The 72,089-nt window shown below is 40.1% G+C and overlaps 1 long non-coding RNA gene across 2 annotated transcripts; it reads right to left on the bottom strand.

The window, feature by feature from the left end:
• Positions 1–21,896: 21,896 nt before the first annotated feature.
• On the bottom strand, positions 21,897–62,964 carry LOC106496325 (uncharacterized). Of its 2 annotated transcripts, XR_010883565.1 has the most exons (5): positions 62,811–62,964; positions 62,315–62,438; positions 32,306–32,449; positions 28,292–28,386; positions 21,897–23,147 (listed from the first exon to the last, which is right to left on the bottom strand). It is a non-coding gene; the product is annotated as an uncharacterized lncRNA (long non-coding RNA). The 2 variants fall into 2 exon arrangements; XR_010883566.1 differs by lacking the exon at positions 32,306–32,449.
• Between the last annotated feature and the right edge of the window lie 9,125 nt (positions 62,965–72,089).

Below are 72,089 nucleotides of genomic sequence, written 5' to 3'. Positions count from 1 at the left end.
CACACCTCACGTCCCAGTTAACACACTGGCACTTTCCCCAATCTATTCCTTTCTTGCCTGCTCCATAGCCAACTTAAAATGACAGTGTCAGACCATAAGTGGGATCTGCTTTCCTTGAAGGAAAAAAAGAAGAGGACTATTGCAGGCATCTCTGAAGCATAGGCAAGCAAGGCATTGGTTGGCGTGGCTAGCTGCAATGCTTGAACCTACTATCACTGTATGTATCAGTCAGCCCAGAAGCTACCTCCCTAGGGAGCCCTTGGTCTAGAGTCCATTAATCTCCTTAGGTTTTCTGTTCCTTCTTTTTGTAATGGTGAATTTACCCCTTTATCTTGCCTTAATCTATCGTGGTCATGGAGTTACACTGGTTTCTATCCAGCAGAGGTATTGTTAGAATGAAGCATGATAGGTAATGCCTGGTGCAATTTACAAATCAATTATTAAACTAGAAAACAACTAGCTCAATCCGGAGAAATAGGTCAGATTCATATCTGAATCCTGCCATTGCAGGTGAATAAGATCTGGGATCTTGTTTTCTGGAATTGGGACAATTAAAAGAAAAAGCAGTGTCTTGCTTTTAGCTGACCAGTGTCTCATCTTTAAAAGAATTCTAAAGCTCCTTTGCACTGTGTACAAGGACTTCACTTTCTTGTTCCCCTGCATTTGGTGTGGACTTAAGAGAGGATTTTTTTCCCCATCCATTCAGTTTTTCTGTATCTGTTTTATACATAACAGTGTTTTGACCTGAGAAAACAAAGGTTTGAGAAGAGACGTGAGGAGAACATGAAAATGTGACTATAATTTTTTTAATGCTAGGAGGTGGTTTCTCGTTCTCAAGGTCTTCAAAAGAAACAAAAAGTCAGTCCGTTTGTTGAATGAGAAAGGACACACAATAAAATCCAGATCTCCCACTTCCCATATAAATGATTCTATTTCCTACAGGGGAATAATTACCCTGATCTTAATAGGGGGAAAAAAAGACCCCTACTGCATGTTTCTCTTTTTCAGTTCAGACTCTCTAGCAGACAAAGATGCTCAAAGTCTGAGCTGATGAGGTTTTTTGGCAGTGATTATCCCACAACAGCATTTCATTAAGTGGTGTGGGGGATTTCCTCCTTACTTCCGCTCCAGGCTTACTCACAGATCCCACAGATGCAGATCTCTCAAATGACAGCCTTTTTTTTTTTCTCCTAACCCCCCAAGAATTTAAAGATTCCTTTTAGAAAAAAAAAAATCCCTTTTATTGTGACTCAGACTTATTCAGCCCAATCCAGCCTATGCAAACACACATGCAGCTTTAAATTAGCATTTGTGAACAAGCTGGGTTTCTTTGGCCATTTGCTGAGACTTGGCAGTTCAGTTCCTTGAGGAAAAAAAAAAGAAAAAGAGATTCACTTCTATTTATGGCTCGATTTTCAGACATGCTGAGTACCTCCTGTGGACTTTGAGAGTTGTTCCTCTGAAAATCAGGTCACTGTTGTGATGCTGGAAGGGGAAAGAACAAGGAAAAGAAAAGGTTCAGATTTTCAAACACAAGTGTTTACATGATTTTGGAAAGAAAATCAAATGAGTAGAGAAACTAGTTCTCAAAAAGGCCTTGTTTAGAGCTAGGACTGAACTCTATTTCAGCCTGAATCCACAACTGAGAAATGTCTGTGTGCCAGAAAGCACTGGCAGTAGCCTGTTTTTTTAGCCTAGGCAGAATATGCCTTGCCTCTGCCACCAGTAAACTACTGAGGGGTTTATCCATGGGTACATGTTCGGTGCTGGCTGGAGAGGTTGCTCTCCTCCACTCGGCCCCAGCTGCTCCCCACCGTCTCCAGCCAGAAGTTACTGCCCTCTCCGGGTTACTGAGCAGCTGCTCAGTGGGAGCAGTCCCTGAGTTGTTCAAGTTAAAGTCGCCCAGTTCATGCAATCCGAAAAGTAGGTCTTAGACTAACATACAGTAGGCAGTGCGCGTGTGACCTGTTCAGCTGTGGGATGTGAGCAGGGTGGTGCTCTTTACCAGAGGTAATATTTTGCCTTACTTAGTTTTGAAAGCCTGTTTTTTGACCCAGAATTTCTCTCTCTGTGGCACCCGACATAAAACACAGTGGCACAGAGAGTAGTTCTTACAAATCCAAACTACTAGAGCCTTAAAAAAAAAAGGAAGTCCTTTAAAGTGTGGATTTTTTTTCCAAAGTTTACAGTAGTTGGTCCCTAAGTCAGGCCTCAAATTTAGGCCTCATCCAAACTGAATACAATCACATTACAGCTATGCACTTGTTCATTTCTTTTCAAGCATTAGATGAAATTGCATGTATATGGTAGACCTTTATTCCCTCACTACCTTCTAAGGAAGGGCTAAACGTGAGGTTTCCAAAGATATTAGACTCACAGAGTGAGAATTTTTTGACTCTCAAGGATGTAATCCTTTTTAATCAGTTGTTTTGTATAACAGATTTCCATTTAAAAATCTTCAGGTTTTGGGGTCTATACAGCTTTTTGTAGGTTTTTGACAACTGAAAAGTGTCAGTAAAAGTATTATATTTTTCTAAATTTCCAATGCAACTTAAAATATACATAAATTACAAAAAAAAAAAAAAAAAAAGGCTCAGAGATTTCTGTTCTTCACTCCCAGATGCTCAGCTACTCTTCAGTGTCAATGGGAATCAAATATTCAGACCCCTCCAGTAACTCTAAATTCCACAGTAAATATTTAAACTCTGAGACAAATTTTGTAGGTCAAATTCCCTTAAATGGAACTGGAGCAATTGCTATCAAGGACAAAAGTAAAAAAAAAAAGAAAAAAAGTACAGTATATTTGATAGTGTGAGTCTCCCCACTTGCAAGTGGAATAATATATCTGGTGATCTGTTATTTATTGAGACAAAAACCTCAGCCTTTTGGCCAGAATAAGAATGAAGGTAATTAAATTTTTTTTCTTCACCAACAGTAAAATAAAAAGAATTGTGTGTGTTAAGTGTCCCTTCTATCTATATGTTTTATACTACTTGCCAGTTTCCTGCAAATACTCAAGCTTTGGGGTTTGGCATAAAAGCTCACGTGGGTAAAACTTTCTGATTCTCTGGCTTGCACACTAGTCCTGGCAAGTGGGTTTGAAACAAATTCCATGAAATAAGGGTTGGGTGGAACAGTAACCCTTATATTTGTGTCATCTACCATACAGCATCTTCCACAGCCTTTTTAATCCAGGATGTTCAGAAACAATATAAAGGAGAGCTCTGGTGAAAGTTGCTTGCAAAGCTATTTAAACAACATTATCAGAACAAGAAAACCTGTGTATGACATGACAAGAGTGAGATAACTTAAGACAAACATTTTGACACTGAAAGGCAATTGAGACTAGAAGATGAAACTATCTGTCTGCCTGAAATTTTCAAAAGCATCAAATTTTAAAGGCAGAAATTCCAGCAATTTCAGTCTGAGCTGGATGAATAGTCTCTTTAGACGGCTTTAAAAAATACAGCCTATATGGATACAGAAATCCATTTAAAGATTCTTGCTCAAGCCTACTATATTTATTTCTTGCAAAAGCATCCACAGTATGTCAGACTGGTTCCTTCCCAAAGAACTCTCTAGCTACAGACAGACAGCTGTAGAGATCAGAGAAGGGCAACAGTAAAAGAATTTTCTAGACATGATACCTTACAGATGTAGCAGCCTAAATAAGAGGCCAAATAAAAGTAATTGGGGAAAACTGACTAGCGTTTTTGCCTAGAAAGACAACAATATCTTGATCCTTAAGCAGTGAATCAGATCTTTACCTACTTATACATTTTACGCCAAAAGTTTATATCTGTTTATCGGCTTTTTTTTTTTTTTTTTTTTTAAGACAGTCTCTGCATTTCTTCTGACTTTGGTCATTGTTTTGTTCTGAGAAGACATTTGGCTGCCTGGCTGACCAACTGATCAGTAAGAATGAAAGCACAATGCTTGACATGACAGATAAATTTCATTCAGTAAGCCCCAAATGATTAGTAGGGCTGGGTTCTCTTCTTGGTTTTACTCTAAAAGGCTATGAGATTATGGGCAACTCAATGTAGCTTCCAGTCCTTTGTTTCCCTTGAAGATGAAATTCCAGACGTTATTCTTGAAATATTTCCAGACACACAACACCTGGCAATACTGGACTTCTTAGCAGAGCACACTTCATTATCCACGTTTGTACAAACCTCCAGACAAAACCAAACTCAGCTCTCGAACCAGTCTGCCCCCTAAAACTAGAAAGAACTTTGATTGCACTTTATTCTTTAATGCAAAGTAAGCAGTCATGCTTAGAAATCTGTCATCCTCATATTGCATTTAAAAATATGGTCAAATAACGAACCTAAATCAGAAATAGTGACGGATGTTCTGACAATGTTTGAATCTAACACTTGATCTAAATGTTGAAAAGTCTCTGCCCAGGCATAAAATATGGCTGCTAAAATTATTGTCTTATTCCGAAAGTTCTATCACCTTGTCACATTTTTTGGAATCCCTTCCTGATCTTTAAAACATTTTTTGTTGGTGTTATTTTGCATTATTTTGTGTTGAAAGGCCTAATCTCAGCTGCAGGAGGCTGGTTATAAACATACAGAAAGGAAAAGTTTTCTGTTTATAGCATACAATTTCAATTTCTTCACACCTCCCAGGTTCTGCTTATGACATGTTTGGATCTTGTCTCTTCTTCTGTCAGCAGAGATGGTGTCCTCAGGACTACCCAGTACAACTATGTTAATACCCTGTTCATCCGTGTGACTGTCTTGTAATCATCTGTGCTGCCAAACATGGTCTGCACTGTTACTGGTAACAGTTAAGGATCTGACTTTTATACATCTGCTCTTAAAATTCAGGTCTTCCAAAATGTCTATCAGAAATGAGTCAATCGTAACATAGCATTGTACTTGCTTTCCTCAGCTGGGTCCAAAATGTGTGCTGTTTATTTCTCTTGTTTCAAACAGAAGCTAACTGCAATGGAGATCAGATACCTGAGCTTTTTTATGGCCAATGGAGAGTTAGAACCGGACAAAAGGTGTATGTGTTATTCTTCTAGGCATAATACCTGTGGTTTGCAGGTAAATCTCCAGCAAGTCATCCTGAGCAAGTGAAACGGGGTGGCATGCACCACAGTTTGGGCTGATGTTCAATGTATAATGAGATAGTCCCTTCTGGATGCCTCCAAGGTGGTCCTCCCACATCAGTCGGGGAGATCGCTGGGCCTGGTTTCACTGGAACAGCCTTAGATGCCCAACCAAGCTGTTTCTTTCTCAGCAGAGCACAGTTACCAGTCACAGCACATGGTGCTGATCATCATAAATGTCTGTACATTTTCTTTGTGCCCTCTGGTCATGATTGAAATAGTTAACTGCATTGTTATTTGCGCTAAGACTTCACTGTTAACACCCACTGAAAAATATGGGGATGGTTCCCATTTGTGTTATATCATTCTCTGCATACTTAGGCAAACATTAATGTGCCAGTTATAACCTATTCAGATATAGATTTCCTTCCAAGGACCCTGAAAAACCACAGTGCTGCTGTACCAGCAAATCAAACTAATTAGAGCAGATCTAGACACAGGCAAGAAAGTTATGATTTTTTTTTCTTTCTTGCCAAAAAGTTTTTAATGTGTCAAAAAATTAAAATAGGACTGAGGAATGGAATGGAATGGAATGGAATGGAATGGAATGGAAAGGAATGGAAAGGAAAGGAAAGGAAAGGAAAGGAAAGGAAAGGAAAGGAAAGGAAAGGAAAGGAAATCTATGAATCCTTCTATGAATCTATGAATCTAAAATTAGAGCAGGAAGTTTTGAGGTTGTTCTTGCCCTTTTTATTTTAATTATAGAATCAAAATATGTGGTTTGAGTCACTTTTCCACTAGAAGGTAGCAAACAGAACAACTTACACACTTATTTTGGTTGTTTTCTTCTTGTTTCTTATTTTCTCAAGGCAAATAAGTTCCTTCCCCTGAGTGGCTCCCACAGTTTGAACTACTTATCTACAGGTGTTAAAATAAATATCTGATGCTTTAAGATACAGCAGTGTTGCCCACTCACTCCACCCACATGCTTATAGGTTCTGAAAACCAGTCAGGCAACAAAACAGGTTTGTTTGTATGTCTTCAGCCTCCTCACCCCCACAGCTGTCTACTAAAAAAGGGTGAACTGTCCTTCTTTAAGTGAGCAGTGATGTAATGGTGCTTGTTAACAAAGTCTCTGTGGTATCGTGATTGCAGGACTTTCCATTAGAGTGCCTTTACTGGGACTTCTCCAAGAAACAAATTCAAATGTAATCACCTCATGTGTTGCAATGGAAACAGCCCCAGAGTACTGCTCCAGTGTTTCAAATCAGAAAATAAGGAAAATAATTATGTATCTTTTAATAGTAATTTCTTGCAGTCCTTTTCCATATCTTTCACTGTCTTGCAAGAGCTCTTCATATTTTGAAGAAAGTACAGAGTTGTTGGAGAGGACAAGGAAAAAATCCACCTGGAATTTTGCAAAATTAAAGGAGAAAAAAGCTAGGAATAACTGGTTTTATGAGGTTCTGCAGCACTGTTCCAGTTTCCTGTTACTGCAGGCAACAAGAACTCATATAATCCCCTTCATAAACTGAACAAACTCCATCCTGAATCTGCTTAGATTTTTTGTGCCTATTTTGGAAAGCTGTTCAAGAACCTGACTACTCTGAATAGTGGACACCTTCTTATTGTTACTAACATGCAACTCTTCAAGGCCAGAATAATTTTAACTCTGTCATTTCCAACTCATTTTCCACACTGTACTAAGAAATCCCACCATGTTCCTTGACCCTCCCCCCCTTTTTGTTTTCCTTCCACCTCTGCAATGTTCCAATTCTCCTCTGTGTTGATGATGTTTCCCGACTTCATGTCATCAGTGAATTTTATTACTCTCTTATTATAATATTTTGGTTGTGGTTACTAATAAATATATTGAGTAAGATGCATTTTCAGACTATTTCTAGAGGAACTCCCTTTCCTTTTAGCACAATCCATGGGTTTTATCCGCTTTAAGCAAGAAGCTCTTTACCCAGTTTATGATTCATATATTAATTCACATCTTTTCCATTTTAATCAAAAGATTCTCATGTGACAATGTACAATGTTGAAAGCCAAATAGATTTGATCTATGGCAGTCTCTTTGTCTAAAATTCATTTCTCATAGAAAGATATGGAGCATTCTGACACAATCTTTGGCAAGTTCATGTTACATCTCTTGAATGTCTTTAAACATTGTTTCTAAAGCACTGCACATAGTTAAGTTTGGACTAACTTTAAAATTATTCTCTTACACAGATGACTTTTTTTTTCATAAAATTACTCTCAGGATTTTTAAAGGAGGAAAGTAGAGTTTGACAGTGATGTCCACAGCTGATTGTAGAAAGGAAAGATGGCTTCATCCACACTATGGAGAAGTCAGCTAGAGTCTTTCCTCTGACTTCAATGGTCTCTGGATCAGTCTTAGAGTAGTCTAGAAAATCACTGCTTTTTGTCTTAACATCCACTATTGATATTATTTGTCCCAGCTACTGACACAAAAAAGGAGTAAATATGGCATTATAACACAGAACAGATTATATTTCTCTCCGTTTCACTGGCTAATTAGTAACTAATTTACCCATCATTGGTTCTTGCTGAAATTTTCAATATTAATAAAGAATGTACTGCAGTGACATGCTAGTGAACTATCTAATCTGATAAACTTTCCAGCTATAACTTTTGGACAGTGTGACATCAGAAAGTATTGCTTCTGGACCTCATATGTAGCTTAAGATTGAAATAGATACCATTCAAATATGATCATGTCATTATAACATAGTCATAGTGATAGCAACACCTTTTAAAAAAGATATTTATATCTAATTATAAAATATACAGTAGCTAATGCATATCCAAAATTTATCTGCGCTCAGAAATTAAGTGACCTATGGCCTTGATTCATAGCAACAACGCGCTCATATGTAGGGTTTTTAGTGGGTGCATGTTTAGAACAGGCATGTTTCCTCAAAGCTTAAAGTTGATTTTTTTTGTACTGTCCTGCTATGGAGTTAACCCATAACATTAAAATAATACATAGTCAGGAGCACCTTGAATCCTCAGGACTACTGAATGAGTGTACCTTTGAAATCATACCAAGTTCACCACATCATTCCAGTTATAGAGTCAACCTATAACATAAAGCTTAATCTTCTGTGCTGAAAGGAGAAGAATCCATGTCCCATGGAAATCAGGCTCCAGTTCCTCCGAGAAAACACAAGCTCTGACCTCATGGTGTGTTCATTACCACTGATGGGCATTTCTGTGTCTTGTAAAACTAGAGACAAAAGTAAATTCAATGTTACAAGAGATGGTATTGTCATGATTAAGCCAGGAGTACTCTGTTTTGGAGTGAACAAAATTCCTTAGAAAAAGTAGATTTTTCTGTTGGGCTCTTAACACCCTCAAAAATCCATTTTCTACACAACTCTCTGTTCCCAGATCTACACATAAGTGCAGTTTTTCTAAAACAGGGTGAATGTTCCTCTGGGGCGGGGGGAGTAGGCAGAGGAGTGATGCAGGAAGAGAAGGGAAAGGAGAGTTTTTGCTTTTGTGTTTCAGGATGAAGAAAGTACTGCTCTGAACTGCACAGCTGGTTACAACTGTACAGTTGGTTACAGAAATATAACTCTCAGAGAAGTAAAAAATGGTATGGATTCAGGAAGAAGGTTAAGAAAAATTTAAGAGATAAACTTCATGTCTGCGATCACCTTTTACATTCCTTTGCAACAGACAAAACATCATGAATGTTTGTTTCTTCCTGTTCAATCTCTGCATTAGCTCTTCCTTTTTTTTTTTTTTTTTTTTTTGCTAAAGTGATATATCTTGCAAACTGATAGATAAAATGGTGGAAATCATGCAGTTCTCTGTTTTTCATAATTTCTGGTTAAAAAAGGTAAATGAGAAAGTGAACTGGTATTGTACTGTCAGATCCCTCATGCAAATCAGTCAAACTACTACAAACTGACCACTTGAGCTTAAAGAAGCTCAAGTCTGCTGCTGCTTTGAGTTTACATATCTCAATGAGTGTCTGACTTTACAGGCCTGAAAAGTTGTATTGAAGGGTTGTTGTGATTCTGAAAAAGAGAAAAAAAGAATTCCCCTGTGGTACTGGCTGAAACCCTTGAAGCTCTTTCTAAACTGAAGGGTATGATACTGCTTCTTCACGGTCTGGGTGTGAGCCCCAGCACACCCAAACCCCTGCTTACCTTTTAGAATATGTGGTGTCAGGACCTTGTTCACATTGATCTGGCTGTCACAGACATCCTTAGGCATGCATTCCTATTCCTAAATAGATCAAACTCCACTGTGAATACAATTATTCTTTTTTCAGCCCCACTACTCCTGTTCAGAGGTTGTCCCAGGAAAGTTTCTCCTCTGACAATTAGAAACTTGCAGCTTATTTCCAGCCTGAGTCACGCATAGTCAGTTTTCACTCACTCAGCCTTGTGCTAACATGTTTCTATAGCTTTTAATAGTCAATTCTCTCCATGGAATACACCCTGATGCATTAAGAGGCAGCAGTGGTATCCCTGCTCAGCATTCATTTGGGTAGCGTAAGAAAGCAGAGTTTTTCAGGCTCTTCTTACAAGTGAAACTCTCTCTTCCCCTCTTTATTGGTTTCCATGAACATGTCCCTTCTTTCAGTAAGAAATCTGTGGATTTATACATCTGTCCAGGATTTCTGTCTCATTGAAACGCTCTTTGTATTCAAACTCTAGTCAAGCTGGGTATAAAAATCCTTGGTTTTTCTGTAGAACATGCTGAGCTCAGTAGTATTAGGAATATCTACTTGGTCCAACACTTCCCAGAAACATAACCCCTGGACATTGCACCCTGAAGGTGTCAGACCTACTGTTTAGCTACTAAACAAGTGCTGTGCATCAGCGCAGTAAGTCTGAAGAGCTGCAAAACATTAAATTCAGCGCATACATATAATTTTACCACATGTAGGTCTCTCTGGGAAGATATGGGGAGGAATAGGGCAGCTCTCCTTGTCTCAGTAGCATCCTTTACCCCTTTCCAACTTGAACGAACAGGGATGATTGCAAATGAACTCATTAGCAGTTCAGTGTACTTGGAGTATCTTACCTGATACAATTTTGAATTACCTTTGCCTTTTCCTTGGCCAAATCCCAGTGTTGCCTCAGAGTTTTCTGCAACTGACTGATGTGTTTAGGTCTCTTCTTCTGTATCATATTCAGCTGAAGAGCACACACTTCATAGTAAAAGTTCTTGTTATTAATATCTACTGCCCAAATTAACTTCTGATATTATCACCTTCCACTACATGACTGATGCAATTCCAGATTTGTGCCACCAGCAAATTTCATTAGTACAGTCCAAATTTTTGCAACAAGGTCACTAACTGAATGTATTAAATAAGCTATCAGTTCCCTTTTCCGTAGCTAGACCCTTCCCTACAGTTTTCCAGCTTAACAGATAATTCCAGTCACATACCTCTGTTTCATTTTAATTGCAAAATAAATTCTAAAACAATGAGTTTGATATTTCTGAGTATCTGGTATCATTTAGTCTTGTCAACACTGATAAATATGTTACCTGAACTGCTTTTCAACTTATTTTTTGAACTGACACTTTGTTCCAGGGAGACACGATTCTCAAATGGTGAAAATTTGAGGTAATACCATGGCACATTAATAAAGAATCTGACCTGTATTTTTAATGCTATGGATGGGGATGAAGTAAGTGACAACTTTTTTTTCTAAATTTTGTTCATAACATCCCTACAGTTTTTAATTGGATGCTTTTACAGAAGTGAACTTTTCCAGATCAAATAGATAGAGAGATTTCCTTTTTTTTTTCTTTCTTTTTTCCCCTTCAGACACAGTGACTAGTTTGATTTTTAGAAGCACTCTGCATGGATTAGCTCATCTTCCACTGGAAATGGAAATATTACAGGCAAATTAGACTGAGATAAACCACTTTTGAAATGTTGAACTTTAGATTCAATACATGAGAAAATATGGTGGAGAGGGGGTCACACAGGATAAGAGTCACACCCAAAAGCATTTTGCTTAAATGTGTGTACATTTTGGTGAGTCACTTACAGAAGTTTCGGGTTTTAGGGTTACTGCTAGTAAGATTTACTGTGAAAGAGCATTAGTTGCAGCAGACGGAGAGCACCACTTTAGTGATGTCTCACCCCATCCAGCTACACTGTGCTTAAATCATTGTAGCCTTAAGCACTCTTGAACCAGTTCAGTAAACATGGATTCAATACATGTGAGGATTAGACCACAGCAAATCAGTGCCAGAGCTTGGAAAATAACCCAGGACTACTGGCCCCCAAGTCTATGCTCTAATTAATGCAAACGTTTCCTTTCTCATCTAGCAAGTTAGGACTGCAAGGGATATGAAATGAAATCTGAGGGTTTGTATGTGTTGTTTGACTAACCTGCATCTTGTAAACATTAGTTATGATTAGGCTTTTAGTATAAATTCCAGATTGCAGAGATCACTGTTCTCGGTCAGATATGTTTCTGATTCATTGATGTGATTTTGTTTTTCCTGGCTTTGTATTAAGGGACTTATGTCTCACTGTGTTGTGTAACAAGGATTGGTAGCTGCTCTTTGGCTACAGCAGTGCTCACGCAAAGATATTCAGCCCCAGTAAAGCTGCTTTAAATCCACCAACCAGCCAACAGCACTTTTCTTCCGCTTTTTTTCCTTTTGCTGTGAATGGTCATTTGTTGGCTCCAGTTCAGTCCTCCTGACAGGAAGGGTTTTCTTGAGGATAACAGAATATAGCTGGGATGTCTGAGCCTCTATTAGACTTTTTCATAACATTCTAAATTAGTGCTTTTCAAACTGTTTTCACCTTGTAGCCCCCTCAACATTTTCAATGGGAGAAGCAAGCCCTCTCTGTAACAAATTTAAGGCTAATGAGAGGATGCCCACTGTGATATAGTCCACAAACTCCTCAGAAGACTTCCTGGGTCACAAGCTGAGAAAGGTTGGCCAGAGCCAAAGTCTTATATGTGAACTCACTCCAATCTAGGGAGTTTTCAATTCAGATCCAAAGTTTGTGATCAGAGAAATATTTCCAGTGATAACTTTGTATCGTCGCTTCTGTTTAAAAGCCTGTATCCATTACTGTTGTTCTCTCTACATCAGATATTTCGCTTTGCCAGATTATTTACTATCACAGTGGTGGGTACATAAATTTCTGACTGAATCAAGCCTTTCATTTCTAAATACACCTGTCACGTTCTGAGTTTTTGAGTTTGACGGAGGAAAGGTAGACAGAATGGGGTACAGACGATGGAGGTGGAAGAGCTTTTCCTTTCTTAAATGATGCAGAGCAAGCAGCACATCACAGAATACGCTTGTAAATTCACACTGGGTGAGAAAAATAATGGGAATTTTCCTTTGCTCTGGGTATGAACAGCTGTCACACAAATAAGTGTTTAGTAGGCAGCCTGCAGCATCAGTTACTCACCGCAAACAAATCTTCTGTTTCCGTACTCAGGTAGAAGTGTGTGATGGTATTTCACTGCACATACACACTCTGCGTTGCCTTTTTGTGGGTGAGTCAATAGCCCTGCGTGTTTTTCTAACCTTTTCTCTCATCCAAAGAGCAAATGAGTAACTTCTCCGTTCTGTCATGGGGCAATAAGGTGGTGAGGAGAGGGCTGTCTCTCAGGCAAGATGCAGGCTGGGAAAGGGGAGGACTTTGTAGCCAGAAGTAGGAAGAGAAGGGTTGTTTCCTTTTTAGGCTGAAGATTTCCTGGGATCTCAATCAGATGTTCTAAAGTGCTAGGATAACTTACCAAAGTCTAGATATTCCTGAAGAACAAAGCTGAATCTTACAAAATAGGGATCTAAAAGTGGACTTCTGTACAGACTAAGTTATGTTCAGAAGATCACCAATCCTTTCCATTTTCACGTATATGGATTTAGAAACCTAATTTAAGTCATTGGTTTTTGAACATGGTAACCTGGAAAACTAACAACTGCCCTTATGAAAAGTAACTGTCAGTCACATTCCCTTGTAAGAATACTGGTATAAGGTGAACTATGTTTTCTGGAGCTAAGTCAAATTTCTAGCAATTGATATTGTTTTTCCTTTCTTTTCTCATGAAGTCAGAGGTTTGGTTTCCTTTCTGCAGCAAGTGACCTGAAAAGAAGAGGAAACTTGTTTTCTGCTTTAGACACATAACTTTGCAAAGAAAGGAATCCATCCACACAGCATCAAATATACACAATATGGGCAGAGCTTATTCTGAAATGTAGGGGCTGTATAGTTCTGAAATCAGTCATTAGCTAATTAGAAATATCAAAATGGTCAATACTCCAAACACAAGACAACTGCCAAAACTCTCAGATGGTCACCAAAGACCTGCCAGGATTATTGTTCAAGTTTTCACAAGGTTTCACTGACTCCATGAGGTTTGTAAGCTCTAATAGCTTTGCAAGATATCTGACTGTTATATGGATGGTGGAAGTTCCTGAGTGTGTCAGGATGAGATTTATGTGGTTCTGGACCTACTAGAGCAAAGGTCTCCTTTGTCTTTGGTGCACACATAATCCTATACTGACCTCTGGCCAGCTTTCATCCATGCTGTCATCCAAACCTCACAAGACATACATGGATTTTAGGGACCTACAAATCATTTTTGTTACTGGAACAACAGCTTCCCCCTGCCCCCTCCCCCCCCCCCCCGCCCCATATATTACACACAACTCATCTGTGCCAGGATCAGCAAACACAGATCCTATGATGCCACATTTGTAATGCTACTAAACTTCCACACCACGTGCATTGAGGAAGTAACATACTTAGCCATGAACTCTAGAAGATCACATTAGAACTAGGGTAAATGACCTATAAAAATACTTGAGGCTCCACCTCTGTAGGGAAATCCTAAAGAAAGCAGGTATTACTTGAAAAAGAAACATCCTATTTGACTTATGATGATTTGAATGGGTACGATATAAAAGCCTGAAGAGGAAATATCTCCACATGTGTTTACTGTATATGCACCAAGTGAAAGCATCTTCCTTCTAGTCCTGTGCACATATATGCTTTTACATAGCTTCAACATCATTTACCTGATCAATTTGACTGACCAAGGAGTGAAATTATTGCCATGTTATGAAAATACACTGTGCTGATTCTATCCTCAGTTGTGCATTTGTACCACAGCAAAAAGTCCAAGGAATGGTGCAAAAAACAAAGTTGTAGGAATCAACCATATCTTGCTTTGTCATTTACCCTCTGCAGGTCAACACAATACACAAGAAATTGGTGGGAGCTGAGGGCAGAAACAGATCATGTCAGGGTACCTTTATGTTGCACACTCATATTTTTCTGGCTGGATACTGTGTATGCGGCAATCAAAACCTTTGGGGACTTGTATCCAGTGAGACAAGGAATGCTGACTACAAAAGTTATTAGTGATAGCTCCTTCTTGTGTGGAAGGAGACATAGAAGGAGTGGGGAATGTTGTGACTGTCAGCAGAGAAAGCAAAGTACTGGGGTGGCGCTCTCAGAGTGAATGTAAGTCTCCAAACTGGGATGAGGAGTGCTGGGAGCGAGGGAGGAGGAAGAAAAGGTAACGAACGAGGCCACAGCCAGAATGGGCATCGTCTCTGAAACCAAGCCTGAAAAGCCTGGTAACCAAAGAGTAGAATCTCCTTGTTTGGTCTGTTCAGTACCTCTGTGAGCATCCTGCAAGCCAGGGAAATTGGGGGTGGCAGGAGGACAAGGGGAGGGAATTATATTTAGTCTTTTGTTACTTTCAAAAGAAGCATGATGTTTTGTTTATCCAAATGCTGCTCATCATAGAGGGAAGCTAAAGCATGAGAAGATCTTAATCTCAGAAGATGAACAATTACCTATCGCAACACCGTTGCTTCTTATATTTTACTTGACTCTAGTTTTTACTTGTTTTCATGTACAGGGATTACTGGCTAACCTAGTCTCATGGAAGGTTTATTTTCCATCTCCTAGAGTTAAAATAAGCAAAGATCTCACCCTAGTAGAATGGCAGGTCTGTGCTTCTTGTCCCCAGAAGACCGTTTTGCTTTAAGGAGTGGACATGTTCTTTGCTAATGACTGTAGAATGAAAGTGAAGTATAAATATTGTAAATGACCTGAGCTGATGAAGTATTAGAATTACTCACTCAGCCAACCAAACCTGCATTTCTCCTCCACTCTCAAGTCCAAATAAGGATTCCAGTTTAAAAGCATTTTGTCTTATTATCAATAATTCAGTATCTAACACAAATAGACTAAGATCTGGTCCTTGCTGGGTCCTCCCAGTCCCCCAACAAACTGATGTCAGTGACTGCGGTAAAAGGTGTTCTTCCAGATCATGTAGATTGTTACTGTAAATAAAACCAGCTTCTTGTAAGCTTCTCTTAGCCTCGACTTATTTATAACCTCACAAAAACAGCCTCTCCTCACTACATGCTGTGCAGTAATATATTTAGTTATGCTTTGGTGAGTTACGTACTGAAGTAGAACAATATTATGCTATTTCATGATGGTAAAATTTAGAGCGTAGTTTCCTGTTGAAGACTTATAGGAAATTATCAGAATTTTTGGAGCTTCCATTTCTCTCCTCTCTCTCTTTTCCAAATGCTGTTTTTTTCCTTAAAAAACACTGGTTTCCCACAGCAGGTCCTAGAAGCTTCTTCCTTCATCATCCAAACAACTGTTTCTCACAAAAGACATCATAGCTTCATTCTAAAATTAGCCAAGTAGAGAGAGGCTGATGAGGGGGAGGGATGGAATTTTTATTTGTAAGAAATAGTTTGTTTGGGTTTTCTTCTATGAATGATAATGAAGTGTTGAGGTTTGGGGGAGGAACTGAGGAGACATTTCTTCCTAGCACCAATTCCATTGTCAGCATCACCTAGCACTGAAGCTGACTACAGAAGAGAATGGAATTTCTGAGAAATTTTCAGCCTACTTCACTCAGCAAAATTTCAGCCAATTCCTCCCCACTAACTTTCCAGCCACCTACAATAGCCTCCAGCAGGGGTATTTTGTTTTGATTTTCACTGAACTGTGTTATGTCATGGAGTCTAAATACATAGATGAACTAGGGAATCCTACCATATGGTCTGATCTAGTTAGTTATTCTTTACACCGCACTATGAGATTATCTTTGTCTCAGTCCTTGTACTGCAGCTAGCAAAAAAATGTTAAGTGTTGATAAGTGTTAAATTGCTTTTTATGTTAATCATCTAAATGTTTTTTTCAACTTTTCTGCTTCTGTAGGTCTGTATTTTAACCATACTGAGTGGAGGAAGCAGCTAAACCCTGAGTGTGTTGCGTTTTCCTGTTCTAAGCAGGTCTGTAACCAATTAGTTTGTAAAGCAATGAAACCACAATAGTAAAAGCCAGAAACATGTTCAATTGGAGAATAAACACAGTGTCTGACAGATAGATTCCAAGAATGTTTTCACATTGTGCTACCTGACTGTTGTTCAACATCAGGTCAGTTATACTCAGGTTTCCTGAGGACAAGAGTTTTCCACTTTCATCTGTAACTGCTATTAAACTTCAGAATAAAAATATAAATAGTAGTTTCAAAATGAAACAAGGCATCAAATAATAGTTAAGCCCATTACCTATTGATAAAATGTAGCAGCTATCAGAAGATTTTTGTTCAGTGTTATCTATTCTTATTATTCTGCTTAGCTTAAATTATGTTTGTAAAAATTTCCATTTTTAAGCAACTTCTATAAATGGTCCCTTTCTTGAACAATGATTTTTAAAATGACTCTGAAGCCCAGAGCCATGCAAAATGTTGATACTGGAGGTGAAAAACAGGAAATTCTCATCTGATTTCTGTATTATGACCTGCATATTTGATTCAGAGCAAAACTGATTAATGATTTGTCGCTATAACAAATTTTAATGAAATTTTCAGTGTTCCATTATATTTCAAAGGACTCATGTTCAGATCTGAAATCCAATAAAATGTTATTGTAAACAGTTACTCCTCAAAAAATTCTTCTGATTTTTATGTGCCATCAGCAGCAGTTTTACCCACTCCAATTCTGATATGCAGCTGATATGCATTGAGACCCAAATACAGACAGAGCTATAGAGATTTTGAACAATCCCCTTCAGTGATGTCCACCACTGAAAGTAGGAGGGATTAATTTTTTTTGTACATAATATTTAACATTAATATTAATTTCCAGGAAATGGAGACATGTTGCCTTATAATGAATATGATAGGCTTTTTGAATTTCTGCTAACTAAAATGCAGGCTTATCTGCTTTCAGTTTTGCACTTATAAAAAGTGTTGTATGGACCAGAGATATCAGACTCATTTAACACGACTTTGGTTTGTGTGAATAAAATATATGCAGTGATTCAGGCATTGAGGGCTAAGAGGTTTGAAAGTTTTCAGTAAAAGACTGAAAGGAAAAGTGAAGACACTGAGATAAGATCTACATGCAAGATGCAATTGTTGCTAACGTTAACACTCCCCTTCCTGCAAATATCACACTCGCAGACAGAGGGAAGTGCTAATGCTTCTAAATATATGATTTTAATTGACTGCTCACAAACACTGCACAGGCCTCTGACAGGCTTCTCATGTCTTCAGTGCCTACATTACCTCCCCAGCAACAGTGTTTCTATCTGGGGGCCAAAATCAGTGAGGGTAGGTTATACGTGCCTTGTAGCCCTTGTAAGCCCATGATGCTTTCCACACACGGATGTGTTGGTGGGAAGGGGAGCCTTTGTCGGCAGCTACACGTAGGAAGGGGCAAGGTATTGGTGAAGCCTTGCATCTGGTTTCTGAGCGTTGTGTGGCCTGGCACACTGATGCAAAAGCTGACCAACTGCAGAAAAAATTTTCTATCTTAGGGCACCCAGACAATAGACTGAGATAGTGAAAGCCCTATTCTGCTTCTGGGTCATTTTTTGCTGCTCAGGAGCCCATAGCCCTTAAGAATCCACATCTAGTGTATGACCTGGTCCTGTGTTACCACAGCACCAACAGAGCAGAAAATAACCTCGTCATTTCTTCCTCACCCATGCCAGCAATGACACACAGGCCATGAGTTATCTCAACATGACATGGCACATTGACTTCTGTGTGTTCTGTAGCTCTGTGGTAAATGATTTTTTTCTTTTTTCCTCTAGCACAAGAACACTGGCTCTTACAGCTACTCATGACCTGAGATAGGATAACTGTTCTTGACAGGGCAGCCTCATCTATCCTAAGTTTTGTTGTCAAGATACGTCTTGACTGTTCCCCATTCTGTGATTTTCACGTGTGCTTTGTATTCTCTAAAGCTTATTTTACCAAAGAGAAGAAATCAGGACTTAGTCATGGTGTATAAGTACCTGCACTAGGAGAAGATTGTTATTCTAATGTCACAAGGTTAATGGAATCTTTCTGAGCTCTCATATTTTTATTATTGCAGCATAAAACTAGGAGAAAAAAAAGTTTGGCTCACACACAAAGCTAGTCAAAACCATTCACATTTCTGAGTCTTATAGTAACATGCCAAAAATTAGCAAGGCACAATAAGCTCTAGTACTTTCTAGTTATTGGCAGCAGGCTCTTGGCAGTTCCCAAAGCCAGTAAGCACAGGCACAATCTCAAAAGTGGCTATGCATCATGTTCATTAGCTACCCTACAAAACATAAGGTAGCAGGTATAATATCCTTCATATCAAAAACACATTTTGCATGAGACAGAAGAAAGTAAATGTAATGGTAGGACATGAAAATTAAACTCAGCCACTAAAGGACAACACAAATGGCTCTTTATTGCCTGTACCACAGCTTTTACCTTTACACTGCCCTTCTTTGTAACTCATCTAATAATGATATGTTTTGGAAGAAAAATGGGGAATTTAAATTGTCCATTGAAAGAGTATCCAAAATTGAATCACCATTCTGCACTGTAGCACAGTTGTTCTTCTATTTACTACAAAGGTCACTAAGAACATTTTCTTTAAGTGTAAATCTAGTTTAAGTGGGCTTTGCCCCTCTCTCCTACTTGCTTCTGACTCTCTTCTCCTTCCTGATGTAGTTCACCATCCATTTGTTTGTGCTGATGCAATGCCTTATGGCACCATACCATAAACCTCTTCTGAGGTTTTCATTAACCCAAACTGTTTCACAGAACATTTTTGCAGCACAGTCCTACAGAGCAGTGCATGGACTTAACAGAGGGGACAATTACTGCAACGTGAGAAGTCCAGGAGCAGAGAGTGCAGGGATGAACCAGCTTCAGTGTGCAGGAAACACAGACTCCAGGCACATCATAATCTGATTTCAGATTACTATGCCAAACCTCCCAAGATTTTCCCTCTCAAAGGGTGGTTTGTCATATATACGGCCATATAGTTAAAAGCGGTAGGTTACAGAATGAGTGTGAGAACAAGACACATCCAGACATGATTCTGGTCTGCCATAGGCTATGACTTTTTGAAAATAGGGTACCATTATATGACACACTTCCCAACTTCAGTTCAGACCTATAACTCCTTTCTTTCCCTGTTGTACTACTAACTGCCTAACTAGATAACAAACACGAGAGAGAGAGAGAGAGAGAGAGAGAGAGAAAGAGAGAGAGGTTGTGGTACTGCAGTGCAAATGCATGAATTACAGAGTTACTTCTGGTGGGAATGGGAGGTAGAAGTCATCTCAGTCTACACCTGTGAGCCTTGACAACTGCTTTAGACAGCCTGGGGTGTGAAAGGACAAAGGCAGTAACTTGGCAGGAGAAATGAACTGATCAAAAGAAGCACTGATTTTCCTCTGCTGCTTGTACACAGTTAATGTTTCAGACTGTACGAAAGCTCCCACAGCAGCCAGAGCATCTCTCTCTCTCTCTCTCTCTCTCTCTCTCTATATATATATATATATATCTATATATATATGCATGTATGTGTGGGTGTGGATGTGTATAGGAAACAGTCTGCCCAAGACACCCTTTTTGTCTGTGAAAGGAAGTGTTTGAATTAGAAGGAGATTCTTCCAAGGACAAAGCATCAGGGACAAATTTATACACAGCAGTAGAAACTGCTCTCTGAACCTCATATAGGAAGGAGTCTGAGATGCAGATTTTATAAACAGACCCCTTTGGATCTCTGGAGAGAGGATTTGAAAAGTCAAACACATCCAGGCCATGCCTATAAAAGTAAAAATTACACTGCGCAGAGCCTTTTAAGCAATAGACTTATTTCAAACAACAGAATACTATGGCTGTTACTCTTTTTCCTCTCTGTCTCCATATAGACACACATCTGCAAAACTAACTCTAACTAAAGATGCTGTTAGTTTAGAGATTTTATCCATTATGGCTGTAAGCCTATGGCTGAAGCCTTCAATGAGAGGGTTGTTCATTGATAACTGCTTGTGAGCAGGAAGACAGGCAAGTCTGATCTCCAGAGACAAAAGCCTGTTTCCTCCTCTCAGCAAAAGGGATGAGCTAGGTGGACCAGGCTTCATTTGCAGATCATTCAAATAACTGTTCAGGTGAGTTTTGGTCCATTGCTGGCAAGTTTGAAAATGAACAGAGAAGAGAATTATGCCTGGGATGTCTGAGGTGGTGATTTATTGCAACCTCCACTGGATAGAGGCTGTAGGCAGTAAAAGACAAAGGATACTGTAGGGGAATGTCCAAGAGCAGAGTCCTTCTCTGATGAGAGCGTGGGATCCTGTATGCCACTGACTGCTTCTGATAGGACTGGGATGCTGCAGGACCTGCTGGGTTGAGTGACAGCAAGATGAAACAGGGTGACAAGCAACACTAGTGATGCCTGCAGTAGATAGCAGAGTGACAACATAGCAACCATAAACAGCCAAAGCCAGGAGAACCATCATGGTAACTATTTTCATGGTCAGCATTGAAGTTAGGAGATTTGGTATTATCTTTGCTATCTAGCCTGAGCTGTGAGTTTCACCTGGAATACAAAACAGAGTTTGATTTAACCCTTTTGAGCTCAGTTTGAAAATGTTCATGTATGAACGCCCTGAGAGAGTTATGGATTTCTGGGTTTGTAGCTGGACTCCCAAGCAGTTGTGTTTTAAGTGTCCTAAGAAATAGACCATGACTACATGAATATTTTTGTGCTTTGACTTCAAACCACTTAAAACCAGGCAAACATTTGACTGTGCAAGTATGCAATTAGAAGTTTAAATTAAAAGATGATACTTATACAAACAGAACTCTTGGTAGGACTGACAGGGAGTGTAAGGCAAGCTCCTGGGAGCAGCAAAGATTTGGGTCTTAATTCTTTGCTCCTATTATCACATATTTGGAATTAATATCTGCACTCCTGGCCATGGCAAAACTAGTGAGGGCACTGCTACCATACAGACTTGTCTCTGGTGCTGTCTGTGACTCTGCAGTGTACACCAGAAAGAGGTAGCTTGCAAAGAGTAAGAGCTGCTGCAAATGGCCTTTTCCCTGATAACTTGCTCCCTTTTGTTGCCAGGTGATCGGTTTGGGCAGTGTGAGTGGGATACATAAAGACAAGGGGTATGAATTTAAAACTGGTTGAGAAAGATGTTACTGAGGTCTGTGGGGTCAGTGAGAGGTATTGACCATGCCTAGAATTTATGGCTTTCCTTATCCAAAGTCCTGGCCATGTCACAAAACGTGAGATGAAGGTATGAAATGCAACCTCTGATGAAATCCCAGGACCTAGGAGCTGTTCTCAATTGCTTTCAGAGAGGCTTACTTTCACAGTGCCACCATCCCAAATTGTTCTGCTTTTCCTAGCCCAGCAGGAACCATAGATGTTTATGGGTAAAAATAGCCACAATCGGAGATGTTTTCCAGCAAAATCAAATTCCTTTAACATATCACTAATCACTCTTGAAGCTTCTAGTGCACATCACCTTTTTATTCTGTGAGTCACCTGGAGAGCATATACATAACTCGGCTGCTGCTGTGTCCCAGCAGAACTATTCACAGAAGGAGTCATTAGCCAACCAAACAAAGGTTCACAAGCCTTCAGGGGGAACACAACCACTTTCATCCAGCCTTTTATTTTTATTTTTATTTTTAATTAGAGGAACTTAAAGAAAAGGAAATTTAAAAAATGTTCCAACAGCCTCACTAACTGCTGTCTCTCCTCCGGCAGACAGCAAGGATTAAGAACGCATGGCCCTGACCACTTGTCAGATTTGGCATGCTACAGCCAACAGCTGGTGGAGGCAGTTAATTAGTCCTGCACCCTGTTCAAAGTTCAGCCTTTATTGGCAGGGAAAAGCAGGCTGCACCAGCCCGCGTCCCTCTTTCAATTAACAAAGGCCTGTGCCATCAGATTACCTTGGCAACATGCCAGGCATCCGTGTCATTTGCCTGCCTGAGCTTTGCCATGGCAACAGGAAAGCTAACCTTGCCAAAGCAGCATCTGGTCTATGGGTGGCAGATTACCTGCCAAACAGATTTACTAGCTGCAAAGTGCTGCCGACTGCCCTGAGAAAAGAGAAGAAGGGGGAGAATCTTGTGACAAAAAGATGGTTATCCATTTTAATTTTTCTTTCTAAGCAAAGGTTTCCAGATGTCCAGCTGCTGATGTGTGGATAGAGCATGTCTTTATGCTTTCTGGGCATGAAAGCCATTAAACAAATTAGGCCTTATCTTAGACTCTAGGTCCTCTGGGCATTACAGATGCAAAAGTCTTTGTTGAGGACTCATTTCTATTATGCAGTAACCAGGTTGGTCTTGACAGAGCACTGCTGGTTTTTCATTTCATTCTGTCACATCCATTTTGTTGTGTTGACACCAGAGATATGTGTGGTCCAAAAATCATGGATCCAAGTACTCATAAACTGAAGGGAAAATCAAATCTGAATGTCAACATCATGTCTAGTTCCAAAAGCCTGTAAAACTCAAGAACAGACAGTAGCAGGTTCATGAGACTTTTCCAGCATGTTGTCTGTGCTCAGTAGAGACTGAAGTTTCTGGATGCCAAGGGACAGAGAAATCGGTTGGAGGCAATGCAAGGCTGTCTTCATCTCTACCAAACGATCCTTGAAAGCAAGCCACGTTGCAGAAGAAGGCCATAAAAGAACACCCAGTGGTTTCTTTTTCTCTACTCTGGGAGACAATTCCTTTCTGACTCCAGCACTGTCAGTCCTTTAACCCTGTGGTAGCATGACAAAAGACATACTAATCAGACTCTCAGGAAGTATTTCAGTGCAAATGGAAGATGATTATCACCATGCATCATGGGATGATGGGGGTGGGGAAAGGTTCCTTTCCAGGCACTGTGGGATGATTAGCACATACCTGAAATGAGATTTCTCTGAAGCAACAAATGTGATCAACAAATAATGATTAAGTAACATTTTACCCCCCCGACAAACCAAAACATCTTCTCATAAAGTTTAACTTCAGATGCCAGGTCTGCCCCTGCCCCAGTTCCTGGCTCTGTGACCTTTCCAGACTGAAGAAGGTAGTGCAGCGAGTGGTAGCAGCTACAGACGGAGCAAGTGGAGAGTGAAGCCACCACAGGAACGGGGCAGCTGGTGCAGGCTGGAAGGCTGGGCTGGTCTCCATCCCCTGGCACTTCACAGCCCCAGCTAGGGGTGCCACAGGGTTCTTCAGGAAGGCAATGGCCTAGATGTTTGTCTTCCACTAGATTTAGGTTTCTTAAGAACAAAACATATTTGGAAGAGTGTGCATTTAAGTGTCTCTAAGGGTCAGGCAGAGCTGCACTGTGTTGAGGGAATGAAATCAATAGCTAAATCCAAACAAAACAAATGAGGTAAGTAGAAAATACCTGAAAGACTGCTGGCAGGAGTATGGTCACATAAGTCAGAATATAAATAATGGCAGTAAATGCTGGGGTAAACGCTGTAGCTCCTGGTGTGACTGCAGCGGGTTCCTTCCAGAAGAAACTTGGCCTGGAGGCATGGAAGCTTCCAGAAGAAACTCAATCTAGTAGCCCAGAAGCTTCCAGAAGGAACCCTGGCCTGGCAGCATGGAAGCTTCCAGAAGGAACCCTGGCCTGGCAGCCCAGAAGCTTCCAGAAGGAACCCTGACCTGGCGGCATGGAAGCTTCCAGAAGGAACCCCGGCCTGGTGGAATGGAAACTTCCAGAAGGAACCTGGCCTGGCAGCACAGAAGCTTCCAGAAGGATCACAGCCTGGTGGCCCAGAAGCTTCCAGAAGAAATCTGGCTTGGCAGCTCAGAAGCTTCCAGAAGGAACCCAGCCTGGTGTCCCAGAAGCTTCCAGAAGGAACCCTGACCTGTCGGCATGGAAGCTTCCAGAAGGGACCCAGTCAGGCATCCCGGAAGCTGTAAAGGGCCCGAGGGCCGGAGCGCCGTGGGGTCTGTCTCACCGCACGCACCGAGGGGAAGCCGTGGGACGCGGCCTGCCTCAAGGACCCCGACGCTCCCCAGACCCCAAGGCACAGCCCGCTGTGCTCCCAGCGTGGGTGTCTGAGCGTGTCTCTGAGCAAGTGTTTTCCCCAAAATCCTGCACGTTTCTGCTCTCTAATTTGATCAGCTACTCTCGACAAAAACTATACTGAATGTGGCTTGTAAGTGACTAGTCACTCCTTTGGGTAACAGGCTTGACAGAGGTTTAGCCCTACATCCACCACGGCATTCACCACACAGACGTATTCCTTGACCAGACGTCGTGCAATTTTCTTGCCCTCCCCAGGACAGGGAAAGAAAAGAGTCCTTCCAAAGCAAATAGTCCTGTCATTTTATATCATTTGTGGTCAAAAGTCAAGGATCAGTCACAGTGGTGAAAAACTGCCTGACTTCAGCCTCTGGTATGTTCACCATGCCTTTCCAGGTCCCAGACTTTTATAAAAAGTCAGGATTTTTGTATATGAAAGGGATTTGGGGCTGGAGGAATATTTCTGGGTTTTCCCCATTTTTAGTACAAGTCAAAAGAGAAATTCAGTAAAATCAAAAGGTCACAGCAGTCTCCCATCTTTTAGCTAATGAGTGTTACATTGCAAGTTGATGGTTAGAAAGTTACCCAAACACCTTAACGACACTAGACTGGGCCCACCTAGTCCTCCAACCGTTGTCTGAAGAGAGGTTGGTCCTAGGAGCTGTGAATGCCTCTTGCAAAGTATGAAACCTGGGAGGCATGCTGGGAAGTGACAGCACTCAAACACAACTTGCTGGCTTTTTGAGGGGGAAGAAGGCGTTAAGGTTAGTACCTAAAGCAGAATGAAGTTCTTCCTGTATAGCTCTGCTTTAGGGTCTAGTCCGAAACCTATTGTACTCAACAAAAAGAGATTCCTGTTGATTTCTGTAGCCCTTGGCTTTTGCCCTAGTAGTCAGTCTCCCTCTCATACGCATGGGTTCTGCAAAATACTAGCTAGTAGGGTGCCATTTGAACTGTTTTAGTTCAATGTCAGACTGTAAAAATAGCAGATCAGCTTGCGTTTTCCAGGTTTTTCCTGTGTGACTGACATCTTTTCAATTGAGTCCTAATATGATAGCTCTACCAGAATGGAGTAAAAGAATTAGCAAACTAGAATCTGCGTGACTACGTTTTGTTTGTTGGTCAAAGGAAGCTATGACCTCCACGTACTTATAGCAACTTTGTGGCAAAATGAGAAGGAAGCATGCAGACCTCTAGCTTAGTCACCTGTGAGCAGAAGCATGTGTGTTGCACGCGCTTCAGAGAAGCAGAATTGATCTGAAACTCTGTCACCTCAAATATACTGCTGGGCAGCCTAGGAAATCCTAATAAATCCTTCTGGCTTAATTGCTAAGCTCTCCAGGGCATGGAGACATGGAAACATGGACAAAAGCAGAATGCTAAATGGCTTTCAGGATGTCAGGAAGTTTAAGAAGCTGAAACTAAGTACTCATTATCACTAAAGCTTTTTTTGTTAGAGGCTTGCCTGTGTTATATATTTTATAAAAAAGGTTTTATTGGAACACAACAATTTTCTCATTACTTACATGGCTGGAGTGTCACCACACCAGAGCCAGTATGAAGTTGCAAGGAAAAATATCCAGCAATCTGGGGATTATTTTTATATGTAGGACTGTATCTTTTATATGGTCTGACAACACTATTTTTCTTTGAATGGTAATATTACCTCTTATGTGGTGCTCAGTTTGAGGTGATTTTGATGATCTTGTTTTTTTCCATAATGCTGAGAACTGACCATGACAACCCAATGAGTTGTCTGATGCTAGGATCTCAAATTAACAGTCCTCCTTTAAAATGCAAGCTACTGTTTCCTGCCAAGAGTATGTCCTGGACACCATCCCACACTGCTGTCAAAGTTTTAATCCAGAAGTAGGTCAAATCCAGATGGTGCGTCATTAAACATTAACGTGTTTTAATTATCAGGCTATTTTTAGAAGGTTCAGCATTTTATGGTGCCAGGAAAGGAAGCGGAGCAGAAAACAAAATCTGAGTGAGACCGTTCACTCTTCTTAAGAAACAGAGGTGGGTTATGCATCATTAATGCTATTAATGAAAAACAAGTCATATTGGTTTTAGGTTTAAAAACAGAGTCAACATAGAGAATCCACCTCAGCAATCAGCACTTCTTGTTTGTTTGCCTATGTCATGTTTCCTGAATCCAAACATCAGTGTCAAGAGATGTTTCCAGTTAGTCCTTTGGTGCTATTGGTTTTATGCCCTCCTTCCTTGCATTAGTAGAGAATGAAAATATTGGTTATTTCGATCTTCAGGCAGCTCTGAGGAATGTTTTCTTTGGGGCTGAGTTTGCATGAATAGAAAGACCTGAATTTTCCAGGGCTTTTATTCATTACTTATAATAGATGAAGTGATTTAAACAAGCCTAGGCTTCATCAACCTCTATCTGAGACTACTGTTGAGTATTGCAAGGTCTAAAAAGGATCATCTGGAGGCTTGGAATCTATAAGGCTGCAGTTACCTTTGAGGTTGGTGTTGAGATATTCAGTACAACAAAACATAGATGTTTTTGATTGTCTGGAGCTATTGATCTAAATATACTGGTTATCAAGGGCTACTTTTCATGGTTTATTTTTATATAAAGTATGTGAGTCCAGTTCTAGGTTCTGCTGCATATTTCTTGTGTGTGACCTTAAGCAAATCATCTGCTTTCTCTATTCACCATGTGTAGCATAAGGAAAGTAATACCTTATTTCTCTTTTATTGTTCTTTATATGAAGGGTCTGGCCATAGAATTTTATTCCTACTTGACACCACTCAGTGCAACTATCAAAAAATAAGGGCGCTTCACTTCTCTTCTGCAAAGGAAAAAAGAACAGGATCACTTGTGACGTCCGTCTGCTCAGCTTGCTACCTATGAATCCAAGAAAGGCATGCCCATTGCTGGTTTTTTTCAATATAAATGGCAACCTCCATTCAAATGATTTCTTTAAGCAATTAGCAAATAAGAGGTGCAAAGGGGGCCAATATACCAAAATACAAGGCAAAAAAGAAAACAGACTGTAATGAATAATCCAGTCATCCCAGGTATTCTGTCCTCTCCCTCTTCCCCATCCCTGGGTTAATTGCAGACTTTTGCTTAAGCTGGAAAATGCTCTTCTTTCAGTTGCAAGCACATCATCTTGGATTTCAGTTTTATTTTTAGTCAAGTGGATTTGCTGTCTCTTGTCAGCTTATTGTGTTGTGTTAACAGGGATATTTGAACAGAACAGTTTTGTTGGAGCTCCAGTGGGCTCTTGCATATAAAAATCAAAGTTCCCTCGCTTACTTCATGTACTCATTCATTCATCCAGTGTCTCAGAGCCTGCCAGCTCAATGGGCGTGCAGCCAGTTTTGCATTTACTACTGGGTTTTGTGCTGGCTGCCAGTCACAAAGGATGGTGATAAATGGATTCAGCCGCACCTATTAAGATTAACTGAAGGCTTAAATTCATTCTGAACCCTCTTACTGACAAAATTAATTATGCTAAAATTAATTATACTATGTTATCCACTGAAGAACAGGCTAAGGTGAGGAGAATACCCACCTTCATGTTTACTGCAGCCTGGAGCTGAAATGACTAGCAGGGTCTGTAGAACACAAAACCCATCATGCCTACTAGAGTCATGAACATGAATGCAAGCTGTTTGCACTACTTGTTTTAAGCTGTGTTTAGATTTTGGTTTCAGAGACCTTTTCTTACATGCTGGCCTCAATGATTCAGATCAGTCAGGACAGCACCGGTACAGACATCTGCCAAGCAACTTACAGAGTAGGACAATCCTCATATTTCTCCAAAAATATAGGCTCAGTTTGAATCCCACATATTGCATTTCATGTTATGGCATTTGGGAAAATATATCAAAGGAAAGTTCAATGACCTGATGACTTGATTGCTGTGCAAACCAAAGCAGTCCTGTTCAGCTGACCTATTGATTGCAGTAATTCAGTTCAACACTGTGTTGAAGGACAGCTCCTGAAAAACAATGTAGTACTGTATGGAAGCCCTGAAAAGCTTTACTATCAAAATAGCAGAATGTCAAATATATGACCCAATAGAACCCACCATGGTGGCACAGAGCCAATTAATACCCTCTGTCAAGGTCTGCTAAGTCATGTAGAGTCATGAGCAACACTATTGCATTAGAGGTCCATTTCAAAATATGAGTAACACTGGCAGAGTCAGGTCTAGGCCAGACTACAAGTTGTAGATTTAACCCTGATGCAATGATGGCAAAGCTGTGAGAGCCACAGTGTTCTAGTGAATGATGTGACTATCTCCTTTTGTGCTCTCTTCCATATTCTGACAGGGTGCAAGGCGCATTTGCAACATACAGGTAATCAAATTGCCTTGTTCGGAAAACTTACAGGTGACGAGAAGAGCATTGTTTAAAAGGTGGAGGAAAGAGAGGAATAAAAGTAGAATGAAAGCAGGTTTTTATAGGTATTACTTAAAAATGAATGATACATCGTTCTCCCCTGCTGTTCCTCAATCTAGTCCAGGCAAGCAGATGAAGTCTTCTGATTATTTTGGGGAAGGACCTGAGCCATTTTTCCTTTCCAAAGGCTCCTCTATAGTGCATATCATATAGTGCAATCAAAAATCAGCCCTTAAGACTCCACTGTAAAACTCAGAAGTTTGAGTTTCTGGGCTGTCTCTCTTTCTCACATACATTTGGGGTGAAAAACTACTCTCTTTGTTCTTTTTCAGGTTTTGTAAAATCCTTTTGTGTTTTCCTGATGGTGTCTACTTCTTCTTACCTGGCAGAGGAAATTCTTGCTTGCCTCTCCTGCAAAAAAGTGATGGTCCATAGACAATAAAACTTATTCTCCATTTAAAAATTAAATAATACTGTTTTGCTTTGGCTACTAGTTGTGCCTTGCTTGGAAAGTTGCCACAGGGCATGCCTGGGCTGAGAAATTAAATTATTGCTAGTCTTTCTGTGGTGAAGGTAACTTTTGAATTACCTGTAAAATTGAAACTAGGAGGTGTTTTCTTCTTTCTTCTTCTTCTTCTTCTTCTTCTTCTTCTTCTTCTTCTTCTTCTTCTTCTTCTTCTTCATTTTCTTCTTCTTTCTTCTTTTCTTCTTACTTCTTTCTTCTTTCTTCTTTCCTCTTCCTCTTCTTCCTCTTCTTCCTCTTCTTTTCCAAGCATTACATGTTTTACTATCAGACAAAATATTCCAGCTAAGACTCTAAAATGCAAATGTCTTGGAACCCAAATTCAGGTTGGCTAATTGAAACATGTACCACAAATGTTTAAATTTGAACTATATTCTCCTTAGATTCCCTCTATATTTATAGTCCAGTTCTGGGCTCCCCAGTACAAGAGAGACGTGGCACTACTGGAGCAAGTCCAGCGAAGGGCTACAAAGGTGATTAGGGGACTGGAGCATCTCTCCTATGAGGAAAGACTGAGAGAGCTGGGCCTGTTTAGCCTGGAGAAGAGAAGGCTGAGAGGAGATCTTGTCAATGTATACAAATATCTGAAGGGAGGGTGTCAAGAGGATGGAGCCAGACTCTTTTCAGTGGTGCCCAGCGACAGGACGCGAGGCAACGGGCACAAACTGAAACACAGGCAGTTCCATCTGAATATGAGGAAATACTTTTTCACTGTGAGGGTGACAGAGCAGTGGAACAGGTTGCCCAGAGAGGTTGTGGAGTCTCCTTCTCTGGAGATATTCAAAACCTGCCTGGACGCGATCCTGTGCAATGTGCTCTAGGTGACTCTGCTTGAGCAGGGGTGTTGGACCAGATGATCTCCAGAGGTCCCTTCCAACCTCAACCATTCTGTAATTCTGTGATAGGATGACATATATACCTTCAGAGCCATTCATGCCACTTACAAATTGAATCTATACATGGAGTACAGGATGGACTAAGTTCTCAACTTAAGATATCTGAGTTAGGATGCTAAAGTTAAACAGAGTGAAACCAAGCCAGGAAGCCAAGACAGAATGGAGCCCATTATCCAGTGCAAGGCCATAGTATGGCCCATCTCCTGCTTTTTTGACTGACCGTTCTACGGCGTAGCTCAGCTAAGCTCTCATTTTCCCAGCTTAGCTTAATATATCTAAGTTCAATTTTTTGCCTTCCTCTTGGCCGTCCTTTGTGACTACACAGGACATCATCTGGTAGCTGCTTCATGGAGTTTGCATCACAATGCAGTTTATTGACTTCACTTTGTGTTTGGCCCTATCTGCAGAGTACCAGGATTGCAAGTCCTTTCTTGCTTCTTTTGTATCCTGCTAGTTTCATTTTCTGCTTTCACATTTTTGTTCATATTCTTTTTTCTTTTTTTTCTGGAGAGCAACATATTTAAGATTCCGTTGGCAATATCCATATTGCAAAACACAGCTCTCAGGTCTGGAACAACCCCTTGCTTAATGGTAGCTCCATTTTAGGACAAGATTCTATTGCAAGTCATAATCCCTCTTCTCCTCTCCTCCCCATCCCAGCTGTGATTTCTCTGCAAAGAAAACCTGTGCTAGTGGAGCACAAGGAAACTGTAGCACTCTCCATGACTTGTTCCTTTCTGGGCTGTTGGAGTCCTGTGACATATATGGCTACATATTGACTTCTACTGGATCTTCACCAGAATGGCTGTAAATTAGTCCAGGAAAAGGAATCTCTTTTGCAAAACAAAGGGGAATAGGATCTTCCTGTCCTTTCCAGGCTCAGATCTATAAAGGATTTTTCCTGTGTGGCATCCATAGTTTCCTTTGACATCTTCCTAAAAGTTCTATATTTTCTATAACATAAATAAAACTGATAGTTTCAGCCTCTATAATGTTCACATTGTTCAAAGGATTTTCCGCACTGCACCTCCCATTATTAGCTGGCCATTTCTTTCAGTTATTATACATGACTTGCATGTAGCACATTGGAGTTTAATTCTTAGAATCTCATAGTCTTGAATAAGCCCACCAGAATGTGCTGGCGTGTCTTCTTTTGAGTCAAACCTTTCTGAAAACAGTGACAAAAAGAGACTAAAAATGCTGGTGTTCCTTACTTTGGAAAGACAAAAGCTGGGGGGAATGAAATTGAAGTTTATGAAATCCTGAAGGTGGTGGATAAGAAGAATGTAGAATTGTTCACTAAATCTAGAATTTGGGGGCTTTCACTGATAGTAATTCAAGATTGCTTAAAATAGATAAAGTACTTATTTACAGAGTGGGCAGCAAACATGTGGAATTTACTGCCACAGAGGGTTTGGAGACAGACAGTATCAGCACATTCTAAAAGGGAGTTCACAAATTTATGAACAAGTGATCCAAAACAGGTACTAAAAGCAATAGGCAGGGATGTACCCTCTAAAATCCTTAATCCTTAATGACTGCAGATGCTGGAGTGCGGAATAGATAGTGGCCAGATTCACGTACACTCTCAAAATGACATCTTTACTGCCACTGTTAATTTCTCACTGTGGTTTTATAGGAAGCTTCACTTAAAGCTGGTATATTTAGTAACTGTCTTTGTGCCCTCAGACACCATGTGCTTTGCTAGTTGTCCAGATAACAGCAGATGAACAATGGTCAGGTTAACCTGGGAGCTGATAGCCAAGCATTGGTTGTTCTGGGCCAAGTGCAGCACCTTAGTGCTGAGATCCTCTGTGGATTCAGCCATGAATGAGTTCATAATGCTCGTAGCCTTGGAAGAAATGCTTATATTCAGGTGGACCTACATAAGCATCCTGTAGACATGAATAGCATAGGACTCCTGTTCTTTGGCTTCTTCTCACCCTTTTTCATGATACTAGCAACCAGCTTCTTCCACCCTTTTTGCAAGTGTGCGCTGCCATCTGTATTTGTGCAGCACTTGGAAATAGAATACTATTCTAGATGGACCATTGGTCTGACCCATTAGCACATTTTTTATATTCTTGTAACACTCACAAGCTTCCGTTCACCTGCAACTTGTCTGAGGTTCACTCACAATTTCTGTTAGAGAATGAATGTATTTTGACAAGGTGGGTTAGACATGAAATTGTGCAAAAATTGGATGGCTTGATCCCAAATCAGAAGGTCAAGATGAAGCTCCTGAAAAAGAAAGAGGGAATAGGACACATTATATCTCAAAAAAAATCTGGAAAAGATGGCTGTGCAAACACTGCCAAGCATAGGGGGTTGGATTGGACTATATGGCCCACAAGAAGATGCTAAAGGTCACTAGGAGAGAAGATTCTGGGGGCTAATTTTGTGACAAGATGTGCAGTTCCCAGGCATCTTATTTCTGCAAAACTCCAACATTTAAATAAGGCAGCAGGGGTCAACTGATAAAATTCCCTGCAAGCTGACACAGTTCAAAGCAAAGAACGACTCTACAATGCTCAGCAGAGTATAATGGAACCTTTTGGCTGAAAGCAAAGCAATTAACAATGTAACAACTAATTAAGCCTGATGTTCAGTTAACAACAAAATAAACATGATAAAATATGACCACAACATTTTGAGTCAAAACCTCATAGAGATCTACCATTTGCTCTTTCATCTTCCTCTATGCAAATAGTGCATCATTAGCGAAGTATTATCCATGTGTTTTCCACTACTGTTTAATTGCATGGGAGGCAGTTAAGCAGATCAAAGAGCTCTATTAACAACAGATAACCACAGAGCAAATATGATTAAAAGTAATTACAGTAAGGAAGTAATCTGCTAATTCTTAATGGTTCTGAGGACTCAGAGAGGAGTTCTCAAAGTGATTCTCATCACTGGAAATCAGGGTGTTAGCGTAAATTGCTGATATGGTATTTTGTGTTTCAAACTGTGAGCTTTACAGGCTATGAGTTACTTTTACTGCGAAATGGCAGGACAAGTTTTATTTCATTCAGCATTTCTCTGAGAAGAGTTTGTCTTCCTTCTTTAAAAAAAAAAAAAAAAAGAAGATTTGGAACCATCAGTAGCTATCAAATTGTGTAAAAGCTAGTCAGTAAATAAGTTTCGGTATTTTTCTACCCATGTTTTTTCTTATGCCTTCTTCCAAACTTTATATTGACTTGTGACATGATTCAGAAGTGGGATATTCCTTATTGTAGCATTTGCCAAACTTATTTTCTGTCCTTTGGCATCTGGCCAGAAATGAAAGAAGTCTGGGAAATTTGGCTCTGAACAGGACCTTCTACCATTCTTTCTCCCACCTTCCCCTCTCCACACATCCTTTATTTCTTTTCTTTCAATTAGATGTGGGCATGATCTTCCCCTCCTTCCACTCTTCCCCTTCTCATTCCACCCTGGCACCTCCTCCACTTCTTGCCTCATCTCTTCACTTGGTCCCAGACACCCTTCCCATACTGCCCCCAAAACCTCCCACATTTCTATTCTTATTCCCCACCCAGCCTCCAGCCCCAGGCACCTTCCTTCTCATCCCATTCAGCTGTGGAGATCTCTGGACAATTGAACATCTGATTCAGAATTAATAGGAGATGGATATATGTTTATCTATAATGTGAGAGGGCTTGTTAACCTTCCTCAGAAAGGATCCTTCTCAATGTGCATCCAAGCCTAGTCATCTTATCTGTCCCCTTCCACAGACCTTGTTGCTCTTTTTCTGCTCCCTGTCTTCACTGACATTAAAATGCACATGCCCCCAGTGTCTTCAAAAACTTAAACACAACTGCTTTTACAAACTGTTGCTTGACGTTTCTAAGGGCAGAGCTTCCAAAAGTGGCCAAAGCTTCACTAAAGGGAAGGAAGGTGACAGAACAACTAATGTTGGATACTATTTTCAGGCAAGTGAAGGACAGGAAGGTTATTGATAGTAGTCAGCATGGATTTACAGAAGGGAAATCATGCTTAACCAACCTGATAGACTTCTGTGATGAGATGACTGGCTTGGTGGATGAGGGGAGAGCAGTGGGTATTTTTTATCTTCACTTTAATAAGACTTTTGACACCATCTCCCATAGTACCCTCACAGACAAGCTGATAAAGTACGGGCTAGATAAGTGGTCAGTAAGGTGGATTGAAAACTGCCTGAACTGCTGGGCTCAGAGGTTTGTCATCATCAGCAAAGTCCAGCTGGAGGCCAGTCATTAGTGCTGTCCCCCTGGGGAGAATACTGGGTCTTATGCTGTTTAACATCCTTATGCCGTTTGACATGCAGATTGTACAAACCTGGGAGGAGTGGCTGATACACCATATGGTTACACTGATATTCAGAGGGACCTCGATAGGCTGGAGAGAAAGGCAAACAGGAAACCTATGAAGCTCAGCAAAGGGAAGCACAAAGTCCTGCATCTGGGGAGGAATAACCCCATGCACCAGTACAGGCTGAGGGCCAACCAGCTGGAGAGCAGCTTTGCAGAGAAGGCCTTGGAGGTCTTGGCAGAAAACAAGTTGAACATGGGCCAGCAAAGTGCCCTCTTGGCAAAGAAGGCCAATGGGTATCCTGGGCTGCATTAGGCAGAACGTTGCCAGCAGGTGCCGGGTGATCCTTCCCCCCTGCTCAGCCCTGGTAAGGCCACATCTGGAGTGCTGCGTCTAGTGCTGGGCTCACCAGTACAAGAAAGAAATGAATTTACTGGAGTAAGTCCAGTGAAGGGCCACAAAGATGATTAAGGGTCTGGAGCATCTGTCCTATGAGCAGAGGCTGAGAGAGCTAAGACTTTTTAGCCTGGAGGAGAGAAGGTTCAGGGAAGATCTTATCAAAATTCATAAATACCTGAAGAGAGGATGTAAAAAAGCTAGGATCAGACTTTTCTCAGTGGTGCCCAGTGACAGGCAATGGGCACAAACTGAAACACAGGAAATCCTGTCTGAACACAAGAAAACACTTCTTCACTGTGAGAGTGTCAAACACTGGAGCAGGTTGCCCAGAGACATTGTGGAGCCTGCATCCTTGGAGATATTCAAAATCCAATTGGACATATTGCTGGGCAACTTGCTCTACCTAATCCTGCTTGAGCAGGGGGCTTGGACCAGATGATCCTCAGAGGTGCCTTCCATCCCCAACTATTCTGTGATTCTGTAATGGCAGAGCATTAGTGGCCAAAGCTTCACTGCACCACATTGCTGCTGACACAACGGATCACAAATTAAACCAATGGAAAGGCTTGCCTAACCCCCTGTGGTCTGCACATTTAGCTGTAATTAGCACAACTATTTAAAACTCATGTTTATCTTGAGAGGCATACTGTACGCACATTGAAACCATCTTTTCTCCAAATTTCTTTAAACCTTGCTTCTTCTCTTTTGCTTTCTCTTCTCTGTTCTTCGGATGTTGCTCAAAAATGTCCAGGTTCCAGATGTAAAATTAGAATTTTTACTCTTTCAGATAGAAAGAAATGATTTTCCAAATGTTAATTGGAAATGAATATATTTTTTTCAAATGTGAAACTTCCCATAGGAATACCTAAGATTTGGATTAAAAGCAATATTTTCGTAGAAAGTCTCACCACACAGTAAGACACAGTCTCATCACTTCTGCTTCTCTAATATCTTTTTTAGTTGTTTCTTACAGAAGGCTGTGAGCCACTAAATCCTGAACTTTATGTCAGAACAGTGACTTGGTATGAAGTTTCATGTTCACCTTATCTATATTTTCCCTTAATTCATTTATCTGTTAGACTTGCAGATTTTGACTAAAAACAAGGTTTGTGCATTAGTGGAATATCCCTTCATAACATTTCAACCCAAATCAGTTTAATTTCCAGAATCTCATTATGATAGGAGGTAGTTTTCCATGCAAGTAATTTCTGTATTAGTAGCTTACATTGTAGCACAAACAGCACCAAGTTAAAAGGATTCTGATTTTGTTCAGTTTGGGACAATTATGCATTTCAAAAAAGTTCACTGTTTTTTTTTTTTTTTTCTGTGAGTTCTCCAGTAGAGAAATGTTTTACCTTTTCCATATTATAGCCCATCATAGCTTAAATCTCTTGAGGAGATTAAAAAGAAATAGTTATTTTTCCTTCTGAGAGATATAAACTCACTATCCTCTAGGGACAATTAGTTGCCATACTTGGAAACTTTTTGTATTGCACATGAAATACAAAAAATACCTTTGATAAACAGCTAGCCAAACAACTGCTTCTACCTGTGCAACATGACAAAATGAACCTTCAGCATCTTTTCCTGAATTACATAGGTTGCCTACAGTGAAGCAGTGTGAACCGCCCTTCCCCAGAAATCCTAATTTTATAAAATTTTGTGAGGGTCTGTATAGATTCTGACAAAGATGGACTGGAAGAAGTTCAGTCTTCTGGTATGGGGCAAGACCACAGTTGCCTGCCCAAGGTACCTACAGAGCAGCGTCCTGATCTGTGGGGTATGTATGGTAAACGATCCCCATTACCAGAGAGCAGGAGGATTATTGTAATTACTCATGTTTACTTCCATTCTCTGTATTACAACCAAGTTAACAGGAGTGTCCTTTGACTGGTATCTGGTAGCATTAAACACACAAGCTAGTATTTGCAGGATCAGGTTCTTAAAAGTTGTGAGCTGTGTTCCAGGCAGTTCAGGAAAAGGGATGAAAGTTAAAAACAAAGAGAGGAAAGGAGAAGAAGAAAGAAGAGGAAGAGAGGAGAGGAGAGAATTTCTTGTCAGAATTTTTGTGCTTGGCTGAAGCAGGTCGCACTTCACCTAAGTGCCTGAGGGTAGACCAGTTGTATTTGTATTTGGCTCCCAACTGTGTGACTTTAAACTGTTCCTCTGTTGTATCATAACGTTAAAATCAAGCCAAAAGCTCTAGAACACCTCACCTGTCTGAGCATCACAAGCGGTTCGCTTCAAAGGGAAAATTATTCATCTATATTATTAAAATTAAAGCACTTAAGTCCACCTTGTTTTTCTCAAGTTGTGCCGTTTGTTCAAACCTATCTGACAAAGTAGTAAAACCTATGTACATGATCTAACAAATACACAGATGTTTTTAAAAGGTCTAAACTTTTACCAGAAAATGTGACCTCAGTGGGGAAACTGGGAAGTCTGAAAACATCTTTCACTCCTCTTTTCTAATAAAACAAACAAACAAACAGCTAAGCTTCTGAACTAAAATTGCTGCAGAAATTCCTTTACAGCTTAGCTCCCTACTTCAGTCTTCCATAGAAAGGCTGAAATTTGTTCCCAGGATGCTTTTAAGGTAGTTGGGCTTTTCAGTTTAGGAGAGACTAATTGCTGCAGCTGTGGTGGTCAGTTTGTGGCTTTCTTTCCAACTTTTCCCCCATAAGGGTGAGTATTGTTAGCTTTGATTATATTTTTTTTAACTATTCAGAATATAGCAGAGTCCCACATTCACCATTCCACGCAGGCTGACTGAGGAAAATGGACCACTCCTTTTCAATTTGTTCACATGATGTGCTTAGCTCACATATGTGTGAAAAGCTGCAGATTGTGGGTGGTGAGGGAGAGGAAACTTCTTAACTGTGCTTCTAAAAAAACTTTTTTTTCAATAAAAGCTTTTATTCTTGCTGCATTTGAGTTGAATGGAAGCTAATAAGTCAATCAAGCCTAAAGTATTCTACTGTTAAATAGAATATACAAACTTGGTGATATTAACTATTTTTAAAAAACATATTCCTATTGAAAGAAGAAATGGATCCCTTAATGTAATTCCCTAAACCTTACTTTGGGCATCTGAATAAGATTCTTCATTTAAAAATAATGTCTAGCCTCCAACAAATTTTATTCGTGTCATTGAGAGCTGACAGGTGCTTAGCATTTAGAATAAACAAGTAATTTATTCAGGTGCCTAAAGCTCTAATCCTTAAAAGATTTGTGGTTTTAAAATCATTTTGAAGGCCTTGTTATGCTCTCCAGAGACCGGTTTTTAAGCTCTTGTTTTCAGCATATTGATTATTCGATTTACCAATTGGTTTAATTTTAGTTTGCTATATGTTTGCAACTTTTAATGCATATAAGATAGTCTGTGATAAATAACTACAATTTTATTAGCTGAATAGTTGAAAGGACATGACTGATAAGTAAGATGTCATATAAATCACTGGCAAAAATGACTTACTTTGAAGGCCAATCATAGCAAAACCTTAAATCTCTCCATCTTATATAGATTTATTTATAAATCAATACACAAATCAGAGCTAGAAAGTTATATTCAAGAGCAATTAACTTTAGATCAAACTGTCTCAATACAGGGTATGCTGTAAAGTAGACGTACCTTTGTAAACATAATTAACTTTTATATTGCTTTGTATTCTGCCACAATATAGACTAGTTTAAAAACAGGTCTGCTGTTCATGTAAAAAACAGATGTTTTGCTGTCATTTATATCAGAGCAATCTGATGTAACTTCATAACGAACACAGAAATGTCAATTCTATACTTTAAAGAGGAATATGATCTGTCGTTCTACTGGAAATCGTTCCCTGGCTTCCTTCTGCATGTGTGTTTTTCTGAATGTCGCTAACAAAGCAAAAAGGCTGGGTACAAAAATGATTTTTCTCGGGCTATTCACTTGTCTGTTGTTCATCTCTTTCCTTCACAACCTCTACTTTAAGAAATCAATGGCTAGCTGAATACTTGCAGCTTGTATTTGAAAGATATTTTGAATCCCCAGCAAAAGAGGGGTTTTTTGTTTGTTTGTTTGTTTTGGTTTTTTTTTTGAGGTGGGGAATGAAGGGGAATATGGAAGTGTGGTTTCTTACCAGTCAGCAGATATATTTGTATTGTAAGTGCTATTGTATGTTGAAATAATTCCTGTTTAGGAAAACAAATGTAATACTTCTCCACTAAAATGGCTTATATTTAGTGACCTCAGAGAACTTCAAAGGTGCTAGTTATGGGTAAGTTTGTATGATTACAGAATCACAGAATCACATAACGGTTAAGGTTGGAAGGGACCTCTGGAGATCATCTGGTCCAACACCCCTGCTCAAGCGGAGTCACCTAGAGCACATTGTACAGGATCGCGTCCAGGCAGGTTTTGAATATCTCCAGAGAAGGAGACTCCACAACCTCTCTGGGCAACCTGTTCCACTGCTCTGTCACCCTCACAGTGAAGAAGATTTTCCTCATGTTCAGATGGAACTGTCTGTGTTTCAGTTTGTGCCCGTTGCCTCGCGTCCTGTCGCTGGGCACCACTGAAAAGAGTCTGGTTCCATCCTCTTGACACCCTCCCTAAAGATACTTGTACACGTTAATAAGATCTCCTCTTCTCTTCTCTAGGCTAAACAGGCCAAGCTCTCTCAGTCTTTCCTCATAAGAGAGATGCTCCAGTCCCCTAATCACCTTTGTAGCCCTTCGCTGGACTTGCTCCAGTAGTGCCACGTCTCTCTTGTACTGGGGAGCCCAGAACTGGACACAGTACTCCAGATGTGGCCTCACCAGGGCTGAGTAGAGGGGGAGAATCACCTCCCTCGACCTGCTGGCAACACTCTTCCTGATGCACCCCAGGATACCATTGGCCTTCTTGGCCACAAGGGCACATTGCTGCCTCATGCTTAACTTGGTGTCCACCAGCACTCCCAGGTCCTTCTCTGCAGAGCTGCTTTCCAGCAGGTCAACCCCCAACCTGTCCTGGTGCAGGGGGTTATTCCTCCCCAGGTGCAGGACCCTGCACTTGCCTTTGTTGAACTTCATGAGGTTCCTCTCTGCCCACCTCTCCAGCCTGTCCAGGTCTCTCTGAATGGCAGCGCAGACTTCTGGGGTATCAGCCACTCCTCCCAGTTTGCTATCATCAGCAAACTTGCTGAGGGTGCACTCTGTCCCTTCATCCAGGTCATTGATGAATAAGTTGAACAATACTGGACTCCCTGGAGGGTCAATTTTACAAGATATTTAAAACGCTTATCTTAAGTTGCTGCATATGTGGCAACTGGCTATGTGCAAACTTTTAGCTGCCTTACTGGCAAAGTAAAATGGGTTAAATCAAACCATGCCAAGTCTGATTAGTACCCTGAAGAGTAGAAAAGTATCATTGCCAGCCAGTGGAAAAAAGCCTGAGATAAAGCATGTGCAGAGCTGACTTTCCAGATGTTGGGAATACCCAAAATATCAAAAGAAGTAAAACTGCTGATGAACACCTCTGAAAGGCAGCCCATTTGTGCCCTGCCTAATATTACAGGAAAGTTTGTGCAAAAAGAAATCTGAATGCTATGCCTGCATTTTATGCCCTGAAATTATCTTTTGTCTGCAATGTTAAGTCATGTTAACTAGGGATGGAGATGAAAAGTCTTAATTTCACTTTCTACTGGTTGTACTTGAAAATGCATTTTGGGGGTTTTGTGATCACCAGCTCTTGTTGACAAATAAAATACAGCCTCCTAATTGCTTTGTGTTGCTTGAAAAACTAAAAAACAAGAGAACCTCAACACAAGATTTTCAATGGTAGAAGGTGTCCTAGCATAAAGGTCTTCACCTGCTAGGAAGGAAATACACAAATAACGGTCATATGCTTGCACTATTCATAAGAACCAGTCAAGCCACTATGAATATCCATTACCCTTCTCTTGTGTAAGAAGACACAGAAAATATGTTGAATTTGTATTCTCTGCAGTTTGTTGTTCCATTTCCTTTTCATAGTTTATGAAGTAGTCTGACACAAAACAGCATTGCGTTGGCAGCTGTAAGAGCATTTTCTGGGTCCTGGATGGAAAACATCCCAATGTAATGGAATATTGATTAGTGAATCCATGATGGAGAACATTGCTTCTCTCTTCTTCTGCCACTGTCATCGCCTCCTGCCAAGCCCTAACAGATGTCTGATACCTTTTATGTCAGTTCCAGAGTAGCAGAGGGAACAGCAGCATAGGGTCTGCATGAATTGTAAATGTAACTCACTTAACTGGTGAATAGATGTACCAAGATAGATATGGTCAAATGCAGCAGGCGGAGCAATAAGATGTCTTGGACTGGTGTTCCCAGGAAACAACTCTTCCCGTAAAAATGATTCAAATTGGAACTCAAGGCAGAAAGCATGTTTTTCCACTATTCACACAGTTTTCTCCCTAAGGATTAGAGGTTTTGTTTAGAGGCACATTTAATGAAATTTCACAATTTAGGATATCTTCCCAAAGCTGGACATTTGCTCACACAGTAAGATTTGAAAGAACAACACTGCTTACTGAAACCTTCCATAATGCTCATATGGATCTGCGATAGGCATCCTGAAAGGAAAATTTGTTATTTGTTTTTTTTATCATTAGCAAATTTCTATTATATAAGTGAAAGATGGAGTGGAGGGAAGGGCTGTTTAACAGCAGTGTTACAGCATCTGTACTGGCTATGTGTCCCCACTTGTACTTTTTGAGATATTTACACATTAACAGTTAACAGGCACTCTGCATAAATTCCGATAAGCAGTGGGAATTTCTGGGAGGACTGACAGACTTCAGAGGTCTTGACCCTTGAGCTTGGGTAATTGGGAATTCTGGGATTCCGAGATTTAAATAGTCAAGGTTATTCTGTAGCTGCATTTCATTTGCCAGAGAAGTAAATTCCTTTAAAGAAATTCACAAACTTCTGTGACTCATAAAGAACTTTCTCCCCATTGCGTCATCCTAGCAGAAGTGCTGAAATAAAAGCATTTACATCCTCAGGAAGGGAGTAAGTACATTTTATGCTTTGGGAAAATAATATGGATGATTCTAAATCAAAGCTAGAGATCTTCCCCTGCACTGAGAAATAAAGAGTAAGACTGTGGTAGACTATGTTAATTGCAGTGAAGGAAATATCCCTGGATCAGTAAGGTAGTAGGTTAAAATTCAAGTCAGAAATGGGACAATGTTATTACAAAATAGACAAAGGAGAAAAAACAACATATGTTTTACTATTCAATGTAGAAACCACATTCAGAGCGCTGTTCCTTGGGATTAGTGTAAGTCTTCCACATAAGGTCACACAACATCTGAATATAACAGCCTGTTGCATCAGAACGTTCTGAAGATCATTTGCCAAAACAGGCTAGTGATTGCGTAGATGGAATGGGGCTCATGGGACTGAGTTCATGCCTTGATAAGATAGGGCTGACATTGCTGGAGTGAAAGATAAATACGTTCTCCATACGTTCTTCTAGGATGGAGAATACAGCATAGTTCTGGGACAATTTTATCCAAGCTTCACCTACAGCATTGCAAATGGTGATCTGCAGATACATGAAACCTAATGAGTATTAACCTCTTTGGATACACTGCAGTAGTTTTTGTTAAGTTTGGTGATGTTGCAGCATGGTTAATTAAATCTTCTAGCGTTGTATGACAAACCTCAGTTCTCTATAGAAGCCTCAAATGCCTACTGAAGGCCACATTTTCAAAAGCTTAAATTAACATTGGGTGTCTTCATTGCTGAAAAAAGACACGTACAAGGTGGGGCATTGAGAAATGAAGGCACTCAGGTCCAATGAATGCTTTTCAAAAGACATTCCTGAAGGCTCTAAGGGTGAATAGATTGTATTTTTGTCCACAGTGGAAATGTACAGAATAGTGCATCTATTCCATTCCTTGTGTTGCCACAGCACCTGATAAAATTTTCTGTCAGAAATGAAATAACAATCTTAGCAGGTTATTGTTCCGATCAAATTGTTGGCATAGCCCTCTCCTGGCTACAGTATCTGCCACTGACAATTACATGGAGAAAACTACAAGTCCTCATCTTTTCACCTTTGATGCCGGAAAAGAGAAACTGTCTGTAAATGGGCAGTAATCTCATTCCTACAAGTACTGGTGCAGACCTCCTGTCATTTGAGTTCCTCAGATGGAGAAGACTTAATTTCCCCTTCAAACCTGGAGTTTGTTATGGTTGAACAATGGATAATAATTTTATGCATGATCTTTGTTTAAGCAGACTCTAATAACACAGAGACACATTATTTTAAAAAATGGAATGATGTGTTAAAAAATGTAGACAATTGTATAAAAAAATGATGGCTGTCCCCAGAAATCTAAACAGTGATTTGGTTCTCTTCATACTCCATATGAAGCATATACTTCTAAGGATTCTCAGTCTTTATCACAAGAAATATATACCATCACTAGGATATCTTCATGTGCTCTTTATTTAGAGCTAATGTTCTTACTGCAATTAACAATCCATTTCATTTTTTCTGTTTACATACTGATACATGCACAGATGTGTGGTGTGAATAATAGATTCTTCAGTTCTTCAGCTGCTTATTTTAGATCCTGGAAAACATTTATCTTTGCAAAAAGTAAAAATAATAATAATAATAATAATAATAATAATTTCACAAAACTTTGTTTATTCATTTGTTTTTACCCCAAATTTTGGTCAGTTGGGGGAAAATCTTAACTTCAAGAGATTTATTTCAAGGTTCAAAGAATATTTTGATACTTTCCATATTTTGGCCTAAATCATAGAGGCTATCTGTCAATTCTTCATTCCCTTTGAAACAACTGAGGTGACTGCAGGCCTGCTCCAAAATCTGTTTATAAATGAAAGGCTCCAAATCACATCCTTAGCCTGTATGTTGTTTATTTCTCTACCCAGATCGTACAATGAGTATATCATGTTAGCTGAAACCAAACACCAAATTTGAGCTGAATTTGCTACTAGTTTTGGTTGCTTTCAAACTGTGTTTTTCAACAACTAGATTATTCACTGGGGGGGAAAAAAAAGTACTGGCTCTAGCGTAACAGGATGTGAAATTCAGTCTGAGTGAAACAATGCATTTCCTTTTTCCTTGTCGTCTTTCTGCTGGTAACTCTTGGTCTGGGATATCCCAGGAATGTTGCTGCAGGACATCTTTAGCCTTTTGCCAGCTGAATGATAATTGTTTCCTATCTCTCCGAGCCTTGACTTCCATGCATCCCTCCTCCTCCCCCGTGCCCTGTATTGAGGCTCCGAGCTTCCTGTGAGGTCTCTGCAATAACCCCAAGGGCCTCTTCTGCCACCATATGTATGTAATCACAAACTGAAAACTTCTCTGCTTCTTAAAACGCAGGACTGCCATGTGAGATAACTATCTACAGATATCAGCCTCATGCTGAAAAGAGTTCATATGCATCCCCCTGCTCATTTATTTATCATCCTTCTGTGTTCTTTGTCTCCCTGTTCCAGAGTTGTTTTGGCATTAACATATTGATCAATATTAACATAAGGATTAATATTAAGTAAATCAGGCAAAAGTAATCCACTTAGGAAATTTAACAGCATGTCAGACCTTCTCTGTGTTAGGAAACTTGCACCACTGTGTAACCAAAATCAGTTTAACTACTCAAGTATAAACTCAGTGGAAGCTGCCTAAGCTGAGGATCTAAACTAGTTTAGGCAGGAATTAAACTAGTTTAAGTCTACCTTATTCTCACTCACCTAATTGTATAAAGGTATTTGCAGTGGCACAAGATGAAACATGGCTCTGGGCCTAGGAGATCCAAATCATAAGCAGCACCTTCTTTGCTTGGACCAACTCAAGAACCTGTGCCTGCTTACAAGAGCCTTCTGCAACCTTGAATCCTATTACAAGGGATGTTTTTGCTGCTCATAAAGCAGTTGCAGATCCATCGTGGTTAACAGTCTGATATATGAAAGTGGCCAGAAAAGTAAAATTAAACTGGCACTAACTTAAGGTACAAAAGCATGCTGAATTAAAACTGTGATGGTTCAGCATCTGCTACAAAGAAAGCTGAAACATGTTTCAGCGGGGGTAGAGCCCCCGACAGGAGTGTCACCTCAGCTGGGGTGGGACTGCCAACCTCTGCGTGCAAGCCAGGCCAAGAACAACACCATTTTAATAGAAAGCAGAATCCAGTCTGCTTTGTATACAGTAGTTAAAATCAACTATCCCAAGTGAACTGAGAGGATGAAACTAATTTGATCTGGCCCTCACCTCCTGAATGACAATTTTCTCTGTAGATTTCGCCAGGCTTTGGGTCAGACCCTTATACTTAACCCTGTTAATCTTTCTTCCAAATTCTATAATGTCTTCTTTGTCAAAATGAATACACATTTTTAACCTATAAAAGCACCTTGCTTTTGTTCTACAGTTTCTTTTCTCAATTAAGTGACAACTCAAGATATTATTATTACTATTATTATTAATCATCTTTAACACCAGGAAGATTATTTTAGTCTTTGAATGGCCCTGCTAATAACTGTAGTGTGCTTTTATTTTATTAATGTAAATCAATTTAATGCAACTTATCTAGGTGAAAACCAGGATAAATTAACTAAAAGAAAAAGTCTAATCTACAAGATATGGACTGCTAATTTAAACCAAGGTTTAAAATGCAGCGTTAAGCATCACCCAAATCTAGGAACCTTAGGGAATTTTGTATTAGAAAAAAAGGTGTATTTGTGAGGACATCATCCTCAGAAAATGGAGATCCCAGAGTTAATCCCTGATCCAACACAGACTGCCATTGTGGGAGACCTTGGACAAGTCAGGCTGAGCCAGATTTCAAATGGTCTTAGGTACTATTTCTTCTTTATTAAACTTCTTGGAACCTGGAGTAAGAGGTTTTTTTTCTCTTTCTCACCCCAAATTGTATGGTTTTCATATAAGAACTTATATAAGGCTCAGGTTTTAAGACATGCTCAACACTTGGCCACTTCCACTGTGACTGTTATTAAGAAGAAATCCACTCAAAGTGGCCCACATAATGCCTTCTCCCACTTTTCCCAAGAATAACTATCATCAACTGCAGCGCAATTTGTGTTGCAAATGTAACCTTAACTGCATTTACACTTTCATCCTTTTCATAACATGATTTCATTAAGCATTTGGGTGTTTATTTTTATTGTTTAAAATGCTAGGAATGGAATTTTTGTGGTTTAACCCCCTCCCTCCTCCTTCCCAACCCAATGGAAAAGCAATTTAGCATATGTTTTTCTTCTTCTTTCTTTCATTTATGTCAACATTTTCCTTCAGCAACTTGGAAAACATATGCTCTTTTTGAAATTATTTCCACCAGTGTATCTGAGTGATGAAATGATTCATGAACACTGATAACTAATCAGGATTCATGCATATAGGTATTGCTCCCCATTGCTAGCAGTCATTCAGTAATGGAATTATGCAAGGAGCCAGAAGAAAAGGAAAAGAACAAATTTTTGCCAAGCCACACTGAGCATTCAGAGTTTCTTCTGTGATATACCAACGGAAAGGACTTCATTACTTTGCCCTGGATTTGCAGCACTGACATAAAAAAATACTAACAGTGCTGGTAATAGTACCGCTAATTCAGTAACTTTATGGAATTCAAATATTGTGGGCAGCAGGTAGCTCCTGTTAAAAATGTCCCTTGGTAAAGGGGTCATTAATTAATACCAACTGCAAATATTTGAAAAGGCAATCTTTTATTTTATAATCTCATTCAACCCTCTGAAGGAGAAGTCTCTGAAGAAGCACATTCCCACTTAAGGAGCATTAGCTCCAAGTTTGTTGTCGCTTAACTAATCTTCCCTTATCTTCTATTTAACAGAAGGAATTCCTCTCCCAGTTGGAACTGCCAGGTTTTTCTTAGAAATCCTCCTTGCAGAGGAGTTTCTAAAAGCCTAAATTCCACAGAGTGTTTTGTCTTGCTAATGACTTTAGAGCACAACTGGATGCCCAACTGCGTGTCTTTGTTCTTTGGCTGGTTTGGGACTGATTCGTCCACAGGGGGAAAGCAGACAGTAACAATTACCTCTGAGGGAATCCTCCCTCGGAGAAAGTGGGGGACATGAGCACTGCTCTCTAGCAGACTGTGTTTGCTCTGCAAAAGGCAATAGCTGAGGATGGGGGTTAACAATGGGATGAAAGGTTTCCTCTGAAGCCATTAAACTGTGAGGAAATGGTGATGGTCACGAATTGTTACATAAAAGGAATTAATAGGCATGAGGTGGGAGGCAAAAGTATTAATGGCTTGCTGACACCTAAGTTATAAAGCAGTCAAGCTCCTGGACTAGTATTAAATGTCCTCATTTTCATAGCACATTTTTGTTTTGATGGTCAGATAGTTGCATTTCAGTGTTTGCAAGTGTTTCATACTGACTTTAGCCAACCAAACAGTAGTTATGGTCCATATCTGTTAAGCCTGTGAAAATGTAAACCAGCTTAATCATGCTATGCCATGTTCATATATTTATCTGTGTCTGTCTGTCTCTTTTGATTCCTTCAGGAAAAGAAAGGTCATAAGACCACCCTGAACCAGAAAGGCCCTCATATTGGGATTAGGGGGACTCAGTGAGTCCAGTGAGGCAGCTAGCGAGGGAACACAGGGAGCACAAACAAACGGAAGTGACACTAGAGAGCTAAAATGAAAAACTGCAGAGGAATCTGAATCAACAGCACCCACCACACTCTGAGGACAACCAAGAAACTTGTAGTTGTCCTTCATGGAGGTGTGAGATAAGGGAGACAAAATGACTCCCCAACCACTGGGAACCCCTGTGCTGCTGAGACTCCTTAAGCTGCAGATAAAACTCAAAACCAGCAGAAAGCCCCTGAAATGTTGTTATCTTGAATGGGAAGTACAGGCCAGTGCAGGAGACAGGACCCTGCATTGGATGGGTTATTCTGGAGCAGGGGTGGGGGTAATTCTGGACTACTATGGCTGTTCTTCTGTTCTCATTTCCAGGGAAAATGTTGGGCAGTGCCCCTCAGATACTGAGCATATTGACCATACTAACAAAATTAAGTATCTCCTTCCATTTTCCTGTCACCATTTAAAATTACATGTTCAAACTCATTGCCTGCCTACAGAAATGCTTAAGCTCCCTTGATGTTTAGATATCCAACAGCAAAATCCCCAAGATGTATATAATCTCCTCTCACTGAACACACACAGAAATGCCTACATTTGGATAGCACCAGTCTGGATACATTACAGCCATTGGTGATTTTATTATTATTTGCTAATTTGCTACTGTCAAAGTATCAGTGCTGAAATATGTTCATTTTCACTGAAGACTCTACTTAGCTGCAGGCTAACAAAGCTGTTGAATACAGAGCAAATTTATTATTGTGACTTGAAATAAGATTAGTGGGGCAGGACATTTACTTTAATTTCTTCCAGGTGGCATAAAGCCTCAGTTAATTTTTTTTTTTCTCTCTCTCTAATTTAAGAGAAGTTTGTGGTTTAGGAATTAAAGGCCTAATTAGGCTGCATGTCAAAAACAACAAAATCCCAACACAAATGATTCCTTCTGACAAAACAGCCTTTCGGTTTGGTCTTCAGCCTCATCTGGGCATCAAATGACAGGTCTTTTGAAGAGCAGCTTCTCTTAAAAACAGCCCATCATGACAACTCTCGCTCTTTAAGATAGCACCAGTCTGTTTCTCTGCCCACTTCTTCAGTGCTAGCCTGGATAGCTAATAAAAATCATGCTGAGAAACTTTTGTAACCAATTTCACTGGCAGGTACGTTGCAACACATTGTGTATGTGAGATGCAACAGACAGAGGGTTTAAAAATATGGTGCACGATATCTGGATAATAGCCATGGCAACTGCTTGAATAGAAGAACACAATTAAGAAATTCTGTGCAGTATTTTTATCTGTCTTAAGCAACTTGTCAACTGGAAATGGGGAGAAAAAGATGGTTTTCCATCTCTAGTCTCTAGAAGACTTTTTGCATTGGTCACCTTCCTATGTGCCTGCAGTGAATAGCTGATAAACCAAGTATTAGATCATCTGAATAGCCATATGCTAAGTATAAACAGTAGATATATATATGATTAGTCAGAACACTTACATTGAAAATTTAATATTTTTCTAGAAGAAGATAAAATGCCTCAGAAAACAAAGAAAAAGGCTGTATTGGAAATATGGCAAAAGGTTTTATACATAAATGGAATTGCAAGGAGAGAGACACTTGAACATGAGAGAGAATAATGAACTAAAAATATATCGTTGGGTCTAGGGATGTGTTCTGTCATACTTGGATATGATGGTGAACAAGGGAATAAAGAAAGTGTCATCCAGAGCTCTTGTGGGGACTTGTGACTGGAGTTAGGGGACAGCTGTACAGATATGTTGTAGCAAGCACTGAGTGTGAGATCTCATTCACACAAGTCAAGTGGAGGATCATAGGGTCACAGCAGGTAAATGGTGCAATAAATTCTTAGCTTCAAACTTTTGTGATGCAGTAATTCAGTACTTTCATTTGAACTGGGCTTTAGATACTGTTATTTAGAACATACAAAATATTCCTTTCTCAGTATGTGAAAAAGTGAAGTTTTTAACTGATGATTATCTTGCACATTTTGACTCACAATGAGCCACAGAGATACTAGTTTCTAAAAACCAGATGATGGATTGTATAGATTTTGAAACTTTTTCTTATTTTCTACAATTAATGCAAAAGATAACCTGAAAAAAAAATCTATTTCTAGTGAAATAAATCCTTGAAGATTTATCTTGGCCTAAAGAGGAATACCAACTCATGTAAACAAAACATTCTAGTCTCTGGTTAACAATAGATCATCTGTAAGATTCTCTATTTCTTTAATATATATGTATCTGGATATCTGTATTCATTATTTGAACCCTTTTACTTTATTTTTCTAAGCTACCAGTGTATATAGCAAATTTCTTTTTGTTTCTCCATTAATGACAAATGTCAAGAGCTGGGTTGCTCAGTTTCTGCAGAGCAATTGATATTCATCATTTGCCTTCCTAAAAGAGGGCTATGATCTAAAAATAACAATTTTACTCATCATTTACAAAATCACTGGGCCAAATCCTATATTTTTTTGCTTAGAAATTTCTGATCTACATTCTGTGAGAAATGGAAAGGTGTAAAGGAAGTAAAATATGGAGGAAAATGATAAATTTGAGCAAATATCCCAAAGCACAGAAACATGTTGGACTGAAGCATTAAATGAAAACAGGTATATAACCAAGGAATATTACTCTGAATAAAATCCTAGGAGTTCCCTTTGAAGGAATACAGATTTTTACTCAATAAGAGTCTTATTCAAAAGTGAGAAGTTTACTTAGCAATAACCAATCAGCTAGGATGCACATGACAGAAGGAGACCTTGAGACACAATCAGTAGTACTGAAGTTTGGTTGAATGATGACTCTTGTACCGAGTATACAATATATAGGAAGTGTGAATTGGAACACATGTGCTGGAATACATTTTCTTACAGAATCTAATAAGGATCATAGAACAGAATAAATTTGGATATGAATGCCAAGTCACAGCCAAATGGTAAATGGGTTGCTACCAGGTTCCACAGCTGCAAAATTATTAGGTGTCTAAGGTGTCTTTTTTAACCTTCTTCACATTCTCTTATTCCCAAGGACCAAGCAGTGGGAAATGCTGGACTGAGTGCTGACCTGGGCATACACTTCTGTGCATGCATGCATTTGTTTTTAGGACATTAGCTTCATGGTCAGGAAATTCTTTGCCTGCCATGATTAATTTCTTGAAAAACTGAGGCAGGAGTTTTCTACTCAGTTTCCCACTGTCATATCAGCAACTTTATTTTCTGGGAAATGCAAATATCTTAAAACAAACAATCTAAGGGGAAACACAGACAAGCCTTTTCTTTGCTGGACACTATTGATTTGGTGCCAGCTTTACTGTCTTATCACCCCCTTTCCCTTACACCAATGGCTCCTTACAGAGCATCAGCTGACATCTTAGAAACTCAGCAACTGCTTTGCACAATTCTGTGGAATGAGACTTACACGTGGGCCATGTTATTTAAAACATGTGCTTATTTTATTGCTTTGGCTGTCATTCAAGCATTCCTGTTCATGAGCACAAGAAGTGCTTTATCAAATTTTCTTCTATTTGAGGCAGTAATAGATCTTACGTGGAGATGGTGGCTCAGTGCCTGATGCTGATGGGAAATTTATTTTTTCTCAAAATAACTTTGGTTCTTACCAAGGTGAGAACTGCAGCCATTCTTGAGACAAGAGCTTAGGAACTGAGCTGAGTAAGAATATAGAGTATTTTCCTCACAGGTCCTTTGATTTTTGTCTTAGCGATTCTCTATATAGACGTGTGTGTGTGTGTATTTATGTATGTAAGTATGCATACGTATACATATTCGTGGAACTACCATATCTATGTCTGTCTGTCTGTCTATCAATCATTTATATTAAGACAGGCAGGAATTATTAAACTGCAGATGAGTGGCTAGCTCTTGACTGAGGAGAAGATGCCAGAGATTTAGATCCATGAGTGAGGACCTAAAACTACTAGATTCTGTTTTAAATTATTCTGCTGACTCACCTTTGTGATCTTCGACAAGACATAGCATGTACTTTCAGTCGTAGGTACTTTTATAAAACAATGTAATCTTTGTATTCTGTGACTATGAGCATTGATAATAGATAATTCACTGCTTAATTAGGCTTTTACTAAATTAGTCTACTTTTCAGAAATACTGAGTAGGAAAATCGACTTTGTGACACACCAAAGCTGGACTGGGGACTCCCAAATCAGTGGTTCTCACCACAAACAGGCCTTTGCTTACAAACAATCCAGAAGTTCATAAAGAGGTGCCAGTCTGTACGTAACAAGCATCTGATTGAGTGGGAAGAAACATATAACAAGAAATCATGGGTTATAAATGGGAGATTTTCCCAGCTTTAAGAGACTTCAGCTGGAGCTCAACTGCAGCCAATCTGGCAATTGTCTCTAGGTGGACTTATTGACCTTTATATAGGTGCCTTACCTTTCAAAATTTGGATATTGACCTCAGCACCACAGCAGTTTGCCCAAGAATGAAAAAAAGGATGGAATGATAGCAGAAAATGTGAGAAAGCTCATGTTATAACCCAATCTGTATCATCTTCTTCAAATCTCACAGAAAAGTGCTCCTGTAAGAGTATTTATTTTTATTGCTTGCCACCAAGAAACAATTTAAGTCAATATTGTTCAACTGATGTCCAAAACTTCTACACAGGCGTAGTTAAAGTGGGATGAAGTCAGAATATAACGTCATTGGATTTGACAATCACTTCAACTTCCTTGAAGAAATTCTGAACTCGTGGATGCTGACCAACAGACAGAAAAGGGAGTGATATCATGCCGTGTCTTTGTCCTCTCTGAAAGCCCTAGGGATGGGACGCATGTGACAGGATGGTTGTTTTCTATGGTCTCACTCTTTGGAAATCAGCATGAAAGTCATGCTTTTTCCTCTGCAGTGTCTTTCAAGGGAGCGTGGAAAAAAAAGTAGTGGACAGGGAAGCCTGAGGCAGAGATTTCTGTAGTCAGCCTATTATGGAGGTCTAAGACTAGGAGACAGTGGGAAGGAGGACAGTGGAGGGATAAAAGAGGAATGAAATGTCAGAAGTGCTGTCTCTGCCTGGCCCCTCTGGTTACCACCATTGGCAGAACCATCAAGAAAATGATGAATTCATGAGGGGAAAAACTTTTCTCCTTGCCCATAGGGAAAAACGTGCTTTCTTCTTTTAGTTAGATGGTGGGCTGGAGGCTTCAAAAGTGAAGCCTTTTTTGCTTTCCCCTGTTCTCTACAGGATCTGTATGATAGTTATACAGGTGTGGTTTGGTCTTCTCTCAGGCTTTGACTTTGTGTAAAAAATACACCATGAAATGAGCATTGATTAGTGTTTATTTCATGACCTGCATCATCTTGTTTCATGAAACATCTTTTTGCGTCATCTATTTTGTATCAGAAATGCTTATGCTTTTTTATACACATCTGTCCTTATCCTGAAATTAAACCTCTGCTGTTAGGGCTTTGTGCAGAAGAAACAGCCATCTTCACCTCTTCCCAGAAAAATGTATGCAATCATAATAATTTAGTATAGCCATCTCCAAGCAATTCAAAACTATAAAATGAGCCCCCAGAGTCATGAATGTACTTTGTCTTGTGAGATATTTAATAACTGGGAATTTCTTTTATTTAATCTCTGACTTTTGAATCTTTTGCATTCATTTATTCAAGCCTTTTCCTATCCAAGCCTGTTCCTCCAGGAGAAATGATCATTTGTCCACTCCCTCTCTTTCTCCTTCCCCTCCTTTTACACCTTGCTGTTCTCCATCATGAGGTTCTTCTGGGGTGGAAAACTTCAATATTTGTGTATTGGAGAAGCCCAGGCACAGTCAGACTCCAGATAAGAAAGGGATAAGGCTGCAATATAGGGAAAATATTTTGGTGCTGTATGTATGCAGGCCTGTGTGTACACTTCTGCATGGACACCTGAAATTTCTAAGAGCCCATCGTGGATTCCACTCTTATGATGAATGCCACTGAGGCATGAGAGCAGAACTGAATTTTCTTCACAAGCTGACTCAGTGTGAGGAATGAAAAGTCACTTCTGAAACAAGTATCTTTTGTGATTTTTGCACAAGCAAGCACTCAGGTAGACACCAGCAGTGTTAGCACCAGAATTTTAACAAGAGTCTTTTCTTTTGTCTTTTTTCTTTTTTTTTAAACTGAGCTGATTTAAATGCATTTGGTTTAAGATGACAGGAAGGTCTACTGATATTGCACATAAATTGTTGCCTTATCTGACAGGGAAATAAATATTAAAATCCCTTGCCTAACATGGGATATGTCAGCCTATTGCAGGTAATTGTTACTAGACTGACGAGCTATGTAATGTCATTCGTTTTTTATAGAATAAACATTCTGTAAATAGTTCTCTCAATGGAGTATACCTGTGGGGCAGATACTGCTTTGTTTAGTCACACTGTTGCCATGGAGCTCTTGCCTGTGTCCCCTTCTCTGAAGACTCGTTTCATGTTCTGGCATCACAAAAACCCTGGACTAACCTAGCCTTAGTGTTGCTGATCTTCATTCATAGGGCAGGAAGCATCTCCTGGGAATGGGTAGAAATTTCACATAGCAATGATGGCTCACATGTTCTCGATCACTAAAAATGGAACTTTGATGTTCAGCTTTTCTAAAAGCTCTTAGAAGTACTTTTTCCTCACCTTGGGTGAACCTTTTACTTGCATTTCAGAAACAAATATGCAAGCACATGAAGAATCTAACTCCTCTATTGCTGTTATTTAGAACACAAGAGGTTATTTTCTGTGACTCTTTTTACTTGCAATACTGGTTAGTTTGGTTAGATGTTCCTAGGAAATAAAATCCAAGAGGGAGTGAACCAAATTTTAAGCAAATTGTTGCCACACATTCTTGTCCTTGTTTGATGTCTGCACATCTACGTTCCATCATGGTGGCAGGAAATAGTGTGTTTCTTATGAGAATCTGGTTCACCTCAGAGTGCAGGAAGTACTGGGAAAGGCAAAAATTTCAAATAGTGATGAGGGCTCATGTGTTCTCAACCACAATCTAATCTGCTGGAGGTGAGAACACCAGTACCTGAATTTAATTTGCCCTCAATGTCAAAATCTGTTTAGATTTGCCTAATATGCAAGCACTGAAAAAGAACATCTTTCAGTTTGTCTAGTACATGATTTCATTCAGGTGAGTGAAAAGAGAAGGGAGAGTTGAGATGACAAAAGAGTTTTTGTCTTATAGTTTTTGCAAAACTTTATTTCAAATGCCATCAGTCTTTGGTCAGAAACAGTTTCTACAGAAGCAGTAATCCTGGGGGAGGTTGCAAAATGATCTTCTCTTTAGGCTATATTAGAACTACACATCTCATACAGCAACAGGTTTTCAAGAGCCAAGAAAACAGGGAGCTGTGCACTATGCGAGACATGATAGTTCAAGTGATTAAACTGCTCACACACTGAAAATGTTGAGAACTAGATGAAAGAAGAAGGAATTCTACTTTGTTAGGAGAGTGGAGTGAAAGTTGCGTTGAAGTTAGGGAATATGTTACAAACTACGTAATTTTTAATCCAACTGACATTCAACTTGATTGTTCCAGATGTATTTCAGCCAGTTTTATGGAGAAGTTCTTTATGGTATTTAGTTTCTGTCTCTAGATTTCTCAGACCCATCCCCCCATTCAATCACCCTTTTCCTGTTTGTCATCTACATACACTGATTATTAAGATCATATTGCATACGCAAGGCAGTGTGGTTTATCGAACCTGGCCTTGTAAAGGATTCCCACAACAAAGGGCTTTCTCCCACAAAGGATAACATCATCAACTCATGATGGATAACCAAGTACGAATAAAGATGGTATTATAACAGCCAGGCATTCTTTCTTGCATGAAACCTCCTCATATACATTAGTGCTTCATGTATAAGTAGACAAGACCTTCGTCTAAAAGACCATTTTATATTAAATCAGGAACTGTTTCCAAAAAGGAAACAGTAGCTTGTGCCTGCAGCATAGAGGAACTGAGCTTGCTACTGGTGTAATATGTATGGACTTCAATACTCAGCATGGGGAGTAGTTACTAAGGAAGTAAGGATAACTCTGGAATATGAGTATTTCCCAAGCCCTCAGAGTACTGTAAATATTGTGTACTGTTAACAAGCTACTTCACCTTCCTGTGCCTCAACGGTAGACCAAGATAAGGTCACTAGTTCTTTCTCAAATGTTTGGAGAGCTAATGAGTAAAGGAAAAAAAAAAAAAGAATTGTATAGGATCAGTAGACCTGCTAATATTGTTTCACATTTACTTGTTTACTTCTGAGATCTTTATATGAGGACAGTGGTAGGGGAAAGATGGTAGAAATCTTTCTAAGCCATTTAGTACATGAACTTGTTAAGGGACATAATCCTGAATGCTTTCACATCCCTGTGGTAAGTGGAACTCTTTGGAAGTGTTTTTGGAAGTTTTCAGATGATAATTAGATGATCTCCAACTTTTACCTGTTCATGTAGCCAAATTTCTGCCAGATCTCTGCTTTAACGTCCTTATCACTTCCTTTCTTCTCCTCAGAGGACTTTTGTTGCTCTTCTGAGCATGCAGTTTGATGGCGTTTTCACCCACTCCAAATGTGTTGAAGAGGAAGGCATTTCTGCTGCCTTAGGAATTTTCCCTCTCTTAATGTCTTGCTTCAGTCCTGGGCACAGAAAATTTGTACAGCATTCAAAATAGCCTCTATCTCTCATTACACCAGATATGAAGCACCACTAAAAAGAAACAACTTCTTTGTGTTGTGCAGAGTGGGATGCCTAGTGTTGTGATCTTCACCAGGAAGCCAGGAGAAGATGTGATACCTGCACTAAGATGCACCAAGATCCTTGACCGAGGTCAGATGCTGTTTTCCTCAGGGCTCCCAAGGGGCCTTTTCTGGGAATATCAAAGCAAACTTTTCTGTGAGTTCACATAGATGATGAGGAATCTGGCCCTAGTTTCTTTTAAAATCCTCTTCCCTTCAGTAATTTTGACTTTCACACTTCTTGGAGTGCTTTGAAACACAGTATCTGTGATCCCAAAGGATCTCAAAGTGCTCTGCAGTCACGCACGTAGAAGTCTATTTGCCTTTGAAGAACTGCACTGATGCAGTCTGCAGACTAAAAGCCTATTATTCTTTGATCCCCCAGCTGCTGGGAAACTTTACTCACTTTGATAAGTGATCATAGATTTGTCTGATGGGTTTCATGGAGATATAGTTTAAAATGACAACAAAGCGCATTGACAATTAAAGTACATTGATCAATTTCAGAGTCAGGTGCTGTTTTCTTAATTGAATACTTTTGCTTTATTTTTAATGAACACATTTGGTGTATTTAAAATTCCAAAGTCCCAGGTCTACCTAACATTCAAGTGCCCCTTCAAGCCAAAATGACAACAAAAATAACATAAAGATATTTATATGAAAATTTTTCATTTGCGTTTTTTTTTTCCGGAAATTGGGAAACAAAATGAAATCTTTCATGTGAATCGAGACTTTTATTTTGTCTTTACATTCTTTGTTTGTTTTCTTAAATGTATTATTATTGCCTTATGACTTTTTTCTGCTTTTGTAATGGCCCAAATATGGAAAAAGTTTTGAAAAAAAAAAGGAAAAAAATAATAACTGCTTGTGTGAAACTAAAGCAAAGAAGCAAATGAAAAGAGAAGGAAACATCTTTTTTTTTTTTTTCTCCAGCTGTGGTGCTATCTGAAATTAACATGTTGTTTGGCTACTGCAGTACAATAACAGCCATTTTGAATTTGCTTTCCTTCTTTAAAATTTTTGACACTTTTTTATTGTGAGGGAGCCAACATACATATTTCTGTAGCTTATGGTTCCAATACAGCCTGCGTTTTTACAGTGCTGTTCATGATCAATGCCTTTTAAAGCAGTATCTAGTGAGTCATTACAACCAGCCTGTTTTAGAGTCTGCATTGCTTTAAGTATTTCACAGAAAGAAAACCAGACCAAATGACATACCTGAGACCTGTTACAGGCAGAATTTGGTCATGATTAGAACGAATCATCTCCTTCTCTGCATTTCTTATTCATCTCCCATTCTGACAGTCTGTGACCCTTTTGCCTGGTCTGCGACGTGAACCTCTGCCTTTTTCACTCATTCCAAAAGTGATCTTTCACAACCATCTTCAGGCAGCTGCTGGAGCCAGGTCTCTTTCACACACGTATTCACACTTCCCTATTCATTTCACACGTCCTCTGAGCTGCAGCATTGTTTTATCAGGTTTACTGCCTTTGCCCTTGCTTTCACAATCTTGAAAGCTGGAGGCCTCACCCACATCTCAGGTCCAGTCTCCTTTTGCGCTCTTTATTATATGTGAGTATAATTTGCCATTGATTCTTCTGGGTAGCGGCTGAGTAAAGAGGCGAGACCACAGTCTATTGCAGTGCAACAGCTCCTACTGGTCTGTCACTTGATAATGAGCTGCACTGGCATTTTGCAGTAGTTCAGACTGATATAAATACTTCTAGAAGGAACCATATCTTATATGGTAAGAGAATTATGGGAGATAGTTGTATCTGGGCTCAGTGCCCAGCACTGTTGTTCTCAGAGTAAACATTTTACTTTTCTCTGCTTCCAGTCCACAACCAAAATAGGAGAGTCTTGTCTAAAATTAACTAAAGAAGCTCTTTCATCTTAAGAACATTTAGATTTGGTATTTCAAGTAAATGCTTTAAAAAGAGTCATTTTGTTTTACAGCAGCAGTCTCTTGGAATTTCTGGGCTGGATGCCCTTGGCCAGATCCACATGAGTTCTTCATAAGTGGGAAATGATTTTTATCTCCATTTATCCTTTGCCTTCCTTTTTTCCCCTCTAATTTTAAAATGCATTGGCTGGAGAACTGCATTTCAAACTATGTGACATATCTTCTTGAGGGTTTGTGTGTCTATTAATAGTTAGGACTTGAACATCTACTCCTGCATCATGCCTTGTTGTGGGGACAGAATTGTATGGATATAAAGTAGAAAAATGAAAATTTCAGCATCAGTTCATTTCAGGTTCTAATGTGTACTTTTCAAAACCTCTTTCGAAATGACAACAAGTTTTGTTTCCTTAGAAAACCACAGTGTTTCTTGCTTAAGAACTTCAGAAAGACAGTCTGTGTAAAATCAACTGTACTTGCTTTTTAGAATTCATTTCCTTGAGAAAGGAAAAACTGCAATGCTTACCTAAAATACTTGATAGCTTGATTCTTGTAGCAGTGAAGGCAATAGTAAGCACTGTTTGATGCCTGTGGAAGAAGGATCAGATTCCTAGATAGATGCACAAATATTTATCAGGCTAGGAGGAGCCTGGTAACACCCTCCAAAATAAAGGTTGCAATATAGCCTTCATTTATAACTTCCTGTTCTCACATGTTAATAACTTCCTCATGCATTAGTCTTTCTGGCAATTTTCCATGCTTGGTTTCTGCCTGGAGGTGATGTGTGTGTTTGGAACAAACTCATACCACACTCTTGACTAGGCAAGCAGCCAAAATGGCTGAGATTTTTAACTTGGTCTAGAGGTAGCTGTCCTTGAGGACTAGCACCTTCTCCTGCATAGGGACAAAAATAGAATTTTCAAAGCTATTAAGATTCCAAGATCATCTTTAAGACACTGCTGAACTTTTTTTAAAGTTGCTTAATGATGTCACATTATATTATATTTGCTGTTTTTTTGTCAGAGGAAACAGTCCATTTAGAGTTAAGTATTTTTAGGGGTCAAGAAGTGAATGGGAAACTCATTCTCAGTTTCTTCATTCTTTCACTTGCTTGAGGGAAGGAGAGATGAAGAAGGCAAGGATGGTTCCTAGAATACTTTCCCTCCTTCTTCACTCAAACAAAATGTATGTTTTCCTTTTGCATTTTGGGTAGCTAGCCAAAGAAAAGCTCTTTCTTCAAGTATTGAACAGTGTATTTAAAACAATACAGATCGACCAATTAGAATCTATTCAGCTCTTTAAAAAGATAGAAGGTTGTGTGTCCAAATCTGCAAGGTTCTGAGCTTTTTCAGTAAAAATAAATAAAGTCAATGACACTTGTTTCTCCTTTGTTCATTGTAGACACTAATTTGAAAGCGGTTATTACATAACTTTAAAGTTGTAGATGGAATATATTAATTCCCATTCCTCTATTTCCTTTTCCCCAGAACAGGAGTCCTGTTTCCAAAAAATTCCTGCCCCCCCCCTTTTTTTTGCCATTTCAGAAGTGCATTATCACGTCTCTATATGATAATGGTTCTAAACTGGAATGCATGGTATTTCCTTGCTCCTGTACTGGAATCAAGACAGGATATTGAATCAGACATTCTGAATCTGCAAAGGTCTCTCTTTTCCCTTACCCATATGGTCTGATGTCTCCTATGCGTGCAGTGTTCTGAATACTGCTGGATACTGAGAGACTGTGGTAAGAATGGATCAAAAGGTTGGGGGGGGGGTTGTTGATTGATTGGTTGTTTCTTTTCAGTTTTTAAACCATCAAGTAAAAAAAAGTGACAAATGGCACAGGAAAAAAATATTCAGGAAAATTATGCTTTCAGTTTGTAGCTATGGCAGAGATCTCTGAAGGAAAGGAGAAGGTTGCATTTGGGGGAAGTTGCCCAGGTGTGTCTGCACAGTATGCTAAGGACAGGAATGAGTTCTTTCCAAAATGGCAGGATACCAATCAGCTTTGATCCAAAAGCTGTGTGATCCTGCTATCTGAATGCTTTTTCAGAGTAAATATATCCTTCCATTCAGCAGGGCTTATTAGCTTGGAATTATGACTGTGCCAACACAGGTGTGCAACTTCTGGTTGTTTCAGAGTCAGCAAGTCAAGCAGATGTTAGACCATAGCATACGATGCTGGCATATCTTGAATGTGCCCCGTGAGTCAATCACAGAATTTATTTTTCTTGTTTCACTGCCAGCAAGGATTCCAGCCCAGCACTTACAGGCTCCGTCACAAGGCTGTATCTTGCAGAAATATTCTGGCAGAGTCTAGATGGGGTTGGGTGATAGAGGGTCTGTTGCATTGTTAACCCAGCCTCTGTTCGAGAGGAGCTAGAGCTGGGTCTGCAATGTAAAGGAGGTGATTCTAGATAGCCACCCAACTAGTGCATTTGAATTTTTCTGGACTTTGCATGACCAGATGGTATGAGAAGTGCAATAAAATGTAAATTTCTGTTTGAATATCTCCTCTGATGGCTGCCTAAGAGGAGATTATGGATCCTGCTGCCTTGGGAAAATCTCTTTCAGCATCAGTGGCTTTAGGAGCTGAATGATCAAACATTCTGAATTGAGCATTTCAGAAATGTGCTGTTTCCCTGTGGTGTTTACCTGGATGGCAAACAGTGCTAGAGAAAGTGATGAATAGAGAAGCTACTGTGCTAGACTTGATACCAGCCAGTCTGACTTCCAGCCCTAGTTCTGATGTTGCCTTGCTGAATGCTGCTGTGCAGGCATTGTACAAATATAGTTTGCTAAAAATCAAAATGCATTTCCTACTTCACAGGATTTAAGTATAATATATGAAGATGAAATGCAGAGAAATGGGAGAGTACAAGAAAGTGAAATGAAGCAATATTGGTTGGCATGATAGGCAGTGACTGACTGAATACACATGAAGAAGACAGAACAAGGAAATTGTGGGCCCTTTGCTGAATGGTATGGGTGATTTAGTAACAGCAGACACAGATAAGGGTGAGGTACTCAATGTCTTCTTTCCCTCAGTCTTCACCAGCAAGATTTCCCAGGCATCTGTGCTTAGTGAAAGGGTTCAAGGAGGAGAACTACTAGCAGTGGATGAGGGCTGGGTCAAAACTTGACCCTTAAAAGTGCATTTGACCAGAGAGCTCCATCCAAGATGCTGAGAGGACTGGCTCAGGCCTTGCAAAGCCACTCTTTTGCATCTTTGAGAGGTCATGGAGCTCAGGAGAGATCGCTGACAACTGGAAAAAGGCAAATGTTATACCATCTCAAAAAAAGGCTAAAAGGTCAATCTGGGGGACAACAGGTCAGCCTCACTTCAGTCCCTGGAAAGATAATGGAGCAAATCCTCATGAAGCACACTTCTGAGCCCATGAAGGAGAAGAAGGTGATTGGTAACAGTCAGCATGAATTTACCAGTCTAACCTGATTGCCTTCCATGATAAAGTGACTGGATTTGTGGATAACGGGAGACTGGTGAACGTCATTTACTTCCTAGCAAGGCTCTCACAATATTCTTCTATACAAGTGAGGATGTTAACAGTCTGGATGGGTAGACAACCAGATGTGTAAAAAATGCATTGGATTATTGGGCTCAGGGGTAGTGGTTAATGGGTCCTGTTCTACCTGGAAGACAGTAACAAGTGCAATACTGTAGGGACCTGTCCTGTTTAATAACTTTATCAATGACCTGGAGGAGGTGACAAGTGCATGCTTACCAAGTTTGTAGATAACAAGGAATTGAGGGGAACGGTAGCTAAGGTAGAGGCCTAGGCTGACATTCATAAGGACATAGACAGCCTGGAGGAATGGGCAGACAGGAACCTTATGAAATTCAACAAAGACAACTGTAAAGTCCTCACCCTGGAAAAGAAGACCCTCTTGCAACAATACGGACTGGGACTGACTGGCTGGGGAGCAGCTCTATGGAAAAGGTGGACAGCAAGCTGGACATGAGCTCACAGTGTGTTCTGGCAGCAGAGAAGGCCAACAGCATCCTGGGCTGCAGGAACAGGAGCAAATCTGGTAGTTCAAAGGAAGTCATTATCTCCCTCTGCTCAGCACTCATTAGACCACATCTAGATGCTGCATCTAGTTTTGGGCCCCCCAATACAAGAAATACCTCAAAGTTCAGCAGAGACCACCAAGATGGTTGGGGAGCATTTGGCCGGCAGAGGGAACTAGGTCTATTCAGCCTGGAGAAGAGATGGCTTTGCAGGGGGGACTTGACAGCATCCTGCCAGTACCTGTAAGGATGTTATCAAAAGACAGACACAACCAGTATGTCACGCTGTCATGCTATGAAGGTTCGATAGCAACGACTGAGACAGTAATATAATAATAATAAAAAAGATGTTTATTTCCTCACACAAGTTCTTGGATTAGTAACATCCATTAAAATAATGCGATTACTAATTTAGGAAGGATAACACAAAACCATCAGTTACTAATTTAGAAAGGATAACCTGAAACCGTCGATTACTGCGTTATTAATTGGAAGGACTGCTTATCCCTACTTGAAAGCTTTCTTGTTCACTCTCCTAGTGAGAGGGCTCTCAACCTCGAGGAGTTTCCTTAACCCAGCGTCCCAGGAAAAGGGGAGGGGGGGGAATACTCACAGTCCAGCCGGAGAGGATGATCAGGTCACGTTCCCGTCCCTGCTCAAACTCTCCTAGCTGCCAAGTCTCTTTTTATATGGCTGGGGCTCTGGGCAAACACTGCTTTTGCTGACTTTTAGCAAGTTTCGCAATCACAGGACTGTCAGTTTGTCTGCTTGGGAGGACCCTGCTAGTGAGGCAAGACCACAACACCTCCGTATTGTTTCTTCCCTCCCCGGGGGTCCGTGCAGATTCCAGGTGGCAGACTTCATTTCTCCAGTCTTGTTAATCATTCCGCAGCCTTGCGCATATCAGTCCTTGCGCATATCGGTTGGTAGACTTCTTTAGTCCTAAGTCCTCTGTTCAGCAGCTTTGTGCACGTCAGCTCTTGTGCTATCAGTTCTTCTGCATATCAGTTGACAAACTTCAGTCCTGTTAACTCTTCACTCGCCCGTCACAGTATAAGCTGAAACAAGAGAGATTCAGGCTGGATATAAGGCACAAGTTTTTCACTGTGAGGAACAGTCAAGCAATGGAGCAGGTTGCCCAGGGAGGTTGTACACTCTCCATCGTGGAAGGTTTTCAAGACCAAACTGAATAAAGCCCTGAGCAACCTAGCCTGACCTCATAGCTAAACCTGCCTTGAGCAGGAGGTTGGGCTAGAGATCTCCTGAGGTCCTTTCCAGTGTGAATTGTCTTATACTTACTTCCTCTCCCATTATTTGTCTTGTTTCGACTATTCATAACTATATTTATAGGCATATACAAACATATATATAAATATATATGTAAAACAGAACAGAAAGTGCTTTTCAACATTTGATTGCACAGTCTTTGGTAGGGCAGGCTCCAGTTCTCAGTTGGGGCCTTCAAGGTTTGCCAAAGAACACTTATGAAATAATTTTCTCCAGTTCACGTATTGAACCATACAACCACCCTGTCAGATCCATACTAAGTGGGAGGTGGACTCTGGGGTGGGATTGGCCACCCTGGAAAAGGTTAAGAACTGCTCTCTCTAACTTTTCCCTGCACCTAAACTTCCTCAAAGGATTCTGGAAGGTGTCTGTAGGGTTTCAGTATTCCAGTCTTTTAACAGATGAAGAAAACCTTGCAATGGTCTAGCTGGCTAAATCATCCTTATAATACATGCTGCAAGCTCCCCTGAACTAATTATTGTCAGGGTTAGAGTATACCTATCTCTGTGACACTACATGCAGGTCTCAAAACTTGCTTCTTCCTTCTGTACTTAAGCACACTAAACTTGCCTTCACTTCATGTGGCTTATCATTGAGGTCACTCATCTACACAGTTGAAATCTAGTTTTGGCATAAGGTGAACCATCCCCTTAAGAATGTCTGTTTCTCTCTTCTGGATATAGAAAGCTAGAGAGTGAGATCAGGTAAAATGTCTCCAGTGCAGATATCTACTTTGGTGAAATTGATACCTTTAGTCAAATTAAGGCACCACGGTAGGGAGTGCAGAAACAGATATGCCATGACAACACAGGCAGTATAATATCTTACGGGGGAAAAAATATAATGTTGTTTTACAATTTACCTGTTCAGGGAACTGTTCACAATACTCAGCATTGTTAGAATGATTTTTTGGCCTAGTTATTCAGCCATCAGGTCTTGTTAGATCTATTTTTGCTGGACAAAAGAGGCAATTACTGAAGTTTTCTTCCCCAAATAGGTACTAACAGGCTGTAATCAAGTCATCGCTCAATGTTTCTTTGATTAAACTAAACAAAATGAGTTCCTGAGTCTCTCTGTAAAGTCTGTTTTTAATTCTTTAATCATTTCAGTGGCTCTTCTCTGAACCGTCTCCAATTTAGCAACCTGGAGCCAGAACACTATGTATGGGGGGGTTTTTTTCATTCTCTTTTTTTCTTTTGCATCACAAAACCCACTGACATCCCGCTCTTGGATCTGTTCCCACCAAATGCTGATATCAATCTGTGTGTTTGTAGAGTGCTCTTCTTACGCCCTGGTGGAAGAGTGTTAACATGAGATCAGTCCTTGGCTGCCTGCCTGGGCTGACATGAACTTTCCCCTGCAATCACCACATCAGGATTTCCACTTGCAGTGTCAGGGTCTGATGCAGCCATAACTGAATGGAGGAAGGTGAAGAGGATGTCACTGCAGCCATGTATCTGTAGCACCAGCTCCTCACAAAAGAGTGTGTATGTCACACCGGTAAAATGGAGGGGAAGGATGGTGAGGAAGCTATCCGTAGTCCTCCTCCTGGAAAGAGAAGCCTGTATAATGTAGTGCTGCATTAATGCTGTAAAAGAAGATATTTATGTCATTTAAGGTTGGAAAAGATTATTAGACCACCCAGACTGCCCTCCTTCCTGTCACAGGCTGTTACTCATGCATTTACTCTTGTAATTATCCCAGTTATTCATAAGCGGCAAAGCACATCTCTAGAAAAGCACATGGGCCCAGATTTAACTGGCATCTAAGTCAGGAGCACAGTTACTGTAGGTTTCATTCTGTAATCAGTGAAAAGACTGAACTTACTCCAAAGGGTAATTCAGTGCCCCTAAGATCTGAATCACTCTCGGGAGAGACCTAGCTCCCAATTTGCAAATATCAGATAAATCCCTACAGCAAGACAAATTCAGTCTGGACCCTCATCTTGGTTTGGAGACATCAGGAGTTCTTCCCTTGGGATTCTCACCCAATGGTCATTCATCCTGTCTTTTCGTTCCCTTTTTAAATTAGTCTGTCTTTGGCTTTCAGCCAAGGGATCCTGTTGCATCTTTCTCTACTAGATCAAAGACTCCTTTATATCCAGTATTTTATTCCTGCAAAAGGAGCAGGTTTAGCAGAGGCTGGTAAGGAGTGGATTTAAGGAGCCTGAAGCCTTCTTTTAGTAAGTGCTGGACTACTGCATACCTTCTCAGCCAGGTAATGGGGAACCTTTTGCAGTCTCTGCCACTTACCTGAAGTCATCAGGTACTATAATAGTGTACCATTACCATCCGCTAAAAACTTCCCAGCATTACTTGGGGGGGGTGGGGAGCATCTAGCCTGTGACCAGTGTCTCTGCTGTAAGTAAGCATATGTGGTCAAGACTGCATGTCCTTCTCTTTCTGCAATTATGAAGATTTTACTTTCATGCTACAAGCCTAAATGATCAGACTCAACCTACTGTTCTTGACCTCCACTCTCTGTCCCTCATTTTGTATCATATTGCCCCTCTCTGAAGATAATCCTGGGGAAGATTTGATGGATTCCTAAAATTTTTATTTCTTTTGAGAAACAAGAAATCCAACACTGAGGTAACTTGCAGTGCACAGCACAGCTATTGTAGAAGCACACAGAGCCAAGCTTAGTAAGGGTGTCTCGGAGATCCGCCCTGACTATCGCTTTAATTCAACTCTACAAAGTTTGCCCAGAGGCTCACAGAATATAGTGAAACAAAGAATCAAATCACTGCTTATTAAATTCCACAGTAGTTCCTTAACTTTAGGTCCATCCTGACTCAGTGTGGCATTAACCAGTCGCTGAAGTTACAGTTGAACTTTGCCTGATTCTTGAGTGCTGTCCCACAATGCTTGAAACACCTGGTGCTCTCCTTGTAAGCCCCCACAAGCAGTGTAAAGCCACGGTGGTGTCACGAACTCTGGCCTCCAGCAGCCTGGGGAACCAGGCATTAGAGAAGCCTGAGCAGCCATTTTGTGCATTTCCCTAACGAGCTGTTGCCTGAGTGCACGGTCGTTGACATCAGTCTGGCACTTGCCAGCTGCTACTTTGAAAAGCCCCTGAATGAAAGGGTCATCTGCACATGATCAAGTCAGCTGAGTCAGTGATCCTTAATCTACCCTCCCACTGAAATGCAACTCCGATGCACGTCCTCCGACTGAGAGGAGAGCCCACCCTGAACAGGTGCTTGGCGGATAAACTCCGGCTGGAACAAGCACAGAGATGTGCTTGTGAATCCAGATACTTGGAATGAGTATGCAATGCAATAAATAGAAGTTTTCATAGGATTGAGGGTGTGTGTGTGTATGTAACATATGTCAGTAGTCTTTACACTCAAAACAGTCGAATGCCATTAGAAAGAAAAATGAAAAAGTAACTTTTCAAAGGATGTCCCAGTGGCTGCGTTATGGTCCATTTGACCACAGTCAGCCTTGCCCCCCCATCCTTTCCAATGCAACAAGAACTAAAAGCTCAAAATTGCAGTGGAAGAACAGAGTGTGCTAATAACACCCCACACATTGTCAGTATTTTACTCCAATGAGTACTCTGTGCCTGCAAGAGTCTGTGTAATGCGTATCTCTGCAGCAGAGAAAGTGGGCTGGCCCTACTTTCTGGGTCTAGAGGTATTGTATATATTGTAAGATATACATAGATATCTATGCCTATTATATGAATGCATATTAGAGTGCACAATCTATATCACTGCTAGCAGGATGTTTTTTCCAGCACTGGGTGGAGCTATTAAAAATAACTTGTTTTTAGAGAGTACTGGTGCAGGCCAAGCTTCTGTTCTGTCTGCCACTTTCTGTTCAGTTACAAGCAGCTATTGTCTTAATGGAATGAACATAACCTTCTAAAACCGAGTAGAGGTAGATTTGTAAAGATATGCTTTGAAAGTGCAGTTCCAAAATGGTAACACCCCTTCACTGTACATGGGCCTGAGAGGTGTTCCTGGGAAGTACCCCTTTAGTTGTAAATGCTTTAGGTTGAAAGGAATGGTCACTGGAGGATTTTGTGGATGAGTGGAGAACTTGTAGACAAATTAAGTTGCAGCAACCAAGGGATTGACAAATTCAGAAGAAGAATTTTTATTCAGGCTGGTCAACTTTGCAATTTTTTTAGTGACTATTCAACTGTTAGCTCCTATTACATACCTAGAAAGAAAAGTCTCTTTAAAATTCAATGTTCCTATTCTCTATGGGCAGAAAACTCCCAGTTCCTAAGTCCAATTCTTTCAACTAAAACCTCCAATAAATTCAAAGGATGGGTTTTGCCATTCCTTCTGCTCCGCAAGTAACAAACAAGAAAAGAGATTTTCATTTTTACAGCTATTTTTCATCCCTCCCATCACAGAGGTACACAGAATCTACCAGTCCCAGCAGGGACTTTTATCCCACAAATCTTTTTAAGATACAAGGACTATTTAAATGGCATTAGTTGTATGTATTCTGACATCAGTCCCATGAGAAATGTTTAGACTAGGAATCCAAAGCCTGATCCATGGATGGCTTATGCTCTGTTATATAAATACAGTGCTGTATCTCCTCATAACTTCTACTGTGACATCTTCATTTTCTCACCCAAGTTTTTCCCTTCTGCTGTTTCCCCCCTACTTCTTTGGACAGCTGAAAAGCACGTGCATCTAATTTAAGGTAACCTGTTTTATTTAGAGCTTAAATGGAGGACGCATGTGCATACCATCACTGTCTGCATTTTTCCCTAGGAATGAGACCCTTCAGTGGAGGATTGGCGATGAACAGCATCAGGCAATGATTTCTCTGGGAGAATGGCTGTCTATTCCTTAAAAGTCATGTGGATGCACATTGACTCCTGAGTACACTATCTGAATTTTTCTTCTGGGGATTTTTCAGCCAGGCTGTTTATTAAAAAGAAAGCCACAAACAAGAAAATAGGCAATGTTTCTCATTGGTGAATACAAGTAGAACTCAGCCTATTTCCACAGGTGTGAGACATCTCAGGTTGCCCCTGGAGCAACTGAGCAGAGTTTGTGCTGTGCAGCAGAGAAGAAAAGAGATGCCATGGTGGCTTTAAGCCATTCCTGTGCTCCTTATTCCTGGGCTCTCCTGGGATAGTTACAATTGTGCTAGCCTTTCTACAAACAGCCCAGTCAAACATCACTGCAGTACAGCACCAAAATGCACCTATCAACCCCCATCCTGCCTCCTTACTGAGATTTTCAGAGATGTCCTAATGAAGGCAGTCTCATACTTATTTTCTGTAGCATATATACTAAAAAAAACCTTCCCTCAAGCAGTTAGAGATATTGGGAATTGTCTTATGCCACTTTCAGATAACATAAGATGGAACAGGATGGAACAAGAAGCAAGACGCCTTTTGCCCTTCACTATTCAGGACCTGATTTTCTGGCCTATCTGTATGATATACCTCACTAGGAATATACATCCAGACTGAGTGCCAGTTCCAAGTAAGATTTAAAAATGCAGTAGGTACAAAAATTAGCTTGATATATGCTCTGGAGATGAGTCAGTCTTATGCATGGTAATCTGGGAAGAGAATAAGAACATAAGTTTCTCCAAAGAAAGGAGGAGATGCAGAGGGAGGAATAGGATATTTTGAAAAGGAGGTAGAAGGCTGAAAAAGATGGGCAAGGAAAAAAGACTGGTGTGAGGAGGAAGTGGTATGGAGTTGAAAGGGAATAATGGGAGGAGGAAAAGTGACTGAGAGGGTGGGGGTAGTGGGAGAAGATTTAAAATAAGTAAAGCACACTGACTCTGGCCCAGCTTCTTGTGTCATCAGGATCTCTGGGAAGGCACAACTAGGGCTCCTGTGCCTAGCAAATTTGCTTTCCTTTCTCCCCTTAGCCTTCCATCTCTGTACACTTCCCAAAGTCTCTAAATATTTGCTACTGTGATGTGACATAATAGCAATGTGTATGGTAGGAAATGTTTGCAAGACCAGGCCTCTATAATGGCACAGTCTTCAGAGCATGGACTAATTTCTCAGCTGGTATGAACTGAGAGCGCTCTCTTGAATCCCTGTGTTCTTTAATCTTGAATTAAGTACCAAGTATGCTAGTGACTGACTGAATAATGACAGGAGAATCTCTTTTTTAACTCCTAGAGGCCCAGCCTGGGTCCTTGAGCCTAAACTTTTTGCCTCTTTAGAAATTTAAACCGTGTTTGTTCCATTCTTACATCCACTGGAATTTGCAACATATCTGCTTTGTAGTCCGGACAAAGCTTGAAGATTTCCCCAAACACAGTGTGAATCAAACCACACAGGAATGTTTGTAAAGAACATCTTGGACCCTTTGAAAACATATTCAATTCTCAGAAGCACTAATGCATTCCACATTTGGTCATTAAACACTAATTGGTAACATGCTGTGGATGGGTTCACTCTCTGACCAGTCAGTATTTCCTAGGTCACAGCACTGTAAGACCTCAGTGCCCTCACACAACCTGCCCTTTTGAACTTTTAATCCTTCAGCTCATCAGAAAGCATTAGCTCAGGCAACTTTGGAAATCACAGGCATATTTTCCCCTGGCTCTTTCAAAGTTTGCTTGGTTTCCCCACCACCTCCTGCTCCCGCCCCTCTCTTCGCTGATGATGCAGGATGTCTTTTGGGGGCCTAATTGAAGGCCTCAGAGTGCCTGGTAGTTTATTATGAAACTTATTGTCCTTGGAAAATGTCACAGGACTCATGTTTTATTATATTTATAACCTTTTTTCCATTAGTCTGCCATTTCCCTGAGAAATTATGACCTTGGCTCTATCAGTTTAACCAAGCTGGCTTTATATATAGCAAATGTGTGCGTGTGCAAAAAAGGAGGGAAGGGGAGAAGTCACCAAATAGCTTTCTATTAAAACAGTACTTGTGCTGGCCCCTCCTAGAGTCTGATAAGCAATTTAATTGCTGCGATAAGAGAAGAAATTGGGAAACAAATTATGCCAAACATTAAAGTCCCAGGTGGTGTCTCTGACTTCAGTGGACACAGGGCAATAGATTCTGATTGTTGTCATGTCTATTACTTAAAACAAATTTATTCTGATGTTTCTTTAGTCCCCTCAGTTTAGGGTTTTCCCCTCTTCTTACCTGCTCCCTAATCCTTCACTCTTTTTGAGATTTCTCACCATCAGTTTTGGACAAATTTCTGCTACTTTGCTTAGCTAAATAAAATGCCACAGGCTATAAGTCTTAGGATAAACTATGCATAAACTGTATCTCACCCTTCACAGCAGCTCAGAGGATGACATCAACTGGATCTCTGGAGAAGTATAGGAGAGAAATAATTTGAGCACACTAGGTGCAGGGCATCAGGCTGGGATAGATCACACACTGTTTTTCAGACAGCAATCCCTGGATCAGTTCTAAGGAGTTCCCCAGAAATAATTAAAAAACATCAAGCCTTTTTAAAGCATGCATGTATTTGAAATACAGAGATTTGAGCCTCAACTGGAAAATGTAGTGGGGTTGTAAATTGGGTGGTGGCCAGTGCTTTCATTCAAGCAGGGACCCAGAGCCTTTGCCTGTACTAGTAAATGAACCAGTGCCAGGAGATGTTCCCAGGCACAGGAACATGACTGTCTATACACTTACATTGTTTAACCAGTACTGGGCACATTGATTTTACCAGTATAGACTTAGCCAGAATAGGTGAGCTCTGTATGTATAATTTTAAGGAGTAGGTTGATCTTTCATTTAAGGAAAGCACATATTTAACTGACATTGATCCTTCTTGCCTCCCTCTGGGAGTAAGTGAGGTCAAATTCATTAAAGTCTGTCTTTGAGAAGGAAAATACTATAAAAATTATTATTTTTTTCCTGAGGAACATTCTTTAAAAAAAGAAGTTTAGAGGTGTTTCCATGCTGCAGGATTTGAAATGGATCCATTTTTCGTTCTTTTCCCCAAACTCTTAAACAAATAAAGCAGTTCTCACTGTGGATATTGAAAGAGTTCTCCAACTGCCTGGCTTCCTGACCTGGACATGTGGGGGCAGAAGGACAAACAAAAAAGAAAAAAAAAAAAGGCAGCAAAATTTGAGGCTGGGAACTGTTTCATAAAATTCTGTTTTTATGAAAAAAATCATTTTTGAAAGAAAAAACGATAATTTTGAAAGAAAGCACTATCCTTGTTTTTACTACATCCTTGCCAGCAGCATTTATTAACTGAGATGACTAAAACTGATCCTATTGCTTTTGCCTGTTACTACCCCTCCTACACTGCTACCATTGTGTATCATATGTATTCAGTATTTGTTCCTCCAGACCAGCAAAAGCAGGATCTATTCTGTCCTTCAAGAATTTCTCCTCTTGCCTTTGCCACTCCCATGTGTCACTGGCAGTATGTTAAGCTATTAGAGTCATGCTCTTGGCAACATCCCCACTTTTCAATGCTTCATTCCCAATTCCCACGTAAGGGCTGACAGACTTTGATGACCTTTTGCATCAACACTTGTTTACTAAAATTAGATTTTTGCTTCCTGGCCTATGACCAGACAGATTATGCTCCTTAACCTGTCATCCATGTAGGGGAGGCAGCCCAGAAGTTGATGATGAAGAGGAAGAAACTTCTCCATGAACAGCAAAAAGAGCTCAAGGGGAAAA

The sequence above is a fragment of the Apteryx mantelli genome, chromosome 2 (assembly GCF_036417845.1).
Source record: "Apteryx mantelli isolate bAptMan1 chromosome 2, bAptMan1.hap1, whole genome shotgun sequence".
Classification (NCBI taxonomy): Eukaryota; Metazoa; Chordata; class Aves; order Apterygiformes; family Apterygidae; genus Apteryx; species Apteryx mantelli.
Note: the sequence above shows the minus strand (reverse complement) of the source record. Positions and strands in the feature narration are given on the sequence as shown.